At 35.6% G+C, this 72089-nt stretch overlaps 1 long non-coding RNA gene across 1 annotated transcript; it reads right to left on the bottom strand.

Annotated features, from left to right (window-relative positions):
- Positions 1-48229: 48229 nt before the first annotated feature.
- LOC147916437 (uncharacterized) lies at positions 48230-58968 on the bottom strand. The gene is made up of 3 exons (XR_015552989.1): positions 58826-58968; positions 53115-53180; positions 48230-48446 (listed from the first exon to the last, which is right to left on the bottom strand). It is a non-coding gene; the product is annotated as an uncharacterized LOC147916437 (long non-coding RNA).
- Between the last annotated feature and the right edge of the window lie 13121 nt (positions 58969-72089).

Genomic DNA, 72089 nt, shown 5'->3' with positions numbered 1-72089 from the left:
GGATCCTCTGACACTCTGGCACTCCTAGTACATTAGGCCACCTGCCTTCCAACAGGGTGATTGGGAAAGCCATTTCATTTGGGAGTACAATTGTTTTCATTTATCTTGATAAAATTTTATGAGATATAGCTAGTAGTTTCTGCAATTACTGCTAGCTGTATGTTCTTGCAAATTTTAACCCCAGAGCAGTTTTTATTTCCCTTAAAAGAAAAGGTTTATAATCATGGATAGAGCTCCTAACCAACAACTCATCTCCTCTCAGAACCATGGGTCTTAGGTGGAGGTGGAAGCAGTTGATAACCAGAGTTCTGGAAACTACTTTATAGTTTAGTTGGTTTTAATACTACCTAAGCGTACCTGGCGTCTTAAAATTCCAAAACTCCTTTGTCCTACATGCTGAGTCTGGAGTATCTCACAATTTCCCCCTCATAGCTCTCAAGACTTTCTGGCGTTGCTGCCAATGAAACCCCTTTTAACCTCAATATGAAAACACTTGTTTTGTCAAAATTAAGTTAACCTGGATGCTATCCTTATTATGATGACACGTTATGGCCTCATTACTGTCTATAGGTCTTCCATTCAACTCCACGACTTGATCCTCCTGTGTACAAAATCAGCCTTCTTGAAGATCTTGGTGCTCATGCCCCTAAGACTGGGTCAAAGTGCAAATTAGAGGGACTATCCAATACCAAGCTCTAAAGCATCTCTTCTTGATGGTGATTACAGAATTAATTCAAATGACTTCATAGTTCTGTGGTTAATCAAAATTAATGAATTCATCATCAGTGCACTGATTTATTTGTGTGATTAGAACTAAAAAGGTCATTTTCATCATTTTTCACCTCTTTTAATCTTGGTTTCTCTATTAAGGAGGGTAGATTTAATGTCTCTTGAAAAGAGATGTTTCTTTTCCTTGTATTGTGTGAATCAATTTAATTCTCTATGAATAGCTTTTACTTAGCTTTTCAATGGGCTTAAAAAGGATGTACTACAAGAGAGAGCCAGTGTGTATCTATTTTCTCTAAAAGAATGTCCTGGAGAAGAGTTATATGTCCCCGAATAACACTTGTGTTATTGTACCTGACTGTGTTCAAGAATTATCTCTTTAGGTATCCATTTCCTTTCCTGTTTCCTCTCCCCATTAAGTCCTAATTTGTAAAGGAAAGTGTCTCTGTTTCATATATTTTATGTTCTCTGGGTGTAGTGAATAATAGTACTTAGCAGTTGCTCAATTATATTTATTGACTAAATGGATGGAATGATTACATTACACAATTGGATTATAAACCAATTTATATTTTCTGTGTCCTACAATTGTTTTTCTTATGCCGGGAAACTTCTGCCTTCATCAAATCAGAAAGCTGATATCACATAAAAGTGAAAGCGTAAAGGACAAGAAATGTGAAAAGCTTGTGTTATTTTCTGTTAAATAGATGAGGAGGAAAGAGAAACTAGAAAACATATATGCAGGGTACTTTCTTTTATTAGTTTTCTATTGCTGGTATAACAAGTTACCACAATATTGGCAACTTAAAACAACACAAATTTGTATTATTACGGCAGTTGAAGTCGGAAGTCCAAAATGGGTCTCATTGGATAAATCAAGCTGTCAACAGGGCTGTGTTCCTTCTGGGGTCACTAGGAAAGAAGACGTTCTCTTGCTTTCTCCAGCTTCTCAAGGCCACTCACTGTCCTTGGCTCATGGCCCCCCTCTTCCTACATTTTCAAAGCCAGAAATTGTGGACTGAGTTCTTCTCATATTGCTGTATGTCTGGGTTTCTACTTTTCTGCTCCTCTTTTCTACTTTTTAAGGGCCCTTCTGATTAGATTGGACTTATGTGTATAACTAGGATACTCTCTCCACCTCAAGGTCCTTAATTTAATCATATCTGCAAAGTCTGTTTTGTCATGTAAGGGAACATATTCACAGGTTCCAGTGAGTAGGACGCAGATATCGTCAGTGAGCCATTATTCTGCCTAACACAAATCCTATTCCAGATTGTAACACAGTGGGTCTCCATTAGGGAAATAATTTTGAGACACATTCTTCTTTATAATACAAGGGAAGAAGGAAATGGCATTTAGTGAGCACCAGCAATGTAATAAGAATTATGCTCTTACCTTCCCATAAATTATCACAATAAACCATTACACACTAAATATATATTGAGCATTTTTCATGTAGCTACCTTTCAATGTGTAAGGTACTGGGCACAAAGTGGTTACCTAGACAGAAAGGCTCCCCCGTCATGTGTTAATATTCTAGTGTGTTTGATGTTAATAAAAACAAATGAACAAGCAAGCAAACAAGTTAATTGCTGTTGAGAAATGTTTTACAAAGAGAATAAATATTGTGATTTATTATAAAGTAAGAAGTAAAGACTCACTTTAAGTACAATGGGAACGTGAACAGCTTTTTATGTTAAGGCTAAAAATGACGGTCATTCACGGGAAGACCTGATATGTTATTACTCTCACTTTAGTGTCAAACAAAGTAAGGACCTAATGGAATAATTTGTCCTGGGTCATACAGTTACTATAATGGCAAAGTTGTGATTCAAGCCCAGATATTTTGACTAAAAGTAAAATGGATTGGCATTAGGTTGAGGTTACTTTAATGTACATCAGTAGTTCCCAATGGCTGAGGGAGGCGGGCGAGTACGAATTTGTCTTCCATCTTCCCTGGGGACATTTGGCAATGTCTGTGGACATTACTGGTTGTCATAACTTGGGCAGAGGTGCTACTAGCATCTGGTGCATCAAGGCCAGGGATGCTGATAAACATTCAACAGACACAGGACAGTCCCTCCCCCAACAACAAAGAATTATCCCTCCCCCAAATGTCAGTGGCATTGAGGTTGAGACACTGATCTATGTAGATGGGGTGAACAATGGCAACGTTAAGAAAATTGGCATACAGTCCCTCTGGACTTGTAGAAATGAAATTATATATAATCCATGCAAAGTGTATGTAAAGTTAGGTATTCAATGAATGATATTATTGATAATAAGGGTAATATTGATGACGGTGATGATGAATATTAACAATTATATACATAGGAAGAAATTGTGAGATTGAAGAGGAGAGTCTATAATTTGACAGAAGGCTTTGTCTACACTCACAGACTCTAGGTAGGTTTAATTACAGTTGCCAGATATGACTTGGCTGTCACATTTTGTTGCTCCTAGAAAGCCCTATGCCCAATGTCAGTCTAACAAATATTTGTCTCTTTCTATACCCAGAGCCCCAAATCCTTCTTTTTCTCGGATCATGGGGAATAGACCATCATGGCTGGTGCTATTTTCATTGACAGTCTTGACTGGTGTTGTGTAAAAATTTGGGGAAGCTTATTATTAAAGACTAGTCTTTCAAAGTGCAATTGATGAGGAAGATGGTAACATCTTACATTTATACTGTGCTTTACAATTTTCAAACATTTTTATATGTATGATCTTATTTGACCCCATGCTATTCCGTAAATTATTCATCTGTTCTTTTCTACATGTCAATTCTCTTCTTTCTGAAGGTCAAATTAATAAACAGAAACCTCATTAAATTGGAGTTGGGAGGCTCTTACATCCTGTTCACAGCAGAGCCCAACAGGAAGAAGAAAGACTTCCTCTTATGGACCAGCAAGAAGCTCAGCCAATGGGAGACTGTCGCAGCTCAGCCAATGAACAGCCACGACAGGTTGAACTCTCAAATCCTCCAATGGACTGTTTGTTTACAATAGCCCTCCCAATGTCTTCTTTCCCTCTATAGAAGAATTTCTCCGCCCTTGCTGCTGGGGGACTTGCATGTGTTTTGCTGTGGTTGCAGACCCTGAATTGCAATTCTTTGCTGATCCAGAATAAACTCATTTTTGCTGGAGAAACAACTGGCTGTCTATTTGTTTAAAGTCAACACGTATTAACCACGATAAATATAAATCTGGGGGTTTATGAGTCTTTTTATTATTTTTCAAGATATTGTAGTTGCAGTGAAAATCTGGAATGTCAGATCCTTGACCAGGTTTCTTTGTAACTGCTCTTTCTTTTCAGTACTCTAATAACAGTCTGCATTTTATTTGAGAACATTTTAAGGTTTTTAAAAATACCTATAGTTACCTAATGCCTAAATTTTATTTTTTAGTAAATTTTTGAAAAATATATATGGAGCTGTAACATATACACAGCAAAGAGCATGAAACATAAGTAAGCAAATTAAAAGATTTTCTCAAAATAACATGTAGTGTAACCTTTACCAATCAAGGAAAAGAATATTACCATTCCCCCAAAATCTCCCCTTTGCTCCCTGTTAGTTACCATTCCCAAGGCTTATCATTTTAATGAGAGTAAAAATTTACATACAATAAAATTCATTTTTTCAATTGTCCAATTCCATGAGATACAACTATTTTATATATCATGTAATGGTGTAACCACTACCTAAGCAAGGTATAGAACATTTACATCACATCAAAAAGTTCCCTCACACTCCTTTCCAGCCAATACTTTCTCATTCAGGCGATCACTTTTTAATTGATCATCATAGATTTTTTTTCTTGCTCTTTCACGTTATATAAATGAAATAACAATATATGTTTTGTGTATATGTATGTATGTGTGTAAGAGTGTGACTTCTTTTGCTCAACGTATTATTTTGTTTCACCCATTTTTTTGCAAGAGTAATTAGTTTGTTCCATTATTTTATTGCTGAAATGCATTGTATGAATATACCACAATTTGTTTATCCATTCTCCATTGGATGGACACTTGGTATATTTCCAGTTTTAGGCTATTAAAAAAAGATTGCCATGTACATTCTTGTGTATGTCTTTTAAGGAGCATGTATATTCACGTATCTTGGATAAATGTCTAGAAGTGTTGTTGCTATACCAATGGTGGAGGTAGCCCAAAGCTGCTAGGAGAATTTTAGCAGTAACTCTAATCTTTCAGATCTAAAGGAAGATCAGTGCAGAAGTAAACATAATTGTTCTATCGTATGTCATAAGCAAAGTTGTAATTAAAAAAAATAATGAGAGGGCTTTTTTACTAACAGTGATCCCTATCTTATCTCAGATACTGGGAATTTTCATAAGTTAGGAGTTAGAAGTGTTAGGAGCGACAGAATACAGACTGTCACTGTTTTTCTTTTATTAAAATGTGGATGAAAAATGAACATTTCTTAATTATCTCCTATGAATGAAAAATGAACATTTCTTAATTATCTCGTAGGTAGAATAAACTATGGACACTTAAAAGACACCAAAGGACAGCTCTTTCATTCTATAAAATCTCCATGGAGTAAAAGAGAAATAGATGGTGTATTAATTTTCTGTTCCTGTGGTAACAAGTTACCACAAGATTATTGACTTAAAAGAATGCAAATTTATTTTCTTACAGTTCTATAGATCAAAAGTCTGTCACATTCTTGGTTTCCATGAGTTTCTCAGCCCATAGTTGCAGTACTTGTCTAATGTCAAAATTGGTCAAGAGTGCCAAGAAATATCCCAAGGGATCAGCTGTTTGCCAAATTTAAGCTTATCTTTCTCCATTGTGTATTAGGGCTCTACATCCTCCTAATGATCAGGGTAAATTACTCCTTCTAGGAAAGGGACTTCTTTCCTTGCCTTTTGGCTCAGTATTAGAAGCCTAAAGTGACCAACCGATGGCTATAGTTCAAAGTTTAAGTAATTAGCTATTTCACCTAGTAGAAGTATTTTCCTTCTAAGGACCAGGGCCTCTAAACTTGCCATGCTGTGGTGACAGACATTAACAACTCTTCAAGTGGACCACTGCAGTGATGGTGAACAGATTCATTTGTATTTCTACCCTTGGTTCCTAGACCCATGCATTCTATTTATTGCAGAAATAGAACAATATAACATTGCTAACTTAAGGTGTTGTGACATCCTAGTGGGTAGTGTCACAACCATGCATCATATTTTTAAGTTGCATCTTGGTTGCACCTTTGAAAGGCTGTTTTATTGCTCTGTCACTCCTAAGACTTCTGCCGGTGTGGTATGTGATGGGAACAATGGATCCCATGGTCATGTGCCCAATGCTGCATCTCCCTTGTTGTAAAGTAGATACATTGTTCTAATGTGCTGATTCCACGTCAATGCATGAAACACTGTAATTCTCTAAGAGTGGTGCTACCTGAGGCCTTACAATAGAGAAAAGAAAAAGCCGGTTTTTACCAAGATAAATTGCTGCCCCATCTAAGGTGGCAGGGAAACAATACAATCAATTCGCCAATAAGTAATAGTTTACTCTTTTGATGGATGGCATCATATTGGTCTCTCTTGCTGGCAGGTTGGACGTTTAGCAAGGACAGTACCTAGATCAATTGTTATACGTATGAGCCCATGCTGTTGAAATTATGCATAACCTCCACATCTGCCATGATGGCTTCAGAAACCCGTTATGCCAGCACTGCGGTGGCCAGTGACAAGCCGGATGATGTTCATTGGCAAAGTCATTCTGTCATATTGGTTGTTTAGTGCTTCTATGGTGGATGCTTTCTGGTGGAGGTTGGCATGCAAGATATGAATCTTTACATTTCATTCCTAGTACGATAGGTCCATTCATATACCTCCACCCCGACCTCCTTCCAATTATGCTCTCTCTCTCTACTGTTGCCTAACTAGCCAAGCTGCTCACTGCTGTCCATGAATAATAATTTGACTACTTTTCTTTTAATCCAAAGTAGATGGCAAAAATTCTGTCTGAAGATATTCGTATTGGGAAATTTCCCCTCAACTGTCTCTTTCACGGATAAACATGAGTGAGGCTGTAATACATTTTTCAGCTTGTTCCAACATTTGAGCTACCAATCTATGAATAGAACTTGAACTTTTCCTCCTTCAACAGCTGATCATAGGGGACCTCAAACACAAAATAGTCATGGCCACGTGGTGGATGACCTGGAAATCTCAGCCATCCTCTTGAGCAGCTTGCTGTGACTTCGGGCTCTGCTCATCCCTGATCTTAGATTTATCAATTCCATTTTTATAATGTGTTATTCCTAGGCCCGCCTTAACTTATGACTTGGAAGATCTGACAGAACTCAGCGCCTGAGGGACAATTTGGGACACATGGTTACTTTATGTCCCCTGATCAGAGATTCTATCTCTACAAGTGCCCAATAGAAAGACAGGATTTTTTTTTTTTTAATGATGTCTAATTCTATGTTACAAATGGCATGAGTTTGCTCCAGCACCTTAGAAATCTACATTTTGGTTCTCCTATTGGGGTTTCCAAAATAATCCACATGACAACTTTTCCCGCCACATATATCTCTAATATCATAGGGCCTTTCAGGTGTTATAAGGCAAGAGCCAGAATTGCTTACACTAGAGTGTGGAACTGCTACACAACACTTTTTCCAATCTGAGCTCTACAAAGAGCAAGAAGCTTGGCACCTGGTAAATGAGCCGGAACTATATTTCTAAGTGTGGATGTGCCTCGTCAAAGCTTGAAGAAGCCTGCTAGGCATTGTGCTTTCTTTTTAGGTATGAGAGGAGTGACATGAAATAATTTATCCTTTGTTTTAGAGGGAGAGGTTCTCACAAATCCCAGACCACTGAACATCAAAATCTTCATTAATGTAATATGCCTTTGAATATTTACAGAGTTAATATCCCACCCTTCTTGCTCATCCAGTTCAAATGGCATGATATCGTTGAGACACTGGACTAATATGTTGTTCTGTGGAAAATTCAGGTGGTCCAAGTCCTTTTAACTTAAACTATGATAGAGATTGGTACAGTTAATATGGTCCCAGGACAGAAAGTAAATAAATATGGTTTTTTATCACATATGAATTTGAATGTTTTGAGCCTCCCTCGTGAGAGAGATGTAAGACGATACAGTGTGCTTCAGGCTGTGATAATCTACTTTACAAAAAATATTTCACTAAGTTTGCAGTAGTCCACCATGATCCTCCAGATCCCTCGTGGTTTTCAAGGGGCCAAGCTGTAAATTAAATGGGATATGATGGCAGTCACTATCACTCATCCACCTCCTTTACATCTTCACAGATGGCACTAATCTCTGTAGTTTTCTGAGAGATTTAGTTTGATTTTTAAAATTTGCTTTATTCAGAAGAGTGGGTCAAATTTAGAGGCTTCTATTTAGGCTGTCTGACCATAGTGGTTCTTAATTCACCAACAAATGTACCAAAGTGGGATTTCTGTGAAGTATCAAGTATTTCCTTTCCTATTAAACATTCCTAAATGGGAAAAATAACCAGTAGGCGTGCCAGTGTATGTACAGCATTCCAGACTTTGCACAGCACTCCATTTACTTATTACTGCATGCTCCTAACTCTACAAATCCCTGTAACTCTACCAGGGAGACCACTACTATGCTTTAGGTCCCAGATATTAATGTAAACAGTCTAGCAGTCCTTGAAATGGTGCTGTCTCCTTGCCCCCTTGTATGCTTAGCTAACTAAGTGGCTATGGGTTGGAAATCCATTATCATATACATTGCAATGGAATTGTAGAGTCTTTCTTCCTGGGGACTTGAATTCTTTTCCATTTGATAGGTTTTAGATCAGAAAACAAGCTCATTCTGGAAACTGGGCAATAGATTGTGACTTTTGGGGGAAGTTACCGTCAGCCTCCTGATCATCCATTCTTGCTTTCTTTTGATTTTATAAATTTAGCACCACCCTTGCTGGCTGCCAACTATCTTGCCTCTGAGGATACCATTTTCTTTTAACTATTTCTTTATGTCTTTGTGAGTTAGAACTTCCTAGCTGCTACTCACCCTTTGAGTTAGTTAATTAGTAAAAAGTAACAGGTTTTGTTTATACAGGCTTCTCAGCCTTGAATTTCCTGGCTCTGGTGATAAGAATGTCTCTCTCAGCCTTCAGGCACAGGGAGGAAATCAAGAGATTTATTTCTTCCTTTCAGAGACAAGGGATGGTCAGAGAGTCCTTTCTGCACCAGCTATTTATTGAGTAACTTTAATTCAAAATAATCAATATGCAGTGTGGGATATTTTGGAGCGGCCTGCCCTGGAATTCAACATCCCTAAAGTTTTTTTATTCTCTGTGTAAATCAACTGCCCTCCTGCTACTAGCAGCACATCTCTTTTCCATGCTACCGCTGAGTTGCTTTTTGTCACTATAAAGTTACCTTGCAATTTTTTGAATTTTAAATGAATGGAATCTTTCACAAGGAAAATATCCGGGGTGAAGGAATTATTGTATATCTTGATTATAATAGAGAATACAGAATTTAGGCACTCATCAAAACTCGTAGAAATGTACATCTAAAAAGGATGAACTTTATTGTATGCAAATTACACCTCAAGAAGACTAACTGATAAAAATATTAAATATTTAATGAATTTAAAAAGCATTTCTAATTTAGCCCAAGCTCACGCTGTTGAAAAGTGGTGGATTTGGCTATCCAACTCAGCCAGGCTGACTCCAGAGCTTATTGCAATAAAAACTTATTTTAATATAATAACATATTACTTTAATGTGCTAATTTTCAAAATTCACTCATTAGGAATCAGAAACTTCCAGACTTTTAATATGTCATTGTAGCAGTGATGTCCTTTGAAGCTCAAATGAAAAAGGCTCATACCCCATAAACATAAGGACTCTGCCAGGGGACTTTCTGGACTCTTTCTTGTTATTCCCTCACTTCACCAAAAACATAAACCACAGCTGTTATAAGTAGTTTTGTTTAAAAAGCCTTATTTTGTTAAGAATCTAAAAGGTACAAAATTGTATTTGGATGATTATAGTTTCATGTTAACTTGCATCAGAGATTATACTTGAGAGTAATCAAAGAACATACAGTCATAGAATATAGATACTCAATGAAATTCCAAAGATTATTGATCTAAAGTCTCTAGCTGGTATTTAAGGAAATTAAAGTCCATAGTTACATGAATTGGTTGATGTTACACAGGTACTTAGTTGAGGAAAAATCAGAACTAAACCCCAAGTTCTCTGATTCAGACCAGTAGTCTCTCTTGACTCAGATGTAATAATCGTGGTGCTGGGAATCTGTGCTATTCAGAGTACTTGAGAAGGAGTAGAATGGTATTTGTAAGCAAAGGATGAGGTTAATTGGTTTGAAGTGTTCTTATCTATGCTGATTTCTATGTTTGCCCTGGACAAAATATAACCCAGATGAATCATGAGAAGTTTGGCAGAAGAAAATAGAATACTGGAAGGATTATTATAAAATCAGCGCTGGTAGGGAAATTAGAAACTTTGACAGTGTGGATGCAAATAATCCATAATCAATCTATAAATCAAAATTGGGATGAGTTTATTATGAGCCAGATCTGAGGACTAGCCCAGGGCCTTCCTTCCCCAAGGAAGGAAGGGCACCAGAGAAGTGGGGTGTCAGAGTGGTTATATACCATCTTTGAACAAAGAGCATACGTCATATGTCATATGTAGTAGGAATGTCCCATTTACAATTGTCAGGAGATGCTTAGCTGGCACAGTAGGTCAGTGGTCTGCAGGTCATGGTCACAAGGTGAGCACAGCAGGTCAGTACCTAATCCTTAGTTCCCAGGAAGAGATGCTTATCCTTAAAGAAATGCTGATATGGGAGGAAGTTACATCCCTATCTTTAAGAGCATCATTCTTGTCTTTGGGACATAGTAAATATTTAAAGCACATGGACAATGCGTGCTCAACAGGCCATGTCAGGCTCTTTTGGAAAAACAAGGTCAGGCCGAATTAGTTTTAAACCAAGTGTCTTTCTCATACACTCCAATATATCCCATTGCTTCGCATTTATTTATCAACGGAATCATGCTTTGGAATATCGGGCAAATCACTTAACCTTATTTCTGCTGTAGACTAAAATTCCATTTACTGTTGCTGGACAGAGATGAGAGATGAGATTTCATTCCTAAACTCATGTAAAAGTGCAGAAGCACTCATTTATTGTCTCTTTCTAAGTGGTGAGGTTGCTTCTTATATTTCAGTTGCTTATTTGTCTTAGTACCCTGAAGGATATTGTCATCAGATTAGAAGCTTATATATATATCATGGCAATTTATTGACTATGCCATCCACATTAAATCTTGTTTTAGGAAAAGCAACGATGTCTCCATACTGTGAAATGATGTTTTCAAGTAAATTTTGACATTAGTTATTATAGTTATACTAATTTCCTCTCTAGTACTCAGGGTAGGTAGTGAGAAGTGTTTGATTTTTGAAATTTTAGAAGACTTAGCTTTACGTTAAAGTAAAAGAATTAAATAAAGGTATTGGGTAGAAAAGCAATTTATTTAAAAATTCCATGTCCACCCCAATTATATTCTTATTGTTGGATGTAACCTTTTTTTTTTTTTTTTTTTTGTGAGGAAGATCAGCCCTGAGCTAACATCCGTTGCTAATCCTCCTCTTTTTGCTGAGGAAGACTGGCCCTGGGCTAACCTCTGTGCCTATCTTCCTCCACTTTATATGGGATGCTGCCACAGCATGGCCTGACAAGGGGTGCCTTGGTCCACACCCAGGATCCAAACCCGGGCCGCCAGCAATGGAGCATGCACACTTAACTGCTCTGCCATGGGGCTGGCCCTAGATGTAACCTTAATTTATGTTCTTTCATAAATCATATATAGCTATTGGTGTTATTTTGAGAAGGGGTTCATTGTACAGTACAAAATATGATTTATTTGCAATTTAAAATTTTTCTGTAACAGTAAAAAGGAAAAAAATGACTATTGCCTATTATGGGGTGAATTGTGTCCACTAAAAAGATATGTTGAAGTTCTAACCTCCACCCCCCAGTACCTCAGAATGTGATTTTATTTGGAAATAGGATTATTGCAGATGTAATTAGTTAAGATAAAGTCACACTGGAGTAGAATGGACCCTTAATCCAGCATGACTGGTGTCTTTAAGAGAAGAGAAGAGACACAGAGACAGAGACATATGTGGGGAGAACACTATGGGCCAGTGGGGGCAGAGACTGAAGTATTGCAACTGCAACCCCAGGAGCCAAAGATTGTTGGCAAACCGCAGGAGGCTAAGAAGAGACAAGGAAGGATACTCTCCTACGAGTTTCAGAGGGAGCACTGCCCTGCCAACACCTTGATTTTGGACGTCCAGCCTCCAGAACTGTGAGACAATAAATTTCTGTTCTTTTAAGCCACCCAATTTGTGGTAACTTATTATGGCAATCCTTGGAAACTAATACCATTTAGTTTGTGTCATTTGTCATATTCATCAAGACAGATCTAAAGAGTTCCATGTAAGAAAAAGATGATCTTCAATTTTCTATGTAATCCGAGAGTTTAGAAAATGTATTTTGCATACATGCATAGCTCATATATTTTTTTAAATTTTCTATATATTATAATGCGTTGACATTTTGGAACCTTGTAGACACAGAGGGGCACTGTCCCTCCCAGAGTTAGCTAATTCCTAGGTAAACAAACAGCTTGCCTGAAAGCATGCCTTTGAAATGCAAACCAACCAATCCAGAGTTCATAACACCAACTACCTCTTTTTTCAAACTCTCACATACCATACCAATATCCTCCCCACCCCCACCCTCGGCCCTAAATCACACCAGGGTCAGGTACCAGACAACTAGATGCCACCCTTATAGCCAAACCCACTGAAATTATTCAAACTATCCCATCTTAAACTTACTCAGTGAGTCTATCCTGCCTCGCTCATTCCTTCCAGTGAAAACCACAATGAAGGATCTGGCCCTTGCTTTTCTCTGGCTCCTTCTGCCTTCTGATCAACCCAGGTACTTCCCCATGTAGTTCTACATGGCATGGTGTGCCCCCTTTTTGGGGGAATTGTAAGTAATAAACTCTTCTTTCCAGGCAGATGTCTCTGTCTGTCATCTTATCATTCACGATTCTAACAAAATCTTGGGTACATTTTAATACACGCATTCACTCTACTGCTATAAATGAACCTGTTTGACATTAACGTTGATAGAACTAGGACCAAAATTGCATTATACTCCCTTTAAAAAAATCAAGAGGAAATGCTAAATAACAACATATACTTTATCTATAACTTTATTTTTGCACAAAATTCTATCAACAAGAAAGGCAAATTCTATTATATTGTGAGTACGTCCAGGCTAGAAGATAGAATCTATGAACCCTGCCATTAACAAATAGTGTGGTCTTGTGTAAATCAATTAAATATGTCTGTATTCACTTTCCTCTTTTGTCTAATCAGTATAATGACATTTGTCCTCCCTATCTGACAGGATTTCTGTGAGTAATGTTTTCTCACACATTTACTATAAGTCTACAATGTGGCAGTCAACTTGCTAGGTCACTAGACCAGTCACAAAGATGAATAAGACTTGGCATCCACCGTTGAAGAAAATGAAAATTACATGTAAATGTGCCTTGCAGAGTTAAAAGAATTATATAAATCTAAAGTGTTTTTCATCATCACTTTCACTAGCTATATATTAAAACTCTTATAAAATTAATAGTATCAATAAAGCCTATAATATAAGATATAAAACATGCAGGATAACTGACAAACAATTTCATATAGAAAGATTTCTTAGGAGTCTAGGAAGCTCTGTATTGAATCCAAGCAGTAAATAAAGAAAAAAAATGAACAGATTGTGGCCTAAAAGAATATATAGTGGGAGCAAAGGGATTAAAGGCCCCCATATCCAACCTGGAACAGTACACAATATTGCTTGCTTCCAGATCTGATTAACTCTGGATAGTGTGTAAGAGGAGTCTTTCTCAGAATCTCTCAACTTTATACCATCTACAGTCTCTGCATAAAATGATGCCTTGCCCAGCACAGTGCAAAACGAGGTTTCTTTCTATATGTATTCCAAATTTACAGTTTTGTCCTAAACAATGGAATTTTACAATTTTCTCCTAAACAATGGAAAAAAGGTTCTCTCTTCTCACACATAAAGAGTGTGTATCACAAAATGGTAGTAAATGTGTGTGTATGATGATATGTAGTCACCAAATATGTGCATCCAAATATTAAATATTTAAATAATATTGGTAATAATTCATAAATTGTATAAAATTTAATTTGTAATATTAAGTAAAAAAAGCTACAAAATATTTTATGATATTCTCAGGGATATATTATAACCACATAATAAAGAGATTTAAAAAGTTAGTAATAGTGATTTTCTTTGGTGAGATGAGGGCTGATTATTATTTTCTCTCCAATATCCAGGTTATTCATTCTGAGCTATGACTTCTGCACTAGAACATAATCTTTGCAAAATAAATCTGTTTATTAAATTGACCTGTTCCAAAGCATTTTATATAGAAGGGCAATAGCCTTAAAATGTGTCTTTTTAAAAAAGATATTTTTTACTTATTTCCCCCAAATTGTATTTTATCTTGGGCATTTAAAAATGAACTGTGTAGAATATACTTGAGCATATTACGATAAACAGAAAAACCTTTGCTTAGTAAGCTATATTTGAAAAATGGAAGAAAATGTGCAGGGAAAAGTTATTTAGGCATATCGTTCTTGAAGCCTCAGCTTTATGTAACTTAGCGTTCAGAAATATATTTCACCTGAATTTTTGAAGCTTCTACCATTTGATTATAGCTAATATGGGTGATATTTGCCCAAATCAAGTTTGACTCAATCCTTCCGGCCCATAATGCTGCATATTTATTTCTAAGATGTAATCTGACCTAAATTTGAAAAAAACAATATGAAGTTTATGTTTAGGATCTAGTCACTTATTTGAAGTCTTAATACCAGTTTTCTTGTTTCGGAGAGTATAACTATAACACGTAAGAAATTATTATGCATTTTTTGTATTCCCTCACATGTAAAATTTTCTTTTCTGAATATTATTGTCTATATATAATCAAAAAGCAGACACTATAATTTCAGAATTTATCTTTGAGTTAACTCATCTTTTTAATTTAATTTCGCATCATCACAATATTTTGCATAAGTACTTAAAATCTTGAATCTTTTAATATGAAGAATGTTTTCTCTAATAATTACTTTAAAAAATATAGTAAAACTTGAAATGTATCTTAGCAAAGTAGATCATTAATTGCATATCCCTTTAGAAAAACGAGTCACATTTAATATTACCTTGTTGTATGGTGATTTAGTGTACTCTCATTAAAAAATAAGTTTAGCCAAAATTTTGAACTACTAAATTAGACTTTGGGCATCAAGCATATCTCATACTGAAATTTTCCAGTCTTCCTCCCTAGGGGTTCAGAAAATGATTTGGGTAGGGGGAGAAGGAATTCTAGCAGTATCTCAGGAATTTAGGCAGACAAGGAAGTGGCTCACTTTCCACCAGAGGCTGCTCCAGAACTTCTTTGTTGCTTTATTTAGGGGGGGAAGGGGTGTTAAGGAAGGCTTTAGCATAGCAATATAGTTGGAGATGCGGCTAGGGTACATTTCTTGAAGACGCAGTCCCAGACCACTTTATATGAGAATAAGACTTTTGTGAGTTTTTAAAAAATGGTGCAGAGTACTAATTACTTGAGGGTTAGAGACACCCTTGCTCACAAGCCACCTCTTGACAGTGCCACTTACTCCTTTCCAGAGCCACAGAGAATGGATCCTGAGAACAATTGCAAAAGGCTACCTATTTTCTAGTTTAACAGCAAGAACAAACAGTCTGATGCTAGGTTATCTCTTAGGCACAGAGCTAAATAAGAGAAGAAAGACAAAATATTCTCCAAAATTGACAAGCAATAATGAGGAGGTATAGCATCATTGATGGAAAAGTAAAATATACAGTACTTTCTTGAGATGGAGTTCATATGTCTGGTTAGAATTTATTTTCCCACATTGGCAGTGGCATAGCCTGAGGTTTTAGAGTTATGAGTTAGAGGGCTGTGACATCCTATTCACTCATTTATTTGTTCAATCAACAACATGCTATTGAATGCCTAATGTCCTCTTTTATGCTATACACTGAAAATACAATAAAGACAAAGTCATAGCTCCTCGCTGTAACTATTTTGCTGTGGAATTTGGCAGAGAGACAACTATAAAGACTATAATATTTTCACATAAGTGCCGTGAACAGTTTAAGTACAAGAGGCTCTAGGAATGCACAAGAGGAGTAACTGCTAATCCATTCCTGAAGATCATTGGTCTTTTTTTTGCTTAAATGGCTTGTGATTAAAACTAATTTCAAATCTAGATGATTCAAATTATTGCTTTTTAAATAATGTTAATATTCACTGTGGTAACTATGCTGTAGATAATTAGTGTTAGAAAACAAGAATAGGAAATTTTGACCTTAACAAAATAATTGTGGCACTGTGAAGTCTGAGGTCCCACTTATACACAGTAAGAATTCCTCACCCACGTAAGACCAAGAACCTCCACAAGCCCCAAAAAAAGATAAATAAAAAGAATGCCACACATGGGTACATTTGTTTAATACTGTTTAAAAACAGTAATAAAAAGAAAATCTTGAAAGCAACCAGAGTAAAAAGAGACAATACCTAAACTTCTCATTAGAAACTGCAAAGGCCAGAATACCAGGATAAGATATTTTTCATGTGCTGAAAGAAAAAAAAGCCATCTAGAATTCTATACTCAGTAAAAATATCCTATAAAAATGACTTTTAAACAATACATTATTAGATAAGTAAGAAAATTGGCAATAGCAGAACTTCACTACAAGAAATTCTGAAGAAATGATATAAAATGAAATATCAGATCCAAGGAAGAAAAGAAAGGCACCAGGAATGGTATGTAAGTGGGTAAATTTTTTAAAAAAGTTTTTTTAGATGATTCTTTATTCATAAACTCAAAGTAAGTTTACAAAATTCACTGTACATTGCCAAATAAATCTGCAATGAAGAATAAATCCAAAAAGCAGAGCATGCCCAATGTGCAGCTGTCAATCCTCTAGCCGTAAGGATATTAAAGCACTCAATAATGTATTCAACATTTAGCCTTGGGTTTAAGGAACTTTAATGCTTTAAAGAATTCTGCCTTGTCATTTGTTATCTGAAGAACTGGCAATCAGAACTTGATACAAATGTAACCCACTGAACCAGAATGCCAGAAAATCTTTTTGTATTGTCCTTTAACCAAAACAGAATAAAAATAAACTAAACACACACAATAATTCAGAAGTGTCATCTCTCAGATGTGGTTTACAAAGTTAGAAACTGAATCTTGAAGCAATGCATAAGAAACACTTTTCAACTTCGCAACTGGTTTGTGCAGAAAAATGTGCTTCTGGGTTTCTTTTTAGAAGTACTTAATGAATAGAATTTACTTTTAAATCAAACTCAGATGTTTTTCCTCATGGATTTCCTTAAAAGATAATTAATTTTTAAATAAAAAATAATAGTATTATAAAATGAAGTTTATAACATATGTTCAAATAAACTACGTGACTATAATAGCAAGAAGAGTCTGAGGGCAGATGGATTTATAGTCTTGTAAGTGCTGCAAATGTGAAGATTTTAATATAAAGTGGGAGATAAGCAGTGTGATTTCTTAAATGGAGTGGGAGGTGGGATAAAAGGGTATACTATTAATTGTAAGTGAATTCTAATAAGTTAATAATGTATCATATAATACCTAGAGTGATCAAGTAAAAGCATAGATGATAGATAGATAGATAGACAGATAGATAGATAGACAGACAGATGATAGACAGGATAGATAGAGATTAAAAGGCCAATATAGGGAATAAAATGGAATACCAAAGGAAAAAAAAATAATTAGAAATAAGAAAGTAGTAACCTAGAAACAAAAGCAGAACAGAACCAAAGGTAATGTAATCATAACAATAATCACATTACAAATGGACAAAATTCTCCAATCAAAAGGCCAAGAGTATCAGACTAGACATAAAAGCAAGTCCCTACTATGAAATTTCTATAAGAGGTACAGAAAATAAAAATATTTTACCAGACACTTGTTAAAAATGACAAATCAGATTTTATTTGCTCTGTCGCAGTGGGGGAGAGAGACTTCAGTGGAGAACTGAGCTCAATTCTAAATACAGCAAAGACAGCTGAGGATTTACAGCCAATGAGCAGAGTGAGGGGGTCGATGGAAGGAAAATTACCAAGAAGATATATCAAGGGTACAGAGATTCTTGATAAACTGGTTTAACAAGATTATTGCTACAGGCAGTCCAAAGACTTAGACATCAACGGTGAGGATGAGGAACTTGATTAAATATCGAGGGTGGGAGGATTCTTGCCAAGCTGACTTAGCAGAATTCTTTATTAAAACTGGGCAGGGCAGCTGCCAAAGTGGAAGCCTAGTGAAGAAGAGGGCTCAAAGGATTCTAAAGTTTGGTCAAGGAGGAGTCTTGTCATTTGTACTTGAAAATGTATAAGCAAAAACAGAATGAAGTTAAAAAAAATGAAAAGATACATAAAATGTAAACAAAAGACACACGGAAGTCTATGTGATTATAGTGAAGTGAGAAAAAGTAGACTGAGAAATAGAAAGTAATATATTATAATGATAAATGCATCAATCCATTAGGAAGACATAATTTGACAAAGGCTTCCAAATAGAGACAAGAAAAAAAAAGGGCAAAAGAGAGCAACTTATAATCATAGTGAGAGATTTTAACATTCATTTCAGAGTAAGTAATAAAACAAGTAGACAAAATCCAGTAAGGCTATAGAACATCTGATCAATACTATCAACCAGATTGACTTACATGATATTTATAGACACTACATATAATAACGAGAGGTGCAGAAATCAATGAAATAAAAAACAGAGTTACAAAAATTTTATAAGCCAAAGTCGTTTTTTCTGAAAAAAATCAATAAAGTTGATGCGTCTCTACAGATTATGATCAAGAAAAAAGAGAAAAAAAACACATATTACGAATATCAGAAGTGAAATAGGAATGATCACTACAGGTGCTTTGGAAATTAAGGGATTATAATGACCAATTCATAAAAATATGTTCAACAACTTAGTTGAAATGGACACATTTCTTTAAAAAGAACATATAGCAAGCATGATTCAAGAACACATTTTAAAAATTGATATTCATATATCTGTTAAAGAAATAGAATTTTTATTTAAAGGAAAGAAAATAAAACTTCCCCATTAGGAAAACATATGGCACAGATATTTTCATTGATGAGTACTGAAAGAAAATTTAGGTAAAATTTTAGGTAAACTTTTATACAAACACTTTCATGATAAAATTCAACATGAATTCAATATTCATGATGAAATCACTGAGAAAATTAGAACAGAAGATAACCTCCTCAATGTTGTAGAGAACGTCTATTAAAATATAATATAAAAGATAACAATATATTAAGGGTGAGATATTGAATATTTTTACACCATGTTCATCAATGGAAAACTCAATAGTGTTAAGAATGTAAACTCTCCACAAATATCTATAAATTCTACACCATCATAGCAAGATTATTGTTGGAGAAATTGATAACTGGTACCAAAATTCATATGAAAATTCAATGGACCTGGAATAGCTAAAATGAATTTGAAAAGAGCTAAGTTGAAGGATTTAAACATAATTTCAAGGCTATAAAGCCACAGATATCAAGACAGTGATATAATGGTGAAAGGAGAGAAGGATCAATGAAACAGAATAGTGCACCTTGAAATAGGGTCACATGTTTATGGCCAATTGAATTTCCGAAAAGTCGCTAAGGAAATTCAGAGAAGAAAAGATAGTCTTTTGAAAGGGGTGATGAAAGAATCAGATATCCATTATAGTAATGAAAGAACCTCAAGTCCAACTTCACACAGTACTCATCATTTTATCCCTAGACAAACAGAACCAACGGGATGTGTGTATGTACATATATGTGTATATATATATATATATATATATACACACACAATAGAATGTATATATGTGTGTAGATAGATAAATGATAGAGAGACAGAGAGACAAAGGGAGGCAGAGATAGAGAGAGAGAGAAAGAACAACAAGGAAGACAAATGATGAGTAAATCATGGGCAGAGGAAGTCCCAAGTGGGAGTTCTGTGTCTGTGAACACAATGACCATTTCACTGTCAGCTAAGCATGAGAAGACAAGACAATCAGACATCAGAAAGAAAAGCATCATGGAAAAGAACAGCTGCCAAAATGTTCCACTCATCAAAGCCTTTGGCTGCCCAAAAATACGGGAGAGGACAGCATGCAACAGCTTTTCTACTGAGCTTCATTCATTGCAGAATTCGATGAAGACGTCCCTTGTCTTTGAATTATAAGGCTACAAGGTAAGCTATTACATACACATTTCAGCTGTTTTAGTTTTGAAAAGGCTTAAAAAATGTTTTAAAGTTCAAATCAGAGAATGAATATACATTTAGCATAAAATTAGAGAAATGCACATGAACTTTATTGAATGCAGGTATTTTTTTTTTAATTTTTTGTTTATTGCTGTAACATTGGTTTATAACATTGTATAAATTTCAGGTGTACATCATTATATTTCTATTTCTGTATAGATTACATCATGTTCACCCCCCAAATACTAATTACAACCCATCACCACACACATGTGCCGAATTGTCCCTTTCGCCCTCCTCCCTCCCCCCATCCCCTCTGGTATTCTTTCGTCTTCTCTGAGGCAGCCAGGCATCGTGCTAGTTGCACTACATGAATAAGATACAGTTTCTGACCAGGAGTTCACGGTCTAGGCATGATGATAGATACATAAATGATTGCATAGCAAGTAATACTTTGTAATATTAGTCATTGAACTTTTCTTTCTCCTTTTTCATCTATTTGGCTGTTCTCCAATTATTCATAGTTATCCATTATTCATGGAGAAAAATTAACATTTTAGTAGAGTATCATAAAGAGAATGACAAGGGCAATAGTTAGTTTTAATTTGTTTGTATTTTACTTTCAGAATTGGCTCTTCAGTACAGAAAAGGAATGCCTAAGTGAATCAGGGCTATGACAAATGATGCATAGAGAAGCGAAATTATAACACTGCTTCAGACTCCTTGGAAAATAGACATGCAACATCTATAGCTATATAGATTGATATAGATATGGATATATACACACCTCTCTCTCTCTACTCAAATGAGCTCATACTACATAAAGTGTTTGGTTTTGAGATTTTTTTCAAGTAAAACTAACAATATATGCTTCTCCTTATCAATACAATCAAATAGTATAAAGTATATGGAGTATACTTTAGTATGTATTAGTTCAATTAAGTATTTAGCAATTTTCTGTTATAGGTTACACAAGATTAAAAGAAAAGAGATGGTCCCTGTCCTCAAGGATGCAATGTCTCTTTTGAGAAAAGAAGAAAGGGGAAGGGGATTATTTTTAGATGTAATTATTAGGAAAGAACAACACATGAGAGAAAAAGGAAATGGTTATTTGATGGAGGTGTTGAAAAATATATAGAATTTGATAAGTAAAATTCTATTGCTGGAATAAACTTATGCAATCAGATAGTGATTATTATTTTAAATAATAATGATATATAAAACATTGCATCTCAGTTTGTATTAGTCTACTGGGGCTGCTATAACAAAATGCCATAGACTGGATAGCTTAAACAATAGATATTTATTTCTCACAGTTCTGGAGGCTAAGATCAAGATCTGGAGATCCAAAATCAAGGTGCCAGTAGATTGGTGACTGGTGAAGACCTTCTTTCTGATTTACAGACAGCTGCCTTCTCACTGTGTCCTCAATGGCAGAGAGAAAGAGCAATCTTTTTCTCTTTCTCTTCTTATAAAGCCACTAATCCCAACATAAAGGTCCCACCCTCATGACCTCATCCAACCTGAGTTGCCTTCCAAAGGCCCCATTTCCAAATAAAGTCACATTGGGTGTTAGGGCTACAACATACGAATTTTGAGGGGTACACAATTTGGTCCATAGTACAGCTCTCAACAAAACATCAGAAATAGAATATGTATACGCCTTCCTTCAGAAAATGAAAAAATGGGGAACTAACCCCATCCCAAAACATCTACCTCATGGTGTTCTTGTGAGGATTAAATCAAATCAGATAAAACATGTAAAGGTCTTAATACAAGCCTAGTTGTCAAAAATAAAACAGTAAGCCAGACATTTTGATAAATTATCTAGATTTTTTCAAAATAACTGCAAAGTGAGAGTAATCCTCCTTTCACAGTGAAGAGACTGAGACTTAGAGAAATAAATACCTTTTCTAAAATCATGCAGCTTTTCAGGGCTAGAGTTAGGATTAACACCTTTGTCTGTCTGGCTCCAAAGCCCAGGTTTATATATTAACCCAAGACACCTCTTCTTTCTGAAGTTATTGGTGATTTATATTTGCAGTCATATGTCTAATATTTTTACAATTTTAAAAATTGTTGGGAAAAGGGAATATAATGGAATGTAGCAGAAACCATATTCTGGGCCAGTTCAAAAGTGATGATTCATGGTGCACCTCCATTTGCTGGTGACTTTCGAGATTACCATGTGGCTGTAGCAGGATATGGGAATGGAAATATGGCACTCTGTGATTTTCAAGGGAATTTATATCTTGTAGGGTATACAATATTATTTGGTATCAGAAAAACAAATCGTCAGATTTAATGAACAAGAAAAGTGACTGACTTCCTAGAGAACACAACAGGCCTAACAGAAATATACAGGGCTGTTGAAGCTGATGGTTAGATGCAGCAGAAGAGTGGGTAACAGCTTACAGGATTGGAGGCAGTTGAGTGGGTGATAATTAAGGAAAGAAAAACTGTTAAGAAATACTTGGACCTAGATAAGTTTTTATTATGCCCTGTCTGCTAAAGTAAATTATAGGACAAAGGTAGGTAGGTCTTATAACATGGAAAATTTCCTAAGAGTTTAAGAATGAGGAAAGTTTTATTTCCACCTTCTACAGGAGGTAATAGTGTGGTTAAGAAAGCAGACTTTGGAGTCAAACATCTTTCTGGTTGTATAATATTGTCAAAATGGCTTAATCACTCTTTGCTTTAGTTTTTTTTTTAATTTATACAATGGGAATAATAATAGCACTTACCTCATAGGTCTGTTCTAGTGCTTAAGTGAGAAAAAATGTAACGCTTAGAGTGCTGCGCTTTGTACATATTCACTGCTATATAGAACATCGCTTTCATTATTTACGCTTCTTAACATGCTTCATTACGTCAGTGGCTTCCTTGACTCTTTCAAAAAGCATCTTGAAAAACATATTGCATTATGGTTGAGACAGACTTAATCAAAACCATTCTTATCCTTAGTTACAAAGCTAAGCTCCTAGATGGGTTGAGACTCACCAAGCAAGATACCCTAACATTTTTGGGAAACAGTCCCGTTTGAGAATCTAATGAAAGCTATATTTGTGGAGCTGGCAGGGTGTGGAGGTGGTCAATCAGGACAATGAACTAAACTGAAAATGACAATCAAGCCTCTATTCGTTTACTGTGTCTGTGTAAGTAAGAGGCCGAAAAGAAAGGCAGGAGCTCCCCAGTGTTCCATTTCCCCCCACAGAATGCTAATGATGAGGATGAGGTGACGTGCAGCATAGGTGGGGGAAATCTTCTCACTGCTGAGGGGCACTGAACAAAGACGTCTGCCTTTTAATGGACCTTAGGAGCCAGAGGCTGGAGAGGGGGAAGGGTTAGCACCAGAAAAGCACTGAGTCGGAGTGAAGAAAAGTGCCTTAGCCAAGGCTGCCTGATAAGGAGGCCTCAGAATGAAGATGCCTGAGCTAGAAATGCAAATATACTTCTGAGCTTGGCTGGTCTCAGAGGACCTGAGTCTTTGACTGAAACTCCCTCCAGGGACTGTAATGCACTGGCTATGTGCCAAGTTCAGTGTGTGGACCACAGCTTTCCCCCAGGAGGCCTAGCAGGCAATGCCATGTAATTGCCTATGGTCAGGCCTGAAAGATCACACACAGGATTTTGACGGGGGGTCAGACTCTTCAATATCTACAATATTTTGTGTATATTACATTCTGTTGCATTGTATTTACTCTAAATAAACAAAATAACAAAACAACAACTTTTACAATGAATTATATCTTTTTCACTCCATCAAAAAGTTAATGCCCACTTTATGAGAAAAATCCAAACGAAAAAAATTCACTTTTCCCTCTGCACAAAAATACAGTTAAACAAGAAAGATGCAATTTAGTGCGTGGAGAACATCCACATTTTGCCATGGTCACTTTATGCCAATATCTATGTCATCCTTGGCAAAAAAATTAAAGTAGATTTTGTTTGTTTTTACATGTTGAAATTGCATATCTGCAAAGATATGAGGTAGGAGTAATTAATAATAAGAGCTGTCTCTCTGAGCACTTACTATGTGCCTGGAACTGCCTAAGATTTTTTTTTTCTGTATAATAAGAATACTCAATAAAGTGGAATCAGAAAATAACTTTATTTTCCCCATTCTGCTTAATATATCTTCAAATCTACTCAGTGCACAATTTCATCTCTGACATTTGGTTATAAGGGCGATCCTGTGACTTTTTTTCACTCTTAGATAATAAAATGGAAATATCCAGACCAACACTCTCTTCAACACTCAACTTCACTTAACATCGAAGCATTTCCCCCTTTGCCAGTTTGAGATTCCTTTGGGCTGTGAAGCCTACAGTGGGGAAAGGGGCTGTGTTGACTTTGCAGTTATTCTTCTTAGTTATCTCCTATTCCTTCCCCCTTCCTAGGCAGTATCTTATATCTCTAGGAGTGGAATTGAGAATACAGAGAAGAGGTAAATGAGGGAAAGATCTTAATCAATTAGCACAAAATAATTTGCTTCAGATGTCCTCGAGGCATGGCAGAATCTCAATGTTGATCTGTTTGTTTATTTTTTTAATTGGCAGTTTTTATGGTTTCCTCAGAGGAAGCCTCTCTAGATGCCTCTGCTTGCAGCTTCCTTGGCAAGTCAATACCTCTTCTCTGGCTGGCCATTTAACTCCTCCCCCATCCCCCATCCCTACCCCCACCCCCCCACCAATGCGTATAATGACCTAAAACCAGCATCTTATTGCTGAGGTCCCCTTATGCAAGGCATAAATTACTTGTGGTTGGAGTTAATTTCAAAAGGCCCCAGTATGGCTCATGTGTTGCACAGGGTGTACTAGGGAAATAGATACCTTTTATCAGTGGAAGGAAGCACAGCTGGCTCCCTGCTGATCCACTCTTCACTCTTCCACCAAGCCTGCAGCTCTAAGCCTTTACATTTCTCAGGCTTGGTGCAAACTCAAAATGTGTTAGAGTTGACATGACAAGCTAACTAAGTGATCATCATGAATCCCATTTTTACATTAACTTAAATTGAGAAGAAAGCGCCCCTCTTCACTCCCCCATGTTTGAGATAGGCAAAAGATCACAGTGCAGCTAATAACCCTCTCCAAAGAAATTCCTTTCTTTTAGCTACAGCCTTCTAAAACCCTCAGTGTGAGCTAGTAATGGATGGGCTTGCCCCACATAGGTGGGCTAGCTCATTACTCTGCAATGTATACGATTCGGGCAATATATGTTCTTTTCTCAAGCTTTGTTGCTTCAGCTGAAAATAAGATAGAGAAAAGAAAACTTTACCTTTTAGTTGTACATACATAAGCAAAAAACAGGTGAGTCTCCACTGCTTTCTGATACAATGCTTATTTAAAAATCCCTAATCCTTCCCAAGATGCTTTAAATTGAATTTTAGTTGTATCACTACTTTTGTCTTCAAATAAACAAACAAAAAAGTTATTTTGGTAAGATCTGTGTCATTCTGTAGGGAAGGAAAAGAAAAATCGAATGTACTTTGGGCAGAATTAACCCTCAAAGGAATTTTGCAGATTTTGAGCTTGCCTTCAGATATCTGTCTACATAAATATTATGAATAAAAATTATAAGACCTAGTGACTCAATCCCAGGTTGCAGCAGTATTCCCTCCAGTACGGGGGAATCTGCATAATTATCTGTCTCAAAACTACTTTCTGTCTGAGAATTCTGAGTAAAAAGTTATATTTCAGTAGCATACATGGGATGGCTAGTATAAACATGTATAGACATTTGTCATTAATATGGTTAAAATTTTTTGCCTCATAGTCTGAAGCATACCATATCATTCCCATCGATCTGTTTTGAGAGTTTGCTTTCCTTTTCTCTGTCTTGAAAAAAAGGAAACTTTGAAATTCAACTTGTTCTTTGTGACTAGTCCCTAGAAATTCTATTGCGTAAAAAGGAAATTTATTGCCTATCTCTATTTCATGGGGAAAAAAGATCTCTCTAAAAAAATGATTCCAGCTCTAGCTCTGATTTAATTAACATCATAATGGCAGTAGATAAGATCACTTATAAACCTATTGGGAGAGTCTTTGATCAATATATATTGATGTATAGTGAGTTTTGCTGAACTCTAGATCTCCAAGTTAGATGTGCTGCCAAACATTACAGATGGTTCCTCTGAAAGTAAAGTTCACGATTTTCTTTGTCGGCTAGGTTTAGGTGGTTTTATTAGTTAACTACTGATGTTTAATGCACTTAGCATCTTTAAACAACAAACATTTATTATTTTTAAGTTTCTGTGCATCAGGAATTCAGGAGTGCCTTAATCACACAGTTACTGCTCAGGGTCTCTCTAAAGGTTGCAATTGGGATGTTAGCCAGAACTACTATCATCTAAAAGCTTGACTGGGGCTGGAGGATATGTTATCAAGATGGGTCACGCATGTGGCTGTTGGCATAAAACATTCTCTGGCTGTTGGTAGGAGTCTCAGATTCAAGAGGGCAAGATGAAGACAACAGAGTCTTCTATGACCTATCATCAGAAGTCACACTCCATCATTTGTACAATATCCTAGTGGTTACATAGGTCAGCCCTATTTAATGTAACAAGAGACTACATAAAGTGATTAAAACCAAGAGGTAAGGATCCTTGAGGGCCGTGTTGGAGCCTGACCACTATAGTCTGCTCTCAGGCTCCCGAATATGACTCCCATTCTTCCTCACATGCAAAATTAATTTATCTATTCTCATAGACCACAAAAGCTCCATCCCATTACAGAATCAGATCAAAGTCTAGAATATCCTTGGGTTCAGGTGCAGACGTAGTTCCTCAGGTTTTGCTCTTTAATTGCCACATCCAAATATATTTATTTGATCTGGAAGCCTGTGAACTAAAGAGACAAGTTGTCTACCTCTCCCCCAAAAATATAATGATGGAAGAGGTCATAGCCATAAAATATCTGGGGGACAAGTTGTCAGGGGCATGCTAGGACATCTCCAGATTAAAAGACAATTAATTGCATTTTATGTCTCCTACCACAAAGAAGGAAGCTGGATTCCAGGCGGGCCTCTGTGAGTTCTGGAGACAGGACATTACACATCTAGGAAAAATGTTCTGGCCTCTATAATGGCGTTAAACAGGGCTAACAGCTATGCATGTTGCCTAGAGCAGGAATTTGCTCTGCAGCAGGTCCAGGCTGTCATATAGGCAGCTCTGCCACTGGGACCATTGAATCTGGCAGACCCTTTGGTTTTGGTGCTATCGGTGGTGAGAAAAGATATAAGGACTGTGAGACAAGACTCACAGGAGAATCATAACCCGGAACATTGGGATTTTGAAGCAACTCTGTTACATCTGCTGCAGAAAATTCAATGCTTTTGAAAAACAACTCCTGACATGCTGCTGGTTCCTGATAGAGAGAGCACGGCTGACCATGGGACACCAAGTGACCATGCATCCAAAACTTCTCATCATGAAATGAGTCTTATCAGTCCTACAAATTCATAAGTTAGGAAACTTAACATTTTAAGTTATATCTGGTTTTTAACATAAGCAGGGACAGAGGGTGCAAACACTTAGGCAATGATGTAGCCAGCCTCCAAGGCAGTCCCAGTGATCCCCACCTCTTGTATTTCAGAGCTCATGTGATCCCTTCTCACATGTATCAGGGTGGGTCTGTGTGACCAGTAGGATTTTGAAGAAGTGATGATATGTCACTTATAAGGTTATAAAAGACACTGTGGCATTTGTTTCTGTTGCATGCACTCTCTCTTTCTCTCTTAGATCACCAGCACTATGGGAATCCAGTTACTGTGTTGCTATCAAGCCCTATGGAAAGGCTCACATGATGAGTCACTGAGGCCTCCTGCCAAGATCGAAGTGGCTGAGATTGGAGCGGATTCTTCAGCCCAAGCCAAGTTCAGAAACTATAGCCCTAGACAACAGTTTTGTTGCAACCTTGCAAGCAACCCTGCACCAGACATACTCAGCTAAACTACTCCTCTTCGCGTGAGGCATGAACATGGGATGAAATGTTTAAACCAGTGAAATAGTGGTAGAATAAGACATTCTAAACTTATCTCTCTATGCCAAACTCTGCCTTTGAACTGTGTATTCATATGACTAAGCCCGTTGTTCATATCTCACTTTTTCCATACAGTCTACTTACCTTAAAACATATGTGCGTTCTTAGCTTGAAAAATATGTCACTGCTGATTCATGAATAATAACAATATAATGCGGTGTTTTAGTCTAATTTTGTGGAATTCTGACCATTCTTTTGCCAACTATTCCCCCGAGTTGTTTATCCCCACAGCACATGCCTATTTTTGTCTACATCATAAAAATAATCTGATTTTCTAAATGTAACTGTTATTGATTTCTTTTACCTGAGAAAATCATGAGCACTTTTTATGACTATAAAGCAGTACACTTTAATTTTATATACTTTGGAAAACACTCAATAACATAATGAAAAAAATAATAACCGTAATCTCACCTCCCAGAAATAAACATCACATCATTTTGTTTTCTTTCTTCAAATATTTTTGTATATGGGACTACCTGGATAGATGGAAAGATGACAGATGGACAGGTAGAAGAATAGATAATGAGTGATAGATTAATCCAAGACAATGTAACCTAAATATCTCCAAGTTTCTCCATTTCATGTTCTTTAATTATCAAATCAAATAGCTAGACCCTTTATCCTAGGTTCAATAAACAATCCAGCATCTTCCCCTTGATTTAGGATGATTCCGATGAGATAATTTTTTCCTTGGCACTCTTAGTTTAAATCCCTTGTTCTGCCTAAGGGATTTTAAGTAGCAGATTTTTGAAAAGGTTTCATAATCCTTCTTCACCATGTGTTATTTTCCAATGAAGCTTTTGCTTTTCTTCAATCAGTGATTAAGTCCTCATTCAATCACACTTTTGGTTATGTTACTCGTTGCTCACTCATTTTTACTGATTAATTTAGCAAGTAATTATTGAAGCTTCATTATGCTAGTCACTGTGTAAAGCATTTGGAATACAGAGGTGAGACAGAAAGCAGAAGTTAAAGTTAAAAGAAAGCAAAGTTTTCTCTAATCATGAAGTTAAAATCTAGCTCTGTGAGATAAAGGGCGTAGGTGGAAGTTTTCCAGAATCAGTCCTTTGGCCTTCTCAAATGTGTTTGAATATTGTGTAACATAGCTTGGTGGTAATGTGGGTATGGAAACTTAATTACTCTGACATCTTGCCATGAGAAAGTAATTATCTCAACTAATATGAATTCATCACTCTATCACAAATAATTGGATCTACCAGTTCAAGGCAACAATTTGAAATGCACTAAATAATATTCATGAGAAAAAAACAAAAGACTTGATATGTTAACTATTGATCCAGAGATCCACACATGCTTGGGAAACACATTGCCATATAATTTAATTTTCTTTCTAAACAAACATTGAGTTAGTGGGCTTGCCATGTGTCAGACATGCCTCCTTATTTCTTTAGGGCAATAGTCATCTGTTCAATGGAATTTTTATATTCAACATCTAAATTAAAGATTTATTCTTTCTCAGTTTACATCTAGAATTTCTTTCTCTATCAAGCTGTGAGCACAGGAAATCAGACAGTGAGAGGATACACAGGGGATAATGATAGAAATTATCACATATATTGTTTTTGTTTCCCCTTGAGGTTTATATATATATATCACATATACAACTTGATTTTTTGATAACCATCAAGAAAGAAGTGAATTTAACCAAATTTAGAACTCTTAAAGGAAGTTTGTTTTAGCTCATCACTTTGAACATAAATTTTATATCACATCTCTAGTCTGATTTATTAGTGATTACGTACTCGTGAGTAACATAGTAAGTTAAAGCCAGATTGCTACTTTCCAATTTTGGTAACAGATCATTAATTCACTGTGATATTTACTTTCATTTTGTCTTTTATCAATTGCTTTGTTTAGTTGTATAATTTAAAGTCCATATGAAAAGTTGTATAATTTAAGTATAATTTAAAGTCCATATGGAAAGAAAATCTGAATATTTTATTTGTAACAACCAGATGTGCAGGGGTAGAGATAACAATGGACATAAACAATGTCATGGAATGTAGCAGATGGCCGTTTGAACTGTATAGACTTTATGCTCTGAGAAACACATAAGATGAGAAATCTACTAAACCAAGTGAAGGGTCTGAAAACGTAAACAATGGTGAATGTTTGCAGAAAATGCTATTTATTAGTGTTTTATGCTTATCTAAACCATCTAATTCTTTCCCAGAACTGTACCTAGGTTGTTCATAGCTAATTCCATAAAGATTTTAAAATGTTAATTATTTTAAATTTAAAGTGGTTGGATTTAGTGAATACTTTAAATGATAATTACCTACAGTTTACATCGGATAGTGCTTTAAGATTCAAATTACATTGGATATCAACTTAACATTTTATTGGACCCTACGATTCCTGTGGAATCAGAGCAAAAAGGTATTTGTGATCATTGTAAATGAATTTCCATTTAGTTAATGAATTTAAAAAATCATTTTTACTGACTTTAAAATGAGATATAGAAGTAACCAGTAAATTTGGTACTCACCATTGAAACGCTCATGGGAATACACATCAAGGAATAAACCCCAAACCTTTTAAAAGTGAAGATAGAAAATCATATGATGAAAATATATATTTATTCATTTATTCTATAATTTGAAATATATTTATTCAACATGTGGTGTGTGCCAGGCATTGTGCCATGTCCTGGAGATAAAAGGGTGTGAAAAAGCAAATGGACCCCTGCTCTAAATAATTTTATAGATTACTGCGGGGAGAAAACCGTCAATCTTAACAATCACACTTAAATATTTAAGTATGTATAGTAGTCCTCCCTTATCCATGGGGGATATGTGCCAAGACCCCCAGTGGATGCCAAATAGTACTGAACCCTATGTATACCATTTTTTCCTATACATACATACCTCTGATAAAGTTTAATTTATAAATTAGGCACAGTAAGAGATTGACAACAATAACTTCTATTTGGCATATCTGAAGTGTCGGCATCACTACTCTTGTGCTTTGTGGCCATTATTAAGTAGAACAAGGGTTACTTGAACACAAGAACTGTGATACTGCGACAATCTGAAAACGGAGAGAGATACTAAGTGACTAATGGGCAGGTAGCATATAGAGCGTGGATACGCTGGACAAAGGGATGATTCACAATCTGGACGGAACAGATCAGGACAGCATACGATTTCATCACACTCCTCAGAACGGCACACAATTGCAGATTTATGAATTGTCTATTTCTGAAATTTTCCATTTAACGTTTTCAGACCACTGTTGGCCGTGGGTAACTGATACCGAGGAAAGTGAAACCTCTGATAAGGGAGGACTACTGCACTGAGGTAAGTGCTCTGTATGAAAGATGTATGATTCACTGAAATCTTTTGGTAAAGAAACTTACCTAGATTTTGGAGTTTAGGCAAGACTTCTTTAAAGTATGTGATTAATTTGAAATATTTTAGAAATTTAGGAATTAATTAGCAAATACATAAGCCCTATGATGAAGGCCAAGTTATTCGAAGAGGTAGAGTGACAGGAACCCAGAGCACAGGGAAAGAATGCTACAAGATTAGCTAAAAGAAGTAAGGCAGAGTTCAGAGAATGCAATTGAGCAGATTAAAAGTAATGTGTAGCCACTGGAGGATTTTACAAAGAATGGTAGGGGGGGTAGGGCATAATTTGAATTAGTTTCTCTATTTTCTTTTTGTTGTTGTTTCATTGTGATATAATTTATATACAGTAAAGTGCACCACTTTTAGGTACACAGATCTAAGAATTTTGATTGTTGCATACAGTCTGTAAAAAATTGCCCAGTATGCTTGCTGGGAATCCTAGCTCCCTGTCTAGTACATGGGTTTCTGCTCTGAAAACTGGCTTACATCTGAAACTGTGGAAAGGGATGTGACTTTTTAACTGGGACAATTGCTCTTAGTCTCCTGGTCAGTTACCCTTGATTTCCTCTGATGGTAAAAGCTGAGTAGTATCCTTATTGGCTGGCCTTTGTGATACTACCTTGTATTAAGCATCTCTGTGGGTCAGTTTTCTTTGTGACATTCTGAGCCTCTGATTCATGAATATTGCATCCACTTGGTTCTTGGCAGTTGAGTACCACCACGTGTTCCCTGTTTTTCAGGGTCCTATCATCTCTATTGTTAACAGTAAGTCTAGTCGTGTAACAGCTTCTCTCACCTTCAGCTCTGACCTCAAGATAGCCACTCATTACTGAGTATTTTAGTAAACGTCGATGCTCCTCTTACCAGCACATTCTTTATGGCCTTGGTGAATAGTCTAAGTGTAATAACATAAGTAGAGCCTTACTGTGGAACATAATCTATTGGTCTTTTGGTCTTATATTGTATATATGCTCCACTATGCCTGCTCTCTTGAGCCTTTTGATCTCTTCCTCCACTGTCTTACATAAGAATTCTGGCATTTCACCTTTGCTCAACAGAGTCATCTCTCTTTCACATTCTGGTGAGCCATTCCAGTAGCTAGTTTGGACCATCTTCTGAATCTTAACCATGGTGCTAAAACATACCTCAGATGAGTGCTCCCAAATCAATAAACTCTCCCCTATCCAAACTTAGGTTCTGTCCCTTTGTTCAAGAATCTTTGGAATGTATTTATACATATACTTTTCCTGTTCCTTAGAATATAGTCTGGCCAAGTTCTCAGCTCTTTTGAGATGTAATTCCTTTTCCTCCCTTATAAAATTCAGCATGACCTTGGCTGGGTTATGCCGTGATTCAACCTGGGTTATAAGTTAGTGTCTGGGAGAAGAGTGATGGGCATATCCTGAGAAGGGCATGTGTTGCCATGCAGATGAGAGGCCTCTGCTGTCTTCAAGAAAATTGAGAGTGTTAGCTCTTAATAGGAAAAAGTGAGCCACTTCAGCAGAGTCAAAGGTTAAAAGAGATCTGCAGGTGTTAAGATGTTCAATAAAATTTACCAGATGTCCCATTGCAGCTGTCAGAGTCCCATTTTTTCCCCAAACAGAGCCCTGACCCAAAAAGAGAGACCACTTTGATCGCATGTTTAACCTTCCGTGGTATTCTACCACTCTATTAAGTCCTGGAACTAGTCCTCAGCTCTGCTCTCCCATTGTAAGAGATGGGAGCCTCTTTATAACCTGCTAGGAAGGTCCTCTAGCTTTTATACTGGGCTTTCAATAGTTTGTTAATTGCCTGTAACTTTTCATTGTCTTTTTCAAAGTATTAATGCTTAGTGATATCCATCTAAAATCATTGTCTGTACAGTTATTATTCACCCTGTACTTTTCAAACACCCAATAAGGCACACCAACTAGTGTATCCTCAACTGCCGAGTGTGCCATCCTGATTCACCACCAGTGTTTTTTAACAACTGGACTGTTTTATTGTTCCTGGGGCTTCCTATGTTCCATATACTACCAAGAATGTAATCCTCATTGCCGGGTTGACAGTAAGTAATTCATCTCCAAAACATCATCATAGTCTGCTTTCTCTGAACACACCCAGTGTCACTGGTCATAGATTGATTTCTCACAAAGGAGATGCTGAGATGGTGTTTTGTACACAGAGTATTTGTTAGGGATCCACACATATGGCACAGAGGGGGAGAAGCAGGGTTGGAAATGGTGAAAAAGCAATTTGCCACGCAGGCCCAGAGAAATGTTGCTCATACGAATAGGAAAGTCTAGAGCACGTACGGCCCATCAGAGTTGTCCTACTTTGGGCCAAAATGGCTGGGCCATTATAGCTCCACCATCAGTCATTGATTATAGGATGCCCCAGGAAGGGTGTTCTCTTGGGAAGGCAGGGCAGCTCTTTGCAGCTGAGTCAAACCTGAAGGTGCTGATTCTAGGCTGTGTGCTGACATGTGGGGCAACAAGTTATTGCTTGAAAGAGAAGCTGGTAGGTGCATCTTTGTGTCTGTTACAGATTAGTCACTACAAAATACAGATTTAGTCACCAAGAAATCACATCAATAGAAAATATTCAAATTGAAGCACAGAAATAGACAGGAAAGGAAAACAAAAAAAGTGCACGAGAAGAAATTAGGGCACATTGAAAATGTAACTGGAGTGTAATTGGAGTCTAAGAAGAAACAGAGAGATTAGGCAAAGGGAATACCTGATGTTATAATATCCATGACTTTTCAAAACATAAAAAAAAGATACCAAATCACAAATTCAGGAAGCTCAGCCAACCCCATACAGAATAAATACAATGAAAACCACATGTAGGTATATCCTGGTCAAACTACTGAAGAACAAGTGTAAAGTGGAAATCTTAAAAGTAACTGGGGAAAAAAAGACAATATATTCTGGGAGCAAAAATAAGAAGAGTAAGGGCTGATTTTTCACCAGAAACTATGAAAGCCAGAAAATGTGGAATGCTGAAAGAATAAAACTGCCAACTTAGAAGTTTTAGCCAATAAAGATATCCTTTTACAATGAAAGTGTAACAAAGACATTTTCAAATAAATGAAGGCTGAGAGTGTTTGTTGTCAACAGGACTTGTATTACAAGGAAAAATTTCCTCCAGGTGAATTTCAAATCTAAATTTGAATAGGATAACAAGAAAACTTTCAGAAGAAACATATGAGGACAAATTATTGACCATGAAGAAGACAAAAGTTTCTTTTAAAAAATTATGTTAGACTATATTTATAGTGAAAACTTATGTTCATCCAAAGATAACACAAAGAGAGCAAAAAGGCAAGCTACAAAGGAGAAGAAGATATATGCACCAATACATCTGATGAAGCCCACATATCCAGCATACATATAAAATAGCTACCAACCAATATTGAAGAGACTGAAAAACCTAATTGAAGAAACAAAAGCAAAAGCAAGTCTTAATCAGGCACGTCTTAAACAAGGATATCCAAACGACCAATAATTATATGAAAAGTTGCTTGACTTTATTGGGTACAGGACACTGCAAATTAAAACACAACACAATACCAAGTGTTAGCACAATGTGGAGCAATTACAACTATCATTCACTACTGGTGGGAATTTAAACATTATTACTCCTTTGGATACCTGTATCTGTCAGTGTCTATTGAAGCTGAACATATGCATACCCTATGAACTTGGAATTCTACTCCAAGGATTATATGCAACAAATTGCATACATGTGGTCTCCAAATTCATGTACATGAATATTTTAACAGTGCTCACTGTAAGAGTAAAAAATTGGATTCCACCCAAATAACCACCTAAGCTAGAATGGATAAATAATGGTGTTTTTACACAATATAATACTATACAGAAATTAGAGCAAATGAGTTAAGATTATTTGCAACAATATGATTGACTTTAAGAAATAGCATGTTAAACAAAACTAACCAGACACAAAAAAGTATATACTGTATGATTCTATTCTTATAAAGTTCAAATATATATATATGATGAATATCCTCATGGTTATTACCTATGAGTGGAGAGCGAATAGTGGCTGAAAGAGGGCTTCTTGCATGCTGAAATGTTTTTTTTGTTCAGGGTTGTGGTCACATAGAATGCTCCATTTGTGAAATTTCATTGTGTTAACATTTATGACCTTTATACTTTTCAGTAGTATATTATATTTTAATAAAAAATTCAAAAACAGATTCTAGAATGACTAATTGTAAGTGTGTAAAAAGTGTTAGATAAAGATTCTTGAACTAGAAGATAAAAAGAAGCATTTTAAAAATATATGTGCACTCATAAAAGAAAAAAAGAAATAGAAAAAATTTTAAATCTTATATGCAGATTATACATTATAGGTGATTCTTAAATTATTTTTGCCTAGGTTTTTAAATTAAAATTTCCAAGTTCTCTAACATAAACTTTTCTTCTTTAACAAGAAGATAATTATTTTCTAATTTCAGTTAATCAGTGGCAATTGTGGGGGTAAGAGAAATTATCTCAGGTGATGAATCACGGCTACTTAACTCCAAAATTTTTATTTCATTAAAAAGAACTCTTATGGTCATTTTTTTGTTGCTGCAATTATTCTATTGTGATTAGTTGTTGGTAGAAAGACATAAAAAACGTTCCATATGTATCGTATGTGAAACGTCATTGCAGTCACCGATTTCAGAACTTAATGAAGTTTGAATCTTTAGAATTTGCTTTGGTCTTCTATCAGCCCAGATTGTTTGCCTGATATACCAGGACCAGTTTCTCTCCACTAATCTCCTTGCTAGGCTTCTCCTACTGCCTCTGTCTGAAGTTATGCTTTATTGCCTCAGGTTCTACATCAGGATTCTCAGAGTGTCTCGTCTTCCCCCGATGATGGTTATTGCCTCCACGTTAGTTGCTACGCTAGAACTGTTCCATAATCTTATTATATTTCTCCTTCTAAATTACTTGTGTAGATCATATGAATTACATGCAGGCACTCAGTGCACACACACATGTTCACCTAAAAGCAAAAGCAAAAAATAAAATGAAATCACACTAAATCTTAGTCTCAGTTTTAACCTTTTAAAGTTGATAGCCAGAATGCCTGGATTTACATCCCAACTCTAACACTTGTTAGCTGTGTGATGTTAGGCAGTTTATATCACTCATCTGTTGCTCACATTCATTATCTGTAAAAGGGAAATAAAAATGGTAACTATAAAATTGTATTCTTGTGAGGGTTACGGGGTTTAATTTATGTAAAGCAATTGGAACAGGGTCTAGTACAGGCAAAGCATCATAATGTTGTTTGTTTTCATGTTATTATTCATATAATTTGTGTTGCTGTTTTTTTCTCCCAACTTGTTTTTTATTCTGCTTTTCATAGTTGAGAATGCATCAAACATTTTATTCAGGATCCTTATTTTAAACTTAGCACTTATTTCAGAAATGTTTTCATTAAAATAGCTTTTTATTTATTATGAATTACAATATTTTTTGAGGTTCATGATTGCCTTAAATTTTTCCTTTGGTTAGATATCTAGTTCTTTATTTCTTTTTTCAAAATTAAATAATGCTGCAATTATCATGTTTGTGCAAAAATGTTTATCGGCATTTCAGAGTATTTCTTCAAGGTAGAGTCAAATAAATGGATTGCTAGGCTAAAAGATAGTACATTTAAAAATATTTATGTCATACTAGATGTAGAAAATATGGACTTGTAGGTTATACAGGAAACAGTGTTTTCTAATATAACTTGCTGCAATAATGACAATGTTCTATACCCAGCTCTGGCCCATATAATGATCACTAATCACATGTGGCTATTGAACACTTAAATGTGGCTAGTGTGACCAAGAAACTGAATTTAAATAGCTAGGTGCGGATAGTGCCTATGAGCAGCACAGTATCCACACTTGCGTAACTTCTTCCCAAATTGCTCATACCATTGGAGAAAACTCCCTGCTCCTCTCTGATAATACTCCTCTGACTCCTGACAGCATTCCCCTAATAACCTTGATTTTTATTATTCTTGTATTTTTAAAATAGCTTACCACATTTTTCTGAATACTTAACAACATGATGCTTAGTTTTGCTTGTTTTTGATCTTTGTAGAGATAATCATCTTTATCTACATTTTTTTGTTGTTTATACAGCATTTCTAAGATTTATCCATGTTGCCTTATGTAGTAGTAGTTTATTCATTCTCAGAGCTTACAGTGTTTCATCTTATGAGTTTACCACAATTTATTTGTCCATTATACAGTTAAAAGGCATTTAATCTATTTAAGATTATTTACTGTTATGCTATGAGGAATTATGTGCAATTCTCCTGGTGCACATTTTTTAAGAGTTGCAGTAGGATATACAACTGGGAATGAAACTGTTGGGTCATAATGTATGCATGTGTTCAACTTTAGTATATCATTTTAAATTGTATTTCAAAATGATGGTACCAATTAATATTTTCACCAGAAACTTGTCTGAGTTGTTTAGGTTCCATGCTTTTATCAACACTTTGAATTGCAATCTTTTTTGATTTCAAATAAGAGTAGTAAAATAGCTACTAATTGTGGTCTTAATCACATATTTTTGATTCTTAATGAAGTTGGACATCTTTTCATGTTATTAATCATTAATAATTTCTCTTCTGTAAAATGCCCCCTCGTGACTTTCGTTTATTTTTTCTATTGGCTTCATAGTTTTATATATACCTGGGAATTCTTTATATATTTTAATTTCAATACAATTTTGATTATATGCACTGTAGATAATTTCCCTAATTTGTAGCTTGCGTGTCAAATATGTTATGGTGTCTTTTGACAAATTCAAATTCTTCATTGATAAATGACATTTATCAATCTTTTCTTTGATGATGATTAATTCTTGGGTCTTGTCTAAGAAATACTTCCATATCTGCAGACCATAAAGCTATAATCCACTAAGTTGTCTAACTTTTAAATATTTCATTTCACATTTAAATCTTTAGATAATTTTAAATTCATTGTTCTGCAAGTGTTGTGGTAAGAATCCAATTTCATGTGCCCCAGCTATCCCATAACCATTCCCTCCTTTTTCTAGTGGTCTACAATGCCACTTCTGTTAAAACAGTTTTTCACATACAAGTGAATCTGTTTCTGGCTCTCTATTCTGTTCCATGGGTTAATTTTTCTATTTCTATGCAACTATCACAATTTTCATCACAATAACTTCAGAATGAGTCTTGAGAGCTGTGAAGGAAAGACCATCACCTTGACTGTTCTTCTCTGGAGTTTCTTGCCTTTCTCTGTCCTTTGCTCTACCACATAACTTTTATAACCATATGTCAAATTATTTAACAATTACAACTGGGATTTTGATTTGGAAGTGTATTCTACATGCTTCCTATTTTAATATTAAAAATAGTAAGTAGGGAAACCTAAAGCCATCCATGATTGGATTCAATTAGAAAAGGAGTTTGAGGATTTGTATAGGAATCATCTATTTCCTCTTCTGTTGTTCCATTATTGATTTTTTCACTTAAAAAAATCAGTCTCTTGAATGTCCATGTATGAATGTGAAATCCTAAATTAATTTCTAATTATTCCTCTAATTAATTTGTTGTTAGTACTGACGAGTTGATTCTGGCTGCTAGCAACCCTGTGTACAGCAGAGCGGAACCCTGACCAGTTTTTTGCTCCGTCCTTTCATCTTCCAGCACTATATCAGACAACGCTGTGCTGCTATTCATAGAGTTTTCATGGCCAATTTTTTCGAAAATAGGTGCCCATGTCCTTATTCCTAGTCTGTCTTAGTCTGGAAGCTCTGCTAAAACCTGTCCTCCATATGTGGCCCTGCTGGTATTTGAAATCCCAGTGACATAGCTTTCAGCATCACAGCAACATGCAGCCACCACAGTATCACAGTATGATGGACAGGTGGTGTGATTCCCTGACAGGGAAATGAACCTGGGCTGTGGCTGTGAGAGCGCAAATCTTAACCACTAGACCACCAGGGCTGGCTTCTCATTAATTAGGAACTTGGAATGAGGGGTATAATCATAACCAAATGATAGATGATGACTCAGAAACTCAGATGCATCAATTACATTTCCCTTAGTCATATGGCTAGTAAGTGGGAAAACTTGCTGTTATACCCAAATCTATCTGACAGGAAGGTGAAAATGTGGTTAAATTGAGAGCTTAAAAAAAAAAAGTATGCTGATATGGCATCGCAGCATAATGCCCCCCCCAAGGATATCTACATCCTAATCCTTGGAACCTGTGATCTGATTAAGTTAAAAATCTTGAGATAGGGAGATTATCTTGTATTATCTGTGTGGGCTTGGTGTAATCACCAGGGTCTTTATTTAAGAGATCAGAGTGGTAGTAAGAGATGGAATGACAGAAGCAAGGGTTGGAGTCATGCAAAGGAAAGGTCACAAGTGAAAGGTTGTGGTCTCCAGGTGCATCTAGAAATTGGCCTCTAGAGGCTTCTAGAACAGCTTCTAGAAGTTGAAAAGGGCAAGGAAATAGAATCTCATCTTAGAGCCTCCAGCCAGAAGCAGTAATACCGACACCTTGATGTTAGCCAAATGAGACTAATTTTGGACTTCAGAGCTCCAGAACTGTAGGATAAGAGATTTGTTGTTTTTTCAAGCCAGTAAGTTTATGGCAAGTTCTTACATTAGCCATAGCAAACTAACAGAGTTTGCTTCACTTAAATGAACACACCAAGAATACTGCATCAGAGGCCAACCTTTAGATCAGACAGACATATTTTCATTCCCAAATAGAGGGTTTACTATTTAACACCTGTTACTGAGAAGATGTCTCCTTTGGGAAACTTCTACAGCGGGCCTTAAATATCATCAACTCATTCCAGATGAAGTCTCTCCTTAGGTGGTTCCTATCTCAAAAACATTTGCTTTTTTTCCTTCCCAGACTGTTGAGCTTTGTCATGCTGGAGGCTTCCCACAGCTTCCCTGCCACTGCTTCTGAAGCATAGGAATGTGCACCAGTGGGAGCCAAGGCTTCAAAAAAACCCTTTAAACCATTACGTGGAAAAGAGCTGACACCCTACAAATCTGCACATGAACAAGATCCATCAGCCTTGGTCACCACGAAGCCAGTAAGCTGAAGCCTTGGTTACATACTCTCTATTATCAGACTATCTCCAGTAAAAACAGTTCATGGATATTCTGCAGAGGCTAAATATTTCTGGGTCTTTTCTGGTATTTTATGGAGTCAATTTCTAACTCAAAACTGAATTATGAAAGGTATATCAGATGAAGTTAGAGAGGCAAGATGTAAGTTTATGGATATATCAATAAAATGCACACACTTTGATGATTTGAGCATTACATTTAATTTTTTTAAGCATTGAGTTTTTTCTTAAACCTATTGAATGTTAATGCTGTTTATAAATTCTAGCATATCTATTTAAATAATCAATGGAATTGTAACTAAATGCAATATTTATTGGAAAATTTGAAAGAAGTGTATTGGGATTAATTATAACACATAATTCAGATATGCATAGATTTTTTAATTCTCATGTATTTTTTACATATAATTTACCACCATCTCTTTGACGGTGGAAAAAAAAACCCTAAAATTGCTACATTATTTATTTTCATTTATTTTATTTTAGGTAAAGTAGCAATTTCAAAGTACAAATTGCCTACCCATGTGTTTTTTCCCCTTTCAAGGGCTTGCTCTTTCCAATTCCTTTTTCCAAATTGTCTTCTAAGTATTAAGAAAAGTTCCAGCATCTTCTTCATTTTCATCATCTTCTCCATGGAAGTCAGAGGGGTCTCTGCTCATTAGACTGCATCTTGAGTCTACAGTAGCATTTGCAGTCACATCCCTCATCAGTACTCCTCTATGTATCTCTTTGCCATCAGGAAACATTCCACCCTTAATCTATTCTATACTATCAACTGCAGGAATATATGAAGCTGATCTCAGATACCAGATATTTCTTGGACCCTGTGTCATGCCAAATATGCGGCTCCAGTGAGAGACATATTACTCCTGAGCTGACACTGTAGGAAAGAGACACCAGTTACTGTGTTCTCATATCACCCTTCCAGCTCTACCTTAAGCATCATTTTGACCCAGGAGAGTGCAAGTTCACTCTACCTTATCCAAAACTTTTGGAGGAAAAATATGCTTTGGAATTCAGAATTTGGTGGATATTAATAAGCACTCTTTAATCAAGTACATTAATATTCCTGCAATGAAATGTGTGAATATTTATGCCAAGTGGCTTTTAGAGCTCTTTCAATTTTGGAAGTGTTTATAAGAGACTGTAGATCTGTAGTTTCTGAGCTTTTGCCCTTTATCTAATCCTCACACAAACTTCTGCTCTCAGCACCTCACTCATTTCATATCATATTGCTATATAACTAGCCGTATATCAGTTCTCTGAACTCTTGCTGAATTTTGCTCCGTGGAGCCCGATATTTACAAAAATGTTTTCAGTTTTTTTTTTTTTTTAACCTGGGCCTTAAGATACTTTAAAAATTAAAAAAAATTTTGATTACATAACTACACACAACATTTTGATAGTCACTCTCACCTCTCGTGACAAAGATTATACATTTTTACCCTGTTGAACTCAAGAACAGCCATGTGATATGCTTTGGCCACTGAAATGTGAGCAGAAGTCAAAAATGGTCACTTTTGGGTGGAAGTTTATAAAGGCAGCTCATGATGCACTGTATTCTCTTTCCTCTGCCTCTGTGATCATGGAAGCATGTATCCTAGCCTAGACAGATCAATGCAAACATTTTATAACAATAATCTAATAAGGACATTCCAAACATACATAAAGTACAGTAAATTGCAAAGATAAACCTATGCATCTGTCATTGAGATTAAACACATAATACCAAACTCAAAATTTTTACATCAGACCTTTTTAAATTATAAATAAAAATTTACAGATATAGCTCTTTCCCATCATTTTCATTTCACAGATGTAGTTGCTATTATAAATGGTCATCCGTTTCCTGTTCATTATTATATATTTGCTACTTATGACCATTAGAAGAATAATATATATATTTTCTGATGTTTAATTGCCAGCAAGTCTCAGCTATTCCAAAATCCTGTCATCCCCATTGAAGATATGAAGCCCAGTTTAATGGTGCTTTTCCTACTCTTGATCTCAACCTACGTGGACAGCCAGAGACTAGATTTTCAGCAGTGTCAGTGGACCCTTTCACCAGGATATCCCCCATTCTCTTTGTGATCTTGCTTGGGGATCTCCCAGCGTTTATATTCAGGTGGAGAGATCTTTGATACCACATACAAAATTCGTAAAGCCTTCCTCAATACTCTGCCAATGTAGTCCCATCATACTCACCTCATTAACGCTAGGCAAATTTTGCATCCTAGTATCAATAATGCATTCCAGCAGTGTATCAAGAGAAGTTCCAGATATGCTTACCAGGAAGTGAATCCCTAACATATGGGAGAGGGTGTCCATATTAATAAATTCTCCTTCATCCAGCTTTATATTCTGTACTCTTACCCTGGTTCAAAAACCTCATGGTCCATACCTCTATGTATTTTTTCAGTTCTTGCATATCTATCTATATACTTATATCTATATCTATATCTATATCTATATCTATATCTATATCTATATCTATATATAGTGACTAGGTCTTGTAATTATTTCAAAGTAACTACTGTTTTCTCCTGGAACACAGACTGAATTCTTTCTCTCTGGTTAATTGTCTTGAAGCAATAAGGAGAAAAAGCAGGAAAAGGTTTGGAGGAGGACCAGCATCATCTTGCAAAGCATCTTCCTCAGGTGGTATCTTCGCTGGGCTCCCCCACGTAAGTTGAGTTGGTAATTGTCTATCGTGGGTGAGGGGTCTTCTCTGGGTCAATATTGCCCAAAGGAAACTGTAGTTTCAAGATTTGGGGGATGATCCAAACCAGTTTCCTCATCCCAGAACTCAGATTTCCACTCCTTTCTCATCCAGACTTGTACTTTTGCTTAGGGAATCTGTTGCTGCTGCAAAATAAGTCTGCTTTGCAGCTCTACCATAGACAGAATGAAATCCTGGGACTAATTTTCAGCACAAATTGCACTATAGCTGCAAGAGATGAGAATATCCTCAAAGTTACCCTGGAGGCCTTCTGAGTGATTTCAGGTAATACTTGACTGACCTGAGCCTGTCATTATCTTTTTCCAAGACTTCTAAAATAGCTAACAAAAACCAGTCAATTTCACACACCTTTAAATAACATCCCAGTGCCTTAGTTATCTCACTTCTTTTCATATTAACACCTGTGTGAGTTTTAGTAATTGTGATGCTACCATATGCAGGTATCATCACCACTGCACTTACTACCAGAAATGGGGGTCCTTGTTTCTGTCTGCCCATTAAGGGTTTTATTTCTAGAGACCATCCTGGGGATGTTTCCAAGGCTCCTTCCAGTGCCAACAGTTTCAGCTTGAGTTCTCTGCTCTACCTACCCCGTGCCTTTGCAAAAGTGGTGGAAGGAGGGAAAGCCACTATATGGGTGCATTGCTGAGGTCACTACTGCAGGGAATTGGTGCTCAGTTCTTCCCTGGGCCTGTAGAGGAGCCTAAAGAATGACTCTCAGAATTGCTCAACAAAGAATTGACTTGGGAAACGTTTATTCTTTAGATCCTACCCCCATCCCCATATTTGTTGAGCATTGCCTATGGGGGCATGTTACCATGCATTAGTGGGTTATGGATGTCCAGGCATACATATCTATGGTAAAAGAAAGCCAGCTTTAGCTTGGGGCTAGACACTTGTAGCACCAGGTATGTTGAATCCTGCACAAAATTGTCAGCCACTGATCAAATATGATCATGGGTAATGCCAAGTAAATGGGAAGCAGGACCCAAGAAGTGTCATATACAGAATCTTGCCTTGCAATATACATGTTTTGCATAGTTTTAGAAAGCATGTATTTAAAATGGAATTTATTCCAATATATACATAAATAAATAAGCAAGTAGATAAATATACAATTAAATAAATATAACTTTTGGAAAATCCACACACAGAGATTTGTTGCTGAATGGAATTAGAAGCATAACCATGACTATCTTTATTTTTGGTAATTGATTTTTCTGAATTTTTAATCAGTGCTGAACATTAAGTCTGTACAAACAGATTACTCGGTGTCTTAGTAAGATACTCTGTATTTTAGGCAGCATTGAAAGAAAAATGACACTCAAGTCTCTTTCTCTTTCTCTCTCTAATCATGGTTAGACAGCTTGGTTCATTCCCTAGCACACTATTGCTTCAATTAGTTGTGAGGTGATGGGTACCATTCTATAGTAGCTGGCCACCTCTACTATTGCAGGCAGGGCCAGGCCCAAACTGGGACCAGGCCCAAACTGAGCTCTGAATGTTTAGTAAGAAGCCAATATCTAAACAATCCCTTGGCTGTATGTATTACCTTGCAAATTCTATTCATTTTTAGTTAATCCAAAGAAAAGTCAGGGGTCTCATTAATTTTGGATGCAGGAAAAGGATAAAGGGATTTTGAAAAAGCAGTACATGTTTAAAAAAGATATTAATTAAGCAGATAATATTTGAAAGTAGACAATTTTTTTTTCCATCCTTAATTTGCAATAGAATCCAGGCTAAAGAATTATTAAAGAAAATTTCAGTCTTGTACTTTCTCTTTCTGATTAAATGTTCATGTTCCCATTTGAGTAAGCTTCCCTCTCATCAGCTTCACATTTACATCATTGGTAATGACAATAGCTATAATTTCCTAAGTACGTATTATGAGCCATGCATAGTGATTCATAACAATGATTCTTAAATCAGGGTATGCTAATTCATGTTCAGCTAAACAACAAAAAAAAAAAAAAGAAGGAAAAAGAAAATCAAATGCATAGGCCCAGGCACATATCTAGTAAAATTAAAATGTCCATAGCACTGATCCATGTATTTTTACATGTTTCTATGTATTTTTATAAATTCTGCAATAATTTTGATGCATACCATACCAAGCTTGAAAATAACATGGAATGCCTTATCTTCAGTCATTAGAATAATTGTTTAAAATAGAGGATTTTATTTTAAAAAATCTTTTTTTGCTGAAGAAACTGAGACAAAAATTGAGGATAATTAACATTTCTAACATCACCCTACTAAAAATCCATGCTCTTAACACAAATTTACATAGCCATAAGCTTGTACAATATCTACACAGCATGATGTTCTTGCAGGATTAATATTTATTGCAGAATCCCCAATATTTATTACAATCATGTATTTCTCTCTCTCTCTCTCTCCCTCTCTCTGTTTACATATCATGAGTTGGAAATTTAAAACATAGAAATTTTAAAAAAGAGCAAAATGAATTTAAAGATTAAATCATAGTATCTTGACAAACTGGATAATCTTAAAAGCTGAGTGAAAATGGTAGAAAATTTGAAAGAGTTTGACATGTTTAGCATGAAAGAAAGCTGGTTAAAATAGATGAATGGATGGAAATATGGATGGATACATAGCTACATATAGATATTTGCAAAATGAGGTTGTAGGCGGACGCATTTATTGGGAAGATTAATAGAAGCGAGTGTTTTTAGATTTCTGTTTTTAAAGAAGAATGAATGGTAGTGATATGCACAGGGTGATGGAATGCTCTTATTGTAATAAAGCCAAACAATTGACATTTTGGTGGGAGCACCCATGCGAAGAGAAGAGATAAGTAGGCTTTCCTACCCAGCATAAAAGAAATGATTAAGTGGGTAAAGAAATCATAGTCAACCTATAGGGTAAGATTTTAAATATATGCTGAACCACCTTTTAATTATTTTCTCATATGCATATTTATTTATATTTTAGGTCCAGATTTTGAGTGTGTTGAAGTATACTTATATGGGCAGAAATAGAAGAAGGAGATGAATATCAAGGAAGCATTGGTAAATGAGTATGGGACAAATGTGAGCATAATGAATAAAATAGTATGCTAGTAACTAAAAATAAATATATTACTTTTTATTTTGGTCCATAGTGTCCATTTTGCTGTGCTTTCCCTTCTTCTTTGTTTCTTTAAATCATATGGGTGTTTATTTGCTGTTTTACATAGTTTCCTTAACTGTGATAGGGAAAATTAAATAATACAAAGGGAAGAAGTTTTAATAATATTAAATATTTTATGTACTGTTGCAACAGAGTGAAATAAGAATATACTCATTAAAACCAGATACTTAGTGATATTAATAGCCAAACCCAAAGGATATGTAATTTATAGCTAAAGTCCTGAGACTCAAGTGCTCATTTTGTTAAATTATCCGTATAATTGTAGTTTTTGTTGAGCTCATTTTCTTAACTCTCAAAGAAGTACAAATGCATGGCCAAAAAAAATGATTCTGAAAATATAAAATTACAAGAAAAAAATTTTTTTATTTGAAATGAAAATATCTGAAAATTACCCAGAGATAGCCACTATGTGCACCATAAAATACAATTGAATTTTGATTAAATTTTGCCAGGAAAAAAATTGAATTAAAACTAAAAAAATCCTGACTGTAGGAAAAAGTTAAATTACTTCATAACAAGAGATGAGATCCCCTGAAAATCTCTCTGAAGTTTACATTATATGTTAGGAAATTAATGTCATTATATATGTTGATTTTTAACCTCGTATTCTGTATAAGCCTAAGTAAAACTTGCTACATAGTGAAATTTAATTAACTTATTCATAAAAATGAGCCATCTTGGTCACTATGCAATTGAAAAGCCTATGATTTTTTTCTCAAAATAAATTTATACTATAACACCTTAGTTTAATTTCATGATGGTGTTCTAAGAGATATTAGTACAAAAAAATGACATAAGCCTAATATCTTATAGAAATGATAAATCATATTCAGAAAAATCCACCTCATAGTGAAATTACTATCACATGTTAGATTATAAATTTAAAGACATTATACATAAAGTGATCATGCATGAAATAAAATAATCTCTGCTGAATTACGTGATCAATGAAGGTCTGGCTTTTCTGTTTTAGAAAGCACCTTTTTTTATACTTGCTCAATTATTTTAAATCATGCTACATTTCAGATTGCTTTATATTTGAAACATGATTTTTGCATAACATTTTTTGTTGCCTCAGAGCATCTATTTTACTTTCCCAATTCCAGTTGAGGAAATACATACTTACTTTTATTTTTAAGCTCTTTCACGTTCTTAATCATACAATGTATTTAATACAGTATCTATATCTTCCTGAAGACATTTTACTGGTGAATTGTTCTCATTTTCTGTTCTAAGTTATTCTAAGTAATTTATAAATTTGCTGTTTGGCTGTCATATTGAAATGTAGTTCACTTACCTCTGGGTTGGCATGTTGTTTAAACCCATGTTTTTGACTTTCTTGGAAGAATATGGTAAGTGAAACTTCTAAGTCCTAGAAATTTGCAAAAGTGTTTTCTTTCCTTTTTATAATGTCTTCACAGTTTATTAGATATCAAAAATTTTATTGGTTATCAAAAATTTCTAATTTGTGACTAAGTACGTGCCTTTTTCCCTTCTTCCTTGACGTTTTGTGGTTCCTGTTAATCTGAAGGTTCAAGTCTCTTCCTTGAATTAAATTTCTTTCTTTTATTCCTTTAATTATTTATGCTCCTACTTATGGACTTTCTTTTATATCAGCATTTTATCATGTATATTTATATGAGTTATTTCTATTGTGTAACAAATTAGGCCAAAATTTACTTTAAAACAATAAACTTTTATTGTCTCACAGTTTCTGTGGGTCAGGCCTCCGGACCTGGTTTTGCTTGGTGCTTCTGGAAACGACATCCAAGTTTCTTGCCATATTCCACTCTTTAGAACTGAATTGTTAGTCCAACTCACACTCTAGAGGTGGAAAACACACAAAGGCATGAATAGCAGGAGGCAGGGATCACTGATAGTCATCTTAGAGACTGCCTGTCTCCTCTGGCCCCCAACACTCAACATCCTTCCCACATCTAAAATATTCTCACTCCCTCCCAAGGTCCCCAAAGAGCTTTTCCCATTTAAACATTACTTCCAGGTCCAGAATCTCATTTCTTAAATCAGGTCTAAATGTAGATGAGGCCGCTTGAGTATAGTTCCTTAAATACAACTCCTTAGGTATAGTTCCTCTTGATCTGTTGTCATCTAGAATTAAAGAGATAAAGTATCTGTTCCCACATGTCCAACATCCCATGGTGGGACAAGCATATGTAATGACAAGAGATGTTGCTATTCAAAAAATGGGGAAAATGAGAAGCACAAAGAAGTTACTGGTCCATAACAATTCTGTTGTCCTTCTAGGAAAATGCCAGAATTTTCTTGATTAAGCCTTAAGTACCATCTTTCATGTTTCTTGGCTCTGCATTCAGGTCCTTTTTTCCACCCTCTGATGCATTCTTCTTTTTTCATGAAAGTTAGCACATGTTTGAAGCTAGTACTTTCTGCCTGTTCCCTCTCAGTAGAATTTTGGAGATCCAATGCCTGTTTTCGTTTTGTACTGTCTCTGACATTTTTGGTCCAAGCTGGCAGGGTTTCCACAAGTATAATTCTTTCAAAATCTTTGTGGGTTTTCTGTGAATCTCACTCACTCTTTTAAACAATAGCCACACCCACAAATCTCTTTGAGATAAGCTGTTAAACATTTTGAAGGTATTATTATTTGATTGAGAGTATCTGTGAGGACTCCATTTAATCTCTTTAAAAGTCTGTTTGTGAGGCCAGTCCCGTGGTGTAGTGGTTAAGTTCAGTGCACTCCACTTTGGCAGCCCAAGTTCACAGGTTCAGATCCTGGGCATGGACCTACACCACTTGTCAGCCATGCTGTGGTGGTGACCCACATACAAAATTGAGGAAGATTGGCACAGAAAGTCCATTTGTGTGACTGAATAGTCATAGTGTGAGGAACCATCTTTGATCTCTCTGAGGCCTTAATAAAGGGATTTACAGTCATACTCTCAGCTTCTTCTCTAGACCACATTTTACTGGTGGTTTCCTGAACTAGATATCTTCTTAAAAGTCTTCTAAATATTGGCATGGTTTTCAATCTGGAAAGGTTTAACATTTTCAAAACCATCAAGTCCTGCTTCCTTTTTGTTTGACAGGTTCTTCCCACAATTTATCTCTGTCCTCTCACATTTTACTATAAGCAGCAAGATGTAACCAGATGGAACTTTTTAACACTTTGAAAATTCACTTAACTAAGTCATCAAGTTTATTAGGCACATTTTCTACTTTACATATTTCCATATCCCTGTCTCCAGTTTCCAATAACATGTTCCTCATTTCCTTTTGACCCTTTGCCAGCAGCATCCTCAAAGTCCATGTTTCTACTAATGGTCTATTAAAAATAATTTTGGCTTTCTATAACACATTCTTCAAAATTTTTCTTATGTCAACTCATGTCCCAAGCCAATCCCACATCTTTATGTATTTAAGAAAGTACCCAACTTCTAATATGAAAACCTATATCGTTATCTATACTGTGTAACAAATTACCCCAAAATGTAGAAGCCTAAAAACACAAATATTTATGCTTTCAGAGTTGCTACGGGTCAGGAAACTGGGACCAGTTTAGCTGAGTGTGTGTGGCTCAAGGTTGCAATAAGTTTTCAACCGAGGCTGCAGCAGGAGATGGAGGATCTGCTTCCAAGCTCACCTGTATTGTTAGCAGGATTCAGTTCCTCACTGGCCGTTGTACTGAGGGCTTTGTTCCTTGTTATATAGACCTCTTCATAGAGCAGCTCAAAATATGGAAGTATGCTTACTTCACAGAAAGTGAGGGAAAGCACAAGAGACAGCACCCAAGACAGAAGCCAGACTTTGTGATCTAATCTGGGAGATGACATCCTATCTTTTTTTGTATAGTCTATATTTAAAGGATACAAATAGCAGGAGGCAAGAATAGGAATTATTTGGGGCCAGCTTAGAGGTTACCTACAGCAGAATTTAATCTCCCTGTTTATTAACTACTATCCTTATTTTCCATCTATGTGTATGCCTTTCCATCTATTTGTATTCCTTTCTATGGAAGAAAAATCCACAAGTTAAGTTCTCCTTCTATAGAGCTGTAAAGTAGCCAAGAAACGAGAAAATCATGCCCAGCACTGATCTGAAAGAATTCTTGGTAACCTCTTTGCCTCTTTACAAGTTTTGGATAATTGTTTTGATAGGTTTAAAGTGGCATTCAAATGATTCATCAAAATAATAGACACACAAGCACTCACAAAAACACATATTTGTTCACATGCACACACCCCTCACACACACACATGCATGTAAAGGGAGAGAGAGAGAAAGCAAATGAGACAATGTATTAACAGCTGAAGACCCTAGGTGAATGTGATTATATGCATTTTATTGTTTTATTCTTTCAACTTTTCTGTAAGCTTGACATTTTTCAAAATGAAAAGCTGCGGATAAAACAAAAACTCTACTTAACTTCTAGAATAACACAAGAAAATTTGTCAAATCTAGGGCCCATTTTATAGAAAATGAGATATTAGGAAAAGCAAGCATTAAATTTTAGTAATTTTATTTCGATAAAGACAACATAAGACATATAATTTTTATAATTTTATAATTTTTATTACAGATTATTTTAACATAGTAATTTTGATTTACTGAGTGACTAAAATTCAGATTTTATATTTTATGTTAAATGCCTTGATAGTGTTACATATACAGAATATCTTCAGGTTTATTTTGATTTTACTATCGTAATATAATAAGTATACTAATAAAACTTTTATTTTAAGAAGTGATGGTGATGAACTTATCCATTTTACCAGTCAAAATTTTAGGGACCATCTTTAACTTCATCTTCTGCTTCTCCTTCAAGGTCAATTACAAGTCCTATTTACTCTACTTTCCTTTTCTCTCTCAAATACAGCCACTTCTCTTCCTCACTTCTACCACTGCTCTGTGTAGATCACCATTACCTATCACAAGATTTAATGTAAGAGCCTGAAGACTTGCTCTCTCAAGTCCAATCTCAAGTTGAAATCCAAGTTATCTTTATAATGCAAATCTAATTATGTTCAACAGTGTAATAAAACAGTTTGGATGTCTTTCCAGTGATCTTGTGATAATCCAAAATACTTTAAAAGGCTTTCAAGGTCCGTCTGTTTTTTTGTTGAGGAAGATTAGCCCTGAACTAAGGTCTGTTGCCACTCTCCCTCTTTTTGCTGAGGAAGAGGAAGATTGGCCCTGAGTTAACATCCATGCCCATTCTCCTGTGTTTTGTATGTGGGATGCCTGCCACAACATGGCTTGATGAGCGGTGCGTAGGTCCGCGCCCGGGATCTGGACCTGAGAACCCTGGGCCGCCGAAGTGGAGCATGCGAACTTAACCACTATGCCACCAGGCTGTCCCCTCAAGGTCCTTCTTGTTGTAGCCTCTGATTTTCTTTTCAGCCTCATCTCTGGCTACTTTCTCCCTTATGCTCTATGTTCCTAAAACACTAAACTTCTTCAGTTTCTTGAATATTATGTCTTCTTTCCTCATATGTCCTTTGTATTTACTGTACCCTCTGTGTTGAACAGTCCTCCTATCTTTTTCCTATGAATTTCTGCTCATCTTGCAGGTGTCAATTTAGACACAAATCATTCTAAGGTCAAGATTTTGTCTGCAACCTGTATGTTCCTAAATCATCCTGTAATTCCTCTATGATAGCACTTATCATATCCTATAATTGTTTATTAATTTCTGTGTTTCTCCTGGTAGATAAGAATAAATCTTACAGTGAGAGTAAGATCTATTAACTGATCATAGTGTCACCAGGGCTAGTGCAGACATAGAACATATTTGATAATTAATATAAAATATCAATAATAATGATTGAATTCAAACTTTATTGAGCAATAACTATATGCTAACCCCTGGAAAGCCTGTTACATAGATTATTTTTCTTACTGCTTTAAACCAATCTTTAGAGTAGGTGGTATTATTTTAAAAATAAAGGCATGAGTGTAGAAATGTTAAATTAGTAAAGATCAAAGCTTACATTTAAACTCAGAAAATTAGTTTCAGAGTGCCAGATTTTTATTACTAAGAAACAAGGAAACTCCAGCAATATATCTGCACAAATCAATGAAACACTAGTGAGATTATTATTGGGTTTGGAGAGAAATTTAATTCTAACCTCTTCATATAAAAATTACTTTAAAATATTTTGTGGCACGTTGTCACATCTGTGTTTATTAAGAATGCTCTTACTTTATTGGTCAGCCCTAATTGTTTAAAAGTCTAGCCTCCTTTGCATGAGGCAAAAATTACCTACCCTAGCCCTTTTGTAGTCTCATCTCATTCAATGTTATTAGTTAGCACCTCTGAAATTATGCAAAAAAGTCTAATTAATATTCCATATTAATAGTCATTTATATTTTTAATGTTAGTTGTCATATCTCATATTAATGTTATTTTGGCCTCCAAAATATATTTGATTTGAATAAATTTCAAGTGTATTACTTTTATTATTATTTTTTAAAATTATTTAGAATAAAAAATAAATCCAAGAAATATCCACATACCTATGAAACATTTTTATGTCAACCTTTTTCCATACTTATTTCTTCAGAGAATTATATTTCTTCATCCTACAATAGTTGATAAATTAAAAATAATACATGTAATATTCATGCAAATCATAAAGCCCAATATTGTAATGAACACATGTGACATCATCAATCCAAACCAAGGACTAGAACCCTATTATCAACTTGTATCCACTTAGGTACTTGTCTTCACCATCTTCTCTTGCCTTTCCCCCACCAGAGGTCACCACTAGCCTGAATTCCATCTTCATCATTGTCTCGACTTTTTAAAACATTTTCATTTCACGTAAATCTATTCCTAAGCAAAGTGTTGTTGATATATGTTTATATATGAGTTTTTTAGAAATGGCATTACTCTAACAGAATTTTATGGGCCTACTTTTATTCCTTCTCATCATTATAGTTTAAAAAATCATCTATTTTGCTATGTGTGGCTGTAGTTTATTCACTTTTGCTTGTGTGTAATATTCCATTGAGAGAATATACCAATATATATATATGTGTTCATCCTCTCTCAGGTAGGCATTTGGATGATTTCTCATTTTTTTGTGTTATGAAGAAAGATGCTGTAAACATTTTGTACATATCACCTGAAGCATATATGTATGAGTTTCTCTAATAGCATAATTAAGTTTTGGAATGTTGGGTCATATAGTATGCATAAGTGTAATATAAAAATACAATGATAATTTTTTTCTAAAGTAAATTGTGTATCAATTTAGTTTCTTTAATAGTGATCCACTTTTTTATGCCTGCTCATTTCCATTTACCCCTCTTTCTCACTAGAGACAACCACTATGATTAATGTTTTGTAATTTCTGATCCATGTTTTAATAATTTTACCTCATAATTAAGTAATGATAATATCTAACGTGGTTGTAAATGCGTTAATCCTTAAATCAATTTGTTATCTCCATGATTGTAAAATTTGTCGATTGAATTAAGCACTATGATTTTGAGAGCAGTGAATGCTGTATATATATCTGGTTCATTCATTTAAACTGGCATTCAGTATACCATCCTGTGAATAACGTGTAGTTTACTTATCCTTACCTCGTACTTGTGATCATTTTATTATCGGTTTGGTTCTTACAGAAAATGCTACTCCTAATATTTTTAAAGTTTTGTGTTTTTACAAAAAGTTTTGAAGTATTATTTTTTTTGTGAGGAAGATCGGCCCTGAGCTAACATCCGTGCCAATCTTCCTCCACTTTATATGGGACACCACCACAGCATGGCTTGACAAGAGGTGCGTAGGTGCGCACCCAGGATCCCAACCAGCGAACCCCAGGCCGCCGCAGCGGAGCATGCACACTTAACCACTTGCACCACAGGGCAGGCCCCTAAAGTATTATTTTTAAAGTAAATACCTAGAAGAACAAATTTTGAGGTGTAGGTTATCATTACTTTCAACTTTAATAGAAAGTTATCATTACTTTCAATTTTATCAGATATTATCAAGTAGTCTCCAATGTGGTAGAACCAATCTACATTTCTTCCCACCATTAATGTTATCAGACTCTTCATTTTTCTGGCCAATCTAATGGTTGTGGTAGCTCACTGTTGTCATACTCTGTATTTCTTGATTAAGAGTGAGATTAAGCATTTTTTCATCTTTTCATATGTATGAAAAGATGAAAAAATCTTTTGATCTTTCAGCGGTCTGTAAATTCTTTTTCAGATATTTCTTCAAGTTTTTCTACAGACTTATGTGGAATTTTGCTTATATATTTTAGGCTTTAAATAACTAAATACTTTTGTCAGTTGTATGCATCACTAATATTTCTATCTGCTGTTATTCTTTTTAACGTCATTCCTTGGGGATCTTTTTTGCTTTTTGCCTTTTTGTACAGAATATTTTTATTTGTAAAAAGTTATATATACACTTAAATGAATATGCATGCTTTTTTTCCCTTTATTGTCTATAATTTTTGGGGTCTTTTAAAGAAATAAGTCAATAGATATGCTCTTCTATTTTCATTAATGGCTTAAAAGTTTTGATTACGTTTTGTTTTAACGCATAAGGAATTGATTTTTGTAAAGAGGATGAATAAGAATCTTGTTTTCTATATGAGAAGTCAGTTGTCACAGAAGAATGTATTAAGTATTTCCCATGGGTTTTTGAAGCATTTTTATCCTTTAACAAATTCTCAACATAAGTAAGATTTGTTCCTATGTCGCCTATTCTGTTCAGTTTATCAATATTATCAGTTCATGTTTCCTTGAAAATTATAAAAAACAACACTTTTATGATACTTTGTATTGCAATTAGTGAACATGGTATATCTTTCCATTTTCAGGTTTTCATGTATGTCTCTTAACTAAATAGTCTGATTTAATAATGCTCTCTGTGAAGATTCAGTACACATATTTTTAGTATTATTCTTGGATTCATTACTGATATTAATGCTTTTATAAGTCTTTTTTATAATCTGTTGCACTTTCTGTTGAATATTGCTAATGCTTTGATATATTATTGATTGTATTTTTTAACACACTAATCTTGAAATACTATCATGTTATTTTAGGTAAAATTCAGAATTATCTTCACTTGAAAAACAACCTGATATCAAGGTTTCTTTTCAAAAAACTTGGGATTACTCTCTTTATGACACATAGTTTCTTAAGAAAATATGCCACATTCTTTGTGCTCCTTCCTGCCAACTCCCATCCCTTGTTCATGCAGGAATTCAAAATCTAAACACTTTCTAATCATTGTTAGAGGATGCTTAATATTCTTCGTCTTTGATCTAATATTGTATAAAGGACTGGATGTTGATTGGACTAATGGGGTATAGATAGATGTCACTGCAACATCTATGAGAGAGTACGCATGTTGAATTTCAACACACAAACACACAAATATATATTTGGTGATAGAATAGTTTGATATGTTGTAACAGACGGGATTGTAAAAACAAGATAAAAAATAGTGTAAGATGCTGATGTCTTTTTGTATTCCACTGAGTTAGCTTCTTTGACAAAATGATATTGAACTCCAAACAAACACCTCTGTGAGAGACTTCAGGTTCGTGAATATAGTTTTTAACATCTACTATTACAAGCCATTAATTCAGAAATCTCTACAGGTTAAAATTTTATGCAGCTGCACACTTCTTATTAAGAAAAATAAATCTTGTGCATGAGAGTTCTTGATGTTCTGCAACAGGGACTTTTTCTGTAGAGACAAGTAGTGGACAAATATATATAATTAATTGCTGAGGAATATTGTGTAAAAAGCAATTTTATCCTAGACAATACTTTTATGTAACGAATATATATTTATTGAAAATGGTTTCCTGAAAATAAGACAGATTAAAATATTTCAGCTACACAATATGGTAGAAAAGATATTATATTTGAAATTATGAGAACTATCATAATTTTGTTGCCTAACTGGTCCTGTTTGTTATTTAACACTACTGGATTTCAGGTTTCTATACTCTCTAACAGAAACGAAGGTATTGGTTATTTTATTTATTTAAAGATTTGAACGGAAGAACAAAGGAGCTATTGTATATTAACGTACTAAATAGTACTCTATTTAGTATCACAATATGCATTATTATCATTCAAATATTTATTATCCAATATGCAGAATATATCTTTCTGAGCAAGACAAAGTTGTGCTAGTTTAATCTAAACATAATTAAGAGAAAATAGGTAGCTTCTAGATAACGAAGATAGATTGGACACACACATCTAATTTTGCTCCCCCCTCCAAACCCTAAAAAGGATTGTAAAATAGCCACAAAGATGAATGAACAGGAATACAGTAACAACCAAATTTTGGAAGCTGGGGGCAGATACATTTGTATTACTGATTTACTAAGCCCCCGGAAGTCAAATCCTTAGTTGTCAGTCAAGAAGGCCAAGACCTGCATGATCTATAAATCAGAATCCTCAACAGTTCAAGAACTGTGGGTGAAGTTGTGCTAAAATAAAGAAGATAGGTTGAAAGACAACTTAGAAGTAGTTACACATCTACAAGTACTAGCACTCTCGTGGAAGAGAGGAGGTTTTTTGTCTGTAAAGGGCAACACAGATTCTCTGAACTGGGAAGCGTCACTAATAGTTGAAACCGTGAGTCCTGAATGAAAATAATTAGGCCTACTGATATTGAATGCTGAGACTTTCAAGCATCTTCTCTCACTTACTTGCCAGATCTCTGGCCTCAGGCAGGAGATGTACAGAGTGCTCTTTAAAGAAACTGACTAGTCCAAAAGACCTAAAGACATTGACGTCAGATTTCCCCAATAAACTCTACAGGGAAACCCTAAGTTGACATTGCTCAATTAAAGTGCCCAGAAGATTGCTGTCAGCAACTTCTTTCCCATTCTAAACATAGGTAGACATCTAGAGACTAAAATAAATAAACTGAATAAAGGTACATTAGAGGAAATATAGAAGTAAAAGAAAATATCAATAAATTTGTCCTTAATCTCTCGTAGAGATGAGATAAGATACTCCCTCCTTGGTAGAAGAAAAGAGTTTTTAGACAGGAATATTTAGAAAGCAGAAGTGAAAACATCAGGGCCGGCCCGTGGCTTAGTGGTTAAGTGCGCGCGGTCCGGTGCTGGCGGCCCAGGTTTGGATCCCGGGTACACACCGACACACCGCTTCTCTGGCCATGCTGAGGCTGCGTCCCACATACAGCAACTAGAAGGATGTGCAGCTATGACATACAACTATCTACTGGGACTTTGGGGAAAAAATAAATAAATAAATAAAATTATAAAAAAAAAAAGAAGTGAAAACATCGGTAAAAGAAAGATGGAGCTGAAGATATTATCTAGAGAGAGAAAGAAATAACTAAAAAGAAAAGAAAAGAAATGGAAAACGAAAGATAAAAGATAAGAACAATAAAGAAGATGTCAGAAATTCCATTAACCATAACAGAGAACAAAGATGGGAAGAAAATAATTAACAGAATCTTTCTAGAATATTCCCCAGTACCAAAGACAAGTATTCAGCACAGACAATAAAAACAAATTTAAATTCATTTATTTATTCATTTGGTGTGCCATTCAAGAACTATATTAGGTACCTCACATTTACCAGGCACTCTTCACAGCACTAGAGATACAACAGTGGAAACAAAGCAACAGATAAAATTTTGCCTCCATTGAACTTATTATCTAGTGAAGTGAAACAAACAATTAAGATAAAGAAATAGAGAGGCGGAGTCAAGATGGCGGCGTAGGCAGACTCTGAACTCACCTCCTCCCCTGGACACAGCCAATTTACAACTACTCGTGGAAAAATTACCCCTGAGACAGAACTGAAAACTGGATGAGAGGAACTCCTGCAACAACGGACAATCCTAACTGGGGTGGAAGAGGCAGAGACTCCCTTCCGGAGAGGAAAAATGCCGCCTTCACAAGCCGCCAGCTTCACGGCCGCCGGGAGCAGCTCACAGGTGCGCAGCCTCCCTGGAGGCGCGGGGCCCTGAGCCGGGGAGCGCCCCCGCTGTGGGCATTTTGTGGACCCAGCACAATCGACACCAGCGGCATAATATCTGACCTTGCCTGCTACTAAAGCATTGGGGAGCACCCCCAGAAAACCCGGTTCACAAAGAAACTAAAACTGGCTCTTAAAGGGCCCGCGCACAAACTCACCCGTTCCAGAAAGCATCATAAAATCACCAAAAAGAAAGGTGCACACTGCTCTGGTGACAAGAGACTCACCTAATAGGCCCTGAGTGCATCTCGGTGAGGGGTGAGACCTCTCCAGGGACTGGGACATTGGCGGCGGCCATTGTTGTGGCCTGGTGTGAGCGTGCTGACACAGGCGCCATTGGAGTTTTCCCTGAGACCTGCTAGCCCAGGGTCTGCTCCACCCGCTAGAGCACCGATTTAATCCAGCTCAGCCAAGGCAGGCAGCCCACCCTAGAGACTGGCCCCACCTAACAACAAGCCCTCAGGCAACGTGTGGGCCTGCATAGATTGGTGACTGGATTTTCTGCAGCCTGGCAACTGAGCTGACTTGAGCGGGGCAGGGTGTGCACAAGGAGCGGGTGGAGAGTGTGGGGTGGTGGCGGAGTGTGTGGGGCTCCCGCCGTGGAGAGACTGGGTCCGCTTGGGGAGGTCGGGGCGCTCACACGGGGCAGGACTGTGTTGACTGTGTGTGTGGACCTCTGGGCGGCAGGGCTTGTCAGCTGCAGAAGACTTGTGCTTCTCAAAGACCCACATAGGAGGTTTGCCCCACCTTCCAAAGCCTGAAACAATTGGGTGCTCCTGTGCCTGAGGCCAGCCCCACCCAGCTGCAATCCTCAGAGAGCTGACAAGAGACCTAATAGGCTAGAGGTTTACAGCAATTCTAAGGCCCTGAGCCTAACAACCTGCCACACTGGGGGCCTACTCACTTAAAAGAAATACTGCAACACAAATGTGGTATTAGAACTTACAGCCAACTGTGCTGGGGCTCCCCACACCTGATAAAGAGACTGAAGGGCCCACAACAACTACAAGCAGCTGAGCATTACAACAGCTGGCCAGGAGCATAACTCAGCCTCCTGGGCGCCTATAGGGAGAGCTAACAGGCCACAATAGAAGGACACACGTAGCCCACATAGGAGCCACCCTGGAACATTGAGAACTGAGGGAAGCACACTGGAAGCCTCCTAAGGCATCACTTACATAAGGTCACCTATCCAAGAGCAGGAGACGTGGCTGACCTACCTAATACATAGACACAAGCACAGGGAAAGAGGCAAAATGAGGAGGCAAAAGAATACATTCCAAGTAAGGGAACAGGACAAAACCCCAGAAAAGGAACTAAGTGAAACAGAAATGAGCAACCTACCTGACAGAGAGTTCAAACTAAGAGTGTTAAGGATGCTCACTGATCTGGGGAGAAGAATAGATGAACTCAGTGAGAATGTCAACAAAGAAATGGAAGATATAAAAAGAACCAATCAGAAATGAAGAATACAATACTGGAAATGAAAAACTCATTAGAGGGACTCAAAAGCAGAGTAGAGGATACAGAAGAACGGATCAGTGAGCTGGAAGAAAGACTAGAAGAAATTACCCAAGGTGAACAGGTAAAAGAGAAAAGAATTAAAAAGAGTGAGGACAGTCTAAGGGACCTCTGGGACAACATCAAGCGCACTAACATCCGTGTTATAGGTGTCCCGGAAGGAGAAGAGCGAGACAAGGGGGCAGAGAATCTATTTCAAGAAATAATAGATGAAAACTTCCCTAACCTAAGGAAGGAAACAGACATCCAGGTACAGGAGGCACAGAGAGCCCCAAACAAGATAAACCCAAAGAGGCCCACACCAAGACACATCATAATCAAAATGTCCAGAATTAAAGATAAAGAGAGAATCCTAAAAGCCGCAAGAGAATGTCAAGTTACATACAAAGGAAACCCCATAAGGCTATCAGCTGACTTCTCAGCAGAAACCTTACAGGCTAGAAGAGAATGGCACGATATATTTAAAGTACTAAAAGGAAAAAACTTACAGCCAAGAATACTCTACCCGGCAAGGTTATCGTTCAAAATGAAAGGAGAGATCAAAATTTTCCCAGATAAGCAAAAATTAAAGGAGTTTGTCACCAAGAAACCAGTGTTACAAGAAATGTTAAAGGGACTGATTTAAGGGGAAAAGAGAAGACCACGAATAGGAAAAATTATCTATTTCCACGATTAGAACGTAATGGATACAAATGCACAAAAAAGAGGTTCGATATGATATCAAAAACATAAAAGGAGGGAGGAGGGTAGTTAAAGAGTACAGCTTTCAGACAGAGGTCAAACTAAAGTGACCATCAATTCTGTATAGAAGAAGAAAGGAACAGAGAAGGACTACTTAAACACTGAGGAAAAAAAAAAAAAGTTAAAAAATGGCAGTAAGTACATACCTATCAATAGCTACTTTAAACGTCAATGGACTAAATGCCCCAATTAAAAGGCATAGGGGGGCTGACTGGATAGAAAAACAAGACCCATATATATGCTGCATACAAGAGACACACTTCAGACCTAAAGACACTCACAAACTGAAAGTGAAGGGATGGAAAAAGATACTCCACGCAAATGGCAATGAAAAGAAAGCTGGGGTAGCAGTACTCATATCAGACAAAATAGACTTTAAAACAAAAACTGTAAAAAGAGACAAAGAAGGGCATTACATAATGATCAAGGGAACAATCCAACAAGAGTATATAACACTTGTAAATATCTACGCACCCAATGTAGGTGCACCTAAATATATAAAGCAATTATTAACAGACATAAAAACAGAAATAGACAGTAACACAATAATAGTAGGGGACTTTAACACTCCACTTACACCAACAGATAGATCATCCAAACAGAAGATCAATAAGGAAACATTGGCCTTAAACGACACCTTAGAACAGATGGACCTAGTAGATATATACAGAGCATTCCATCCAAAAACGGAAGAATACACATTCTTTTCAAATGCACATGGAACATTCTCCAGGATTGATCACATATTAGGCCACAAAACAAGTCTCCATAAATTTAAGAAGATTGAAATAATACCAAGCATCTTTTCTGACCACAACGGTATGAAACTAGAAATCAACTATAGGAAGAAAATCAGAAAAGCCACAAATACATGGAGATTAAACAAAATGCTACTGAACAACGACTGGGTTAACGAAGAAATCAAAGAAGAAATAAAAAAATACCTGGAGACAAACGAAAATGAAAATACGACATGCCAGAATTTATGGGATACAGCAAAAGCGGTTCTAAGAGGGAAGTTTATAGCGATACAGGCCTATCTCAACAAACAAGAAAAATCTCAAATAAACAATCTAACAATGCACCTAAAGGAACTGGAAAAAGAAGAACAAACAAAGCCCAAAATCAGTAGAAGAAGGGAAATAATAAAAATCAGAGCAGAAATAAATGAAATAGAGACCAAAAAAACAATAGAAAAAATTAATAAAACCAAGAGCTGGTTCTTTGAAAAGATCAACAAAATAGACAAACCTTTAGCTAGACTCACCAAGAAAAAAGAGAGAAGGCACAAATAAGTAAAATCAGAAATGAAAGAGGAGAGGTTACAACAGACACCTCAGAAATACAAAAGATTATAAGAGAATACTATGAAAAACTATATGCCAACCAATTCGACAATCTGGAAGAAATGGATAAATTCTTAGAATCATACAACCTTCCAAAACTGGATCAAGAAGAAGTGGAGAATTTGAATAGACCAATCACCAGTAAGGAGATCGAAACAGTAATCAAAAACCTCCCCAAAAATAAAAGTCCAGGACCAGACGGCTTCCCTGGTGAATTCTACCAAACATTCAAAGAAGACTTAATACCTATCCTTCTCAAACTCTTCCAAAAAATTGAGGAGGGGGGGAAGCTCCCTAACTCATTCTACGAAGCTGACATTACCCTGATACCAAAACCAGACAAGGACAACACAAAAAAGAAAATTACAGGCCAATATCACTGATGAACATCGATGCAAAAATCCTCAACAAAATACTAGCAAATCGCATACAACAATACGTTAAAAAGATTATACACCATGATCAAGTGGGATTTATTCCAGGGATGCAGGGATGGTTTAACATTCGCAAATCAATCAACGTAATACACCACATTAATAAAATGAAGAATAAAAATCACATGATCATCTCAATAGATGCAGAGAAAGCATTTGACAAGATCCAGGATCCATTTATGATAAAAACTCTGAATAAAATGGGTATAGAAGGAAAGTACCTCAACATAATAAAGACCATATATGAGAAACCCACAGCTAATATCATCCTCAATGGTGAAAAACTGAAAGCTATCCCTCTAAGAACAGGAACCAGACAAGGATGCCCACTGTCACCACTCCTATTTAACATAGTATTGGAAGTCCTAGCCAGAGCAATCAGGCAAGAGAAAGAAATAAAAGGGATCCAAATTGGAAAGGAAGAAGTGAAACTGTCACTATTTGCAGATGACATGATTTTATATATAGAAAACCCTAAAGAATCCACCAGAAAACTTTTAGAAGTAATAAACGAATATGGTAAAGTTGCAGGATACAAAATCAACATACAAAAATCAGTTGCATTTCTGTACACTAACAACGAAGTAGCAGAAAGAGAAATTAAGAATACCATCCCATTTACAATTGCAACAAAAAGAATTAAATACCTAGGAATAAATTTAACCAAAGAGGTGAAAGATCTGTACACCGAAAACTATAAAACATTTCTGAAAGAAATTGAAGAAGACACAAAGAAATGGAAAGATATTCCGTGCTCTTGGATTGGAAGAATTAACATAGTTAAGATGTCCATACTTCCTAAAGCCATCTATAGATTCAATGCAATCCCTACCAAAGTTCCAACAACGTTTTTCACAGAAATAGAACAAAGAATCCTAAAATTCATATGGAACAACAAAAGACCCCGAATAGCTAAAGGAATCCTGAGAAAAAAGAACAAAGCTGGAGGTATAACACTCCCTGATATCAAAATATACTACAAAGCTATAGTAACCAAAACAGCATGGTACTGGCACAAAAACAGACACACAGATCAATGGAATAGAATCGAAAGCCCAGAAATAAACCCACACATCTATGGACAGCTAATCTTTGACAAAGGAGCCAAGAACATACAATGGGGAAAAGAAAGTCTCTTCAACAAATGGTGTTCGGAAAACTGGATAGCCATATGCAAAAAAATGAAAGTAGACTCTTACCTTACACCATACACAAAAATTAACTCCAAATGGATTAAAGACTTGAATGTAAGACCTGAAACTGTGAAAGTTCTAGAAGAAAACATAGGCAGTACGCTCTTCGACATCGGTCTTAGCAACATCTTTTCAAACACCACATCTGACCGGGCAAGAGAAACAATAGAAAAAATAAACAAATGGGACTACATCAAACTAAAAAGCTTCTGCACAGCAAAGGAAACCATCAACAAAACGAAAAGACAACCTAACAATTGGGAGAAGATATTTGCAAACCATACATCTGATAAGGGCTTAATCTCCAAAATATATAAAGAACTCATGCATCTCAACAACAAAAAAACTACCAACCCAATTAAAAAATGGGCAAAAGACCTGAACAGACATTTCTCCAAAGAAGATATACAGATGGCCAACAGACACATGAAAAGATGTTCAAAATCACTAACTATCAGGGAAATGCAAATCAAAACTACAATGAGATATCACCTCACGCCCGTCAGAATGGCTATAATTAACAAGACAGGAAACAACATGTGTTGGAGAGGATGTGGAGAGAAGGGAACTCTCATACACTGCTGGTGGGAGTGCAAACTGGTGCAGCCACTATGGAAAACAGTATGGAGATTCCTCAAAAAATCAAGGATAGAACTACCATATGATCCAGCTATTCCACTGTTGGGTATTTATCCAAAGAACTTGAAAACACCAATTTGCAAAGGTACATGCACCCCTGTGTTCATTGCAGCCTTATTCACGATAACCAAGACTTGGAAGCAACCTAAGTGCCCATCAAGGGACGAATGGATAAAGAAGCTGTGGTATATATACACAATGGAATACTACTCAGCCATAAGAAACGACGAAATCCAGCCATTTGTGACAACATGGATGGACATTGAGGGTATAATGCAAAGTGAAATAAGTCAGAGGGAGAAGGTCAAATACCGTATCATTTCCTTCATTAAGTAGTAGATAATAACAACAATAAACAAACACATAGGGACAGAGATTGGATTGGTGGTTACCAGAGGGGAAGGGGGGAGGGTGGAGGGTGAAAGGGATAATTCGGTACATGTGTGTGGTGATGGGTTGTAATTAGTATTTTGGTGGTGAACATGATGTAGTCCATGCAGAAATAGAAGTACAATGATGTACACCTGAAATTTTTGCAACGTTATAAACCAATGTTACTGCAATAAAAAAAAAAAAAAAAGGGCATATTAAAACAAAAAGCAGTTTGTGCTTCATTGTACAATGAGAAAGTGAAATTGATAATATGCTATATGAATCTACGACAAATTAAAGTTCTATATATCTTTCTGACAAAAAAAAAAAATAAGATAAAGAAATAAAACATACAGTATGTTTTGTTAAGTTAATTAAACAGGGAGGCCATCAGACTGATGTGGCTCTAATGCTGTGGCAGCCAACATAAGCAAACCATAATCTAAGCCATTAAATGCCTCAAAGTTAGGAAATCAAAACTAATGACAACTAACCATAAACATCCAACTAGGCTTTAGGCTATAGCCAATTAAATAACTTCCTTTTCTTTGCTTCTGCACTTTCCCTATATAAGCCTTTCCCTTGGCTTCTGTAGGAAAGCGCTCCTACCCATTTATGGTTTGGCGCTGCCCAATTCCAATTGATTTTTGCTCAAATAAACTCTTAAAATTTTTAATATGCCTAAGTTTATCTTTAAACAGTTATATGGTTTTAAGTATTAAGAGAAAAAATAAACGAGTAAGCAGAGTATGAATGTTGGGTGGTTGTGGTTAAAATTTTTCCATAGTGTGGCCAGTTGAGGTTATCTCACTAAGGTATCCTGTGATGAGGATATTAAGAAGGTAAGGGACCAAGCCTGTCTTTCTAGGATAAAAGTATACCAGGAAAAAGGCAGATCTGGTGCAAAAGTGCTTTGGCAGAAATGTGTATAGCATCTTTGCAGACCCTCAATAATGTAGTATAGATAAGCAGAAGGATCAAAGCAGGCACATTTTCAGATCTGCAATGTCTCAAAAAGTGTACTCATTTTCATCCTTTCTCAGGAAGCGTCTGATAATTGTACTCCATAAACATGAAGGATTATATCAAGAAAAAGGCAAACATACAGAAAACCAGAGGTCCAATAGAACCAAAGATAATCTTCAGGAAAATGGTGTTGTGGGTTGAATTGTGTACCCCACAAAAGACAGGTTGAAGTCTTAACCCCTGGTAGCTGTGAATGGAACATTATTTAGAAATCAGGTCTTTGCAGATGTAATCAAGTTAAGATGAGGTCATACGGGATTGGAGTTGGTCCTAAATCCAATGACTGGTGTCTCTATAAGAAGACCATATGAAGACACATGGACACAGACACACAGCAATAAAGTCATGAGATGACTGAGGCAGAGATTGGAGTGATGTGTCTACAAGCCAAGGAATACTAATGATTGTCAGCAACCACCATAAGGTAGAGGGCGGCAAAGAAAGATTCTTCCCTAGAACTTTCATAGGTATTATGGCCGTGCTGACACTTTGATTTTAGACTTCTAGCCTCCAGAACTGTGAGAGAATAAATTTCTGTTGTTTTAAGCCACCTAGTTTTTAGTACTTGGTTATGGCAGCCCTAGGAAACTAATACAGATGGTGAAAGGGAGATCCCAAGATGTCAAATGTGAACCAAGATAGAAAGATACGTACAGAAGATTTCAGAGGAAGTGTCCTAACAAATAAGGGATTTAAAAAAAAGAAAGAGATTCTATAAATGACATGACCTACTCAAGAGAAAGGCAAATGCAATTACGGTATTACAATGAAACAGTCCTAAATGCTAACCACTCTACATGGAAGAATTGGAAATCTCAGTTATCTCTGAGGAAAAGGAAAAGGACCCGACTGACAACAGTATATATATAATGGCCCTTGTGAAAATATCTACAATTGGAGAGTGTGGGAAAAATAGCAAAATTTCAAGGAAATCTAAGATAATGAAAAGACAAATATTAGCTCAAAGAAAAACAAAGAAGAAATAAAATGTAATAGTATTACCCTTCTACGTTCAGCTGTGGGTGTTTATATAAACATAATGGTATGATCATTAAATACAAATTTAGCTTAAAATGCAATAAACTCTTGGAAGAAGAGAGGGTGGTGTGCAACAAAATGAATGTGAGAGTAAGAGACCTAAATTATTTTCTATCATTATTGGAAGTCAACATAATATTTAAAATGGATTAATCAAAGAGTAATAGTTTAATTTAATCTGTTAATAGTAATAGATTAATCAAAGAGTAATAAACATATAGCAGTGTATATGTTTCATGGAGAAATAAAAAGATATGTAAATATAAGAAAAAAGAAAACTAAAAGGGTCAAAGCAGTTGCCTCTTGAGAAGGAGACAGAGAAGAAAGGGGTGGTAGTAGTGAGGAATGACTGTATTATAAGATTTAATTATGCTGTAATCACAAACCGTGTAAATTATTTAAGAAAGTAAAAGTTGATTTAAAATGCATGCAACATTTATATCATGAGTTTAATTGATGAGACACAGCAGTAAGAGAAAAGGAAATATTTAAACAAGAGGTGTTTCACTAAGATAAATTAACATTTACGACTATATTCTGACAATATTGCAAAGACTGGCTCTATAATAGTTTAGGGCACTAAGGCATACCTAACGAACTCAGGATTATGGATTTCATTTGTTAAAGAATATATCACTTCAAATTTCAATGCCTTTTGTACACTCATAAAACACACAGAATAGTTCATATTTTCCCATGTTTTTGATCAAACTAAACTGCTTGAATTTTTAAATATGTCCTATTCACCGGAATAAAAGCAAGTAAAATCAGGATTTTCACTACAAGAAATGTGAAAATATTCTCAAAACACTGAGCTGAAAAAATTGGGAGAAAAATAGAAGGCCCATCTCTATTTCATGGCGTCAAAAATTCACTAAGAAGTGAAAAAGCAAGCCAGTGTCATATTAAATGCCTCATTCCTGATGTGCAGAGAAATACAGACATTTTTCTATAACCCAAACTATTTTAGAAATCATGGCTCCTAATCAAAAGAACTTTGAATGCAGACTTTTGTTTTGTTAGATGCTATATAACAGGCTTGGCTTGGAAATATTTCTCTTCAGGGGGTTGCTTGCAGCAGACCTTGTGAAAGTTTTGTTGCCGTGATGATGTATTATTTTAGTCTTTGAGATTTTGTGGTAGAAATATAGATGGTTATAAGTAGATTTTTTTAATCTAAAAATACAATTCATTTCCATTTATGATAATTGAACAATCAAAGCTATGAATTAAACAATGCCAGTAGTTTAGCATGAATTTTAGGAGATTTTTGTCCATTCAAAAAGAGTTTAATAAAGTAATATGATCTTATGACTCTGTACATTCAAATATGTACCCATGTTGGTAATGAACACAGGAAGGAGTCTCAGTATTGGTTAATTACAAGTAAACGAAAAGTAAAGGGAAAGAAATCCTTTAAGTGAATAATAAATAGTTATTAGTGAAATTAGCAGCTCCTGCAAACCAATAAATAAAGTAGGGTAAAGAAAATAGACTGTGATTGAGAATATTTCATTCAATTATATAATAGAAGATTCAATACCATGAACTACTCTGGTACTGGAATTTGTTTTGAGGATACATAAATGGGGAAAATGTGTCAACAAAGAAAATCTCCTCCTCTGACCACATCCCCAAATCTTGGTTAGGTGCCTTTTCTGTGTGCAACTCTATGTCTTTTATCTTTGCACATATTGTACTTTATTGTAGATGTTCTGCTTCTATCTCTGATAAGAATATAAATTCCTTGAGGACAAAAAATAATTGTTTGTTCTTAAACTGCATCTACAATCCTCTTCAAATTTGCTGGCATACATAAGGCACACAATAAATGGTTTTTTGAACGAACAAATTAGTGACTGCATTTATGGCTGCTGTCATTGAATATTTTTGTCCCACAATCTCGGTATTCTGGGGAAAGGATCAACACGAACTAGTGGTCAGGCTTTCATTCCAGTTATTAAAATTTATTACTTATTATGTATGGTGAAAGAATTTGAAGAATCATACAGGGTCTAGATAATTCAGAACAGATTTTCTGCTGAAGAAAATAAGAAAGCCAGGGAATATAAAAAAATAAATACATAGAAAAGCAAAACAAGTGTTTGAAGGTGTTGGAGAAATAACAAGATGCATTCCCAAAGAGGTAGCTGAAATGTTTGGTAGCCAAAAGGTGATTGCCTTAGAGGGCTAGAAGACTAATTGTGAAGTCTGAAGACTACTCTAAGGCAGTGAAACAACACAAACTTTATGTTGGAACAAAAGGCTGAAACAGAAGACTAAAGTTGAACTGGAAAACAATGGCTATTTCAGGGACTAAAATCCAGTCTGGAATAATTTCAAGCCGTGAAATTGAATTACAATAATCTTGAATAGCTGGTACCCCAAGCCTTACATCAGAAACCAAATATAAATTATCTATGGAGGAATATGATGCTATATTTTGTTTCATACTATTTTTTGTATTGTCCATGTATAATATTTGGCATTTAATTTAAAAGTATACAGAAAGACAAGGGGACAAAGCACCGTGAGTGAAAATAAAAACAAAAAAGAAGAAACATGCAGATGCTCAAATAATGAAGTTATAATAAACAGACATTAAAATAATCATCTTAAATATGTTCAAGATTGAGTAATTTAGTCAGAGGCTGAAAACAAAAAATAAGCCAACAGGAAATTCTACGTATTAATATAAAAGAACACACTGGATATTTAATACAATTAAACATAGTTGAATAGAACATTTGTGAACCGTAAGATGAGTCAGAAAAAAAATTTAGATGAAGCAGAGAGAAAAATAGAAAATACAAAAAGAAGATCAATATATACAAGAGATAAAGTGTGAAGATCTAAAGTATATACATAATATGATCCTGTCATTGGAGGAAAAAAATCCATTTATGATTTAAAAATAAATAAAACTCTTACCAAAGTAGAAATAGAAGGGATAATTTTTAGGTAACTAATAACATCATTATGTCATGGTGAAGGCTATCTCTCTCAGACTGTGAATGAGCTAAGAGTATATGTTATCACCACTTTTGTTTGACACCATACAAAAATTTTATCTTATACTGTAAGACAAGAAAAATAAGTGAATGATTTAAGAATTTGAAAGAAATAAAACTTTCATTGTTTGCATATGGCAGTTTTGTATGTTGAAATCTTATCACAAATCTACATAGAAAACATTAGAACTAACTAATGCATTTAGCAGGGTGCCTGAATACTATGTCAATATGTAAAAATAAATTTAATTTCTACCTAAGAGCAAGTAACAATAAAATGTATTTTTAAAATTAAATTACAATAATAGCAAAAATGTAAACATTTAGGAAAAAGTGCGATAAAATATGTAGAGAATATCACCACTTATACACAAAAACACACACACACACAAATTACGAACAAAATTACTGGCAGAAATTAAAGAAGGCATAGGAAAGTATACATCTAGCAAACCATGAAGGAAAACCGTTTGTATTAGCAGAGAATAATATCATAAAATAAGGTTGAGACAAAAGTCATTTGTTGAAAGATACATTTATAATGATGCATCAGGATATTTTAAAGCATGCAAAACTATTCTTTGGTATTTTTGCAATGTGATTTTAGTACTATCAGAGGACTGATAAATACTAAGTTTATTGATTACCCCTAATATTGGGATGATATGTGGACATGAATAAATTAAAATCTTTATAACAATTCTAATAAAAGGAATTGAATTTATAATGTTAAACATTTGGAAAGTTGGGACCAGGTATATGAAGTTGGGTTTCAGAGTTATATGTATGCAATTAAAGATCAAACTGAGATATAAGATATGGATATGTGTGTAGATTATCCTGTGAGAGTATTAAATGTTAAGTGGAGGAGATAGAGAGCATTGAATATGATATCGAGTTATATGAAATTATTTAGCACAATTGAGATAAAATCTGTAACAGTAACTGAGTCAGTTTTCAAAGTTCTTGACAAATGCTGACAACTCTGGTGACAAACTGTGATGAGGGTCCATAGAGTTATTACTGGAAGATAGACCTGCTATAACAGAGGTGTTATATAAGTACTCCATGTATTCATCATTATAGAAAAACAAAATCCATTGAATGCTCCATTCACACATTATATATGGTTTGATGTAATTGTATAAAATACATCAAAAAATATAATTCAATATCAAAATTTATGACAATTAAGAATATCTTAACTTTATTACATCCCTAGCCTTTTTTTTGCAGTATTACCAATATTAATCTTCCTAATCCTCAAAATTATCCCATTAATTAGGTTCTATTTCTAACAGTATTTTACAAATAAGGAAACTGCGACACAGAGTGGTTAAGTGACTTGGCAAGGCCCACTTTTAAATTCACATACTGTACTCTAGTTTGCTGATAGGAATATTGGTCACGAAGCTTCAGTTTATAAGGTAATGTTGCAAGAAAACTTTCAGAAATTCTAACATTCACAAGAAGTCAAAAGTTGGGAGCCAAATATCAAATCCCAGGTTAAACAGAATGAAAACAAGACAGGGCTTGCTGAATCGTGAAACAAGCCTAATGATACTTCGGAGCTCCTGATGTTTTCAGCCAATCATAACAGCACTATCTGTCTCATGAGTTATTATTCAAGAGATGTTTGACATTGTCATTTCAAATGTGTCTAGAATGAGATGTTGTTCAGCATGCCCACCACAGACATATAAATGGGATTTGGTTGTTAAAATTTTATGTGGATTTATATTTAATATGTCTAGAAACATTGATTCAATGTAAAGGTATATAACTGGGATATATTGCTTTGTGTTCTTACATTTGAGTAAAAGAAAATCTGTGAGACACAGATCATTTGATGATTATTCCCTCCTTTTCTACTATTATTTTTATAAAAGTGCCTTGCAAGTGCAGCCATGCCTTCTTCCTGAGTTCAGACCTGCATTTCCAACAGCAGGTTGGACACCCTTTAGAATAGCTTATCAAGTGCAAAAGCTCACAAGGACGTGGATCATGTCTACTTTGTTCCCTGCTGTAATGCCAGGAACAACACACAGAAGAGGATTAATAAATATATTATTTTATTCATTTAACAAATGATTATTATTTGCTTTATGCCTAATATTCCAGGGGACAAAATGAGTTGAAGATAAATTTTCTCATGATAGTTAGAACAAGC

Source organism: Ceratotherium simum, chromosome 8 (genome assembly GCF_057802395.1).
Source record: "Ceratotherium simum simum isolate JZ-2026a chromosome 8, ASM5780239v1, whole genome shotgun sequence".
Lineage (NCBI taxonomy): Eukaryota > Metazoa > Chordata > Mammalia > Perissodactyla > Rhinocerotidae > Ceratotherium > Ceratotherium simum.
Note: the sequence above shows the minus strand (reverse complement) of the source record. Positions and strands in the feature narration are given on the sequence as shown.